The 62,845-nt window shown below is 43.4% G+C and overlaps 3 protein-coding genes and 1 pseudogene across 3 annotated transcripts; all 4 read right to left on the reverse strand.

Annotated features, from left to right (window-relative positions):
- Positions 1-16,825: 16,825 nt before the first annotated feature.
- On the reverse strand, positions 16,826-23,617 carry LOC133748707 (vomeronasal type-1 receptor 4-like). Its single transcript, XM_062177642.1, has 3 exons — positions 23,499-23,617; positions 20,972-21,939; positions 16,826-16,947 (listed from the first exon to the last, which is right to left on the reverse strand). Exons 1-3 carry the CDS (start codon positions 23,615-23,617, stop codon positions 16,826-16,828), a joined length of 1,209 nt encoding a protein of 402 aa, XP_062033626.1.
- A 1,428-nt stretch (positions 23,618-25,045) lies between these two features.
- LOC133748708 (small ribosomal subunit protein uS2-like) lies at positions 25,046-36,968 on the reverse strand (annotated as a pseudogene).
- Positions 36,969-37,693: 725 nt separating this feature from the next.
- LOC133748710 (vomeronasal type-1 receptor 4-like) lies at positions 37,694-38,695 on the reverse strand. The gene is made up of 2 exons (XM_062177643.1): positions 38,354-38,695; positions 37,694-38,302 (listed from the first exon to the last, which is right to left on the reverse strand). The coding sequence occupies exons 1-2, from the start codon at positions 38,693-38,695 to the stop codon at positions 37,694-37,696; spliced, it is 951 nt and encodes a 316-aa protein (XP_062033627.1).
- Positions 38,696-44,780: 6,085 nt separating this feature from the next.
- LOC133748711 (vomeronasal type-1 receptor 4-like) lies at positions 44,781-54,789 on the reverse strand. The gene is made up of 3 exons (XM_062177644.1): positions 54,724-54,789; positions 51,443-52,415; positions 44,781-45,001 (listed from the first exon to the last, which is right to left on the reverse strand). Exons 1-3 carry the CDS (start codon positions 54,787-54,789, stop codon positions 44,781-44,783), a joined length of 1,260 nt encoding a protein of 419 aa, XP_062033628.1.
- Between the last annotated feature and the right edge of the window lie 8,056 nt (positions 54,790-62,845).

Raw genomic sequence — 62,845 nt, forward strand, 5'->3', positions numbered from 1 at the left:
CTGAACATCTCCCCTGGACACCCTAACCTCTGACTGCCTTAAAAAAAGATTTATTTATTTATTTGAAAGTCAGAGTTACACAGAGAGAGGAGAGGCAGAGAGAGAGGAGAAAGAGAGAGAGGTCTTCCATCCACTGGTTCACAATTGGCCACAATGGCCAGAGCTGTTCTGATCCAAAGCCAGGAGCCAGGATATTCTTCCAGGTCTCCCACGCGGCAGGGACCCAAACACTTGAGCCATTTTCTACTGCTTTTCCAGGCTATCACAGAGAGCTTGATCAGAAGAGGAGAATCCGAGATTGGAACCGGTGCCCATATGGGATGCTGGCGCTTCAGGCCAGGGCTTTAACCCACTGTGCCACAGTGCCGGCGCCTTGCATCTATTTTATGTGTTTAATATGTGATGGTTTTAGGTAGCTGTTTTGTTTGCACTCATTATCACTAAGGAAATTGATGTCCTCATCACACATTGGAAAGAATTTGTATACCTGTTTTTCAAGTGCTTTTTGGTTTGTTTTCTATTTTTACCTATTGTGTTCTTTCTTTTTCCTGTTGTTTTATGGGAGTGCTTGAGTATAATACATAATCTGCTCCCCCTCCTCCTCCTTTTCTCTCTTTCTGTCTCTGCCTCTGATTTTCCTTTGCTAAAGATCCATTCTAACTTTAATATAAATTTTCATTTAATTTAGTGTATCTTACGTACTGCCATAATCTTTTTTTAAATTTTTTAAAAATCTTTTTGACCTTTTCAGTTTTTTAACTTATTTTAATAAATATAAATTTTCAAAGTACAATTTTTGGATTATAGTGGCTCCCCCCCATAACTTCCCTCTCACCCACAACCCTCCCATCTCCTGCTCCCTCTCCACTTCCATTCACATCAAGATTCATTTCCAATTATCTTTATGTACAGAAGATCAATTTAGTATATATTAAGTAAAGATTTCAACAATTTGCACCCACACAGAAACACACAGTGTGAAGTACTGTTTGAGTACTATTTATAGCATTAATTCACATTGAACAACACATTAAGGACAGAAATCCTACATGAGGAGTAAGTGCACAGTGACTTCTCTTGTTGACTTCACAAATTGACACTCTAGTTTATGGCGTCAGTAATCTCCCTAGGCTCTAGTCATGAGTTGCCAAGGATAAAAATGCCTTTTGAGTTCACTGACTCCAATCTTAGTTAGACAAGGTCATAGTGAAAGTGGAAGTTCTCTCCTCCCTTCAGAGAAAGGTACCTCCTTCTTTGATGGCCCATTCTTCCACTGGGAGCTCACTCTCAGAGATCTTTCATTTAGTTTTTTTTTTTTAATTTTTTGCCAGAGTGTCTGGGCTTTCCATACCTAAAATACTCTCATGGGCTCTTCAGCCAGATCTGAATGCCTTAAGGGCTGATTCTGAGGCCAGAGTGCTCTTTAGGATATCTGCCATTCTATGAGTCTGCTGAGTATCCTGCTTCCCATGGTGCATTGTTCTCTCCGTTTTCATTCTCTCAGTTAGTATTAGCAGACACTAGTCTTGTTTATGTGATCTCTTTGACTCTTACACCTATCAATTGATCAATTGTGAACTGAAACATCACATGGACTAGTGAGATGGCATTGGTACATGCCATCTTGATAGGATTGGATTGGAGTCTCCTGGCACTTTTTTTTTTTTATTAAACTTTTATTTAATGAATATAAATTTCCAAAGTATAGCTTATGGGTTACAATGGCTTCCCCCCTCCCATAACTTCCCTCCCGCCCGCAACCCTCCCCTTTCCCGCTCCCTTTCCCCTTCCATTCATGTAAAGATTCACTCTGTTAAATATAAGAGTAGGGAAAAGAGAGTTAGAGTTCGCTGAAGGCTGGCACGTTTCTAACTCTACCATTTGGAGAAAGTCAGATTGAGCATGTCCCAAAATGTACATCTCCTCCCTCTCTTTTCCCTACTCTTATATTTAACAGAGATCACTTTTCAGTTAAATTTAAACACCTAAGAATAATTGTGGATTAATTAAAGAGTTCAATGTGAGTCCAATGGGTGCACATATACATTTTATTTTTTATTTTTATTTTTTGACAGGCAGAGTGGACAGTGAGAGAGAGAGAGAGACAGAGAGAAAGGTCTTCTTTTTCCATTGGTTCACTCTCAATGTTTGCTGGTGCCGGTGCACTGCTGCCAACGCACTGTGCTGATCCATAGCCAGGATCCAGGTGTTTCTCCTGGTCTCCTTTGTGGGTGCAGGGCCCAAGCACTTGGGCTATCCTTCACTGCACTCCCGGGCCATAGCAGAGAGCTGGACTAAAGAATAGCAACCGAGACAAAATGTGGCGCCTTGACTGGGACTAGAACCTGGTGTGCCAGCACCGCAGGTGGAGGATTAGCCTATTGAAACTCCAATGTGTGCACAAATACTTTGAAATTGGGAATCAGACAGTATAGGATTGTTTTTAGAATTTTCTTATGCAGAGAAAATGTCACAGGACATTTGAAAGTGACAGTTGCTATCCTTTTGTATGATTCAAAGTTATAAGCATTTTGCTTTAATTTGTTTATCTGGATGGGAGAGAGAGAGAGAGAGAGAGAGAGAGAGAGAGAGAATGAGAGACAGAGAGAGAGAGAGAGAGAGAGAGAGAGAGAGAGAGTAGCCTATCTTCTGGTTCACTCCCCCAGTGTCTGCAATAGCCAGGGCTAGGCAGGCCAAAGCAAGGAGCCAAGAACTCAATCATGGCCTCTTAGGTGGGTAGCCAGGCGTCAAGTTCTTCAGACCTCATCTGCTGCTTTCCAGAGCCTCCTGGAATGCACAGAAGAGCTGGGGATCAAACCCAGGCACTGTGATATGTGTGTGAGTTTCCCATGTTGTGGTTTAACTGCTGCTCCAACACTGGCACCATGACAGCTGTTATCTTAAACCCTTTATTATATTGTCCCATTTTCATTAAATACATCTTCCCTAGCTATAAACAGGAAAGGGTCTCATCAGAATGACCAGAGGAGAGTGTTTCCAGTAGAGATACAATCACTGTCTCTGGTGAGTCCTCTACACACCTAAGGATACGGAAAACATTTCCAGCCCAGCAACTGCCATTGGGATCTCCTGTTTCTTCAAAGCATCACATGACTTCCACAGAGTGTCTCACCCTTCATTACAAATCTCGAGGAATTACAGGCACATCAGTAGGCATCCTGAAATTTGGTCTGTGAATATGTAAGGCGGCAGAGGAGCAGACTGACTTCAGAACTACAGGTTTCACTACTACTTGGAGTTAATACCAGCGTCAAGGTTACTGTGGATCATGGGGATTGGTTCGACATGACACCAGGAGCCATCAGAGACTGGTGCAGGGTCTCTGACCCCATCTCTTGTTACCAGTGAGCTCATGCCTCAGAAGTACTCCCCATTTCCTCTGGGGGAATCATTTTGCTCCCCATTTCTGCCATAACCACTTATGCAGCTCCTGCGGGAGTCCTTCCTACAGACGCTGCCTCTCGTTCCTGAGGCCGGTGCTGTGCAGTAAGTAGCAGGGTTAGGCCATGGCTTGTGGATGGCAGCATCTCCTATCAGGGTGCAGGTTTGAGTCCCAGCTGCTCTGCTACCAATCCAGCTTCCCACTAATGCACCTGTGAAAGCAACAGATGTGGGTCTCTGCTACACATGTGGGAGACACAGACGGAGTTCCTGGCTGCTGGCTATGGGCTGACCCAGTCCTGGCTGTTGCAGCCAATTGGGCAGTGAACCAGTGTATAGGATCTCAATCTCTTGTTCTCTTTGTGTTCTTCTCTTTGACTGCCTTTCATCCCTCCTTCCCTGTTGCTCTTCCAAATAAATAAATCTCTCACAAAAGCAAGAAAGTCTCCCCAGCTCACCCTGTTGGAGGACGATGGGCTAAGGGTGAAGGTTCCCGCAGGCAGCATCGTGGGGAGGGTGAGAGCCAGACACCGAGATCCCCATTTTTGAGTTGATCACTTCCCTCCCCTCAGAGCCACCATCATCATATCACCAACAGAGGTCAGGTCCATGTGGCCCTGGGGAGCTGAGAACTCTTTTTTCCAATTTTTTTTCCCAATTGCTAATTACCAAGACTGACAAAAAGCTTCTAGCTATGTCACTTAAGAGAATTCGGTGGTGGGCCAGCACTGGCTGCTCCACTGTGGTCCAGCTCTCTGCAGTGGCCTTGGGAAAGCAGCAGAATATGGCTCAAGTCATTGAACCCCTGCACCCACGTGAGAGACCAACAAGAAGCTCCTGGCTCCTGGCTTTGGTTCAGCTCAGCTCCGGCCGTTGCCGCCAAGTGGGGAGAGAACCAGTGGATGGAAGATCTCTCTCTGTCTCTGTCTCTGCTTCTCCTTCTCTCCCTTTAACTCTTTCTAATAAATAAAAAAATCTTTACAAAGGAAAGAGACTGCAAAGTGTTTTGCAGAGGCTCTTTCTTTTCTTTGACCCTGGAGACAAACAGGGTTCACACAGAGGGGAGCAGAAAATGCCCAGCCTGTTATGAGGGGCTGACAAGGAGGCCATGTGTCTGCTGGATGCTAGGCTGTGCTGGGAGCTCGTAGCAAGATAGAGAGCTCTCTGCTAGTCCTCTTCCCACTGAGCTGCACCACATTAACTAGGTGTGCATGTGGGGGATTTCCAAAAGATACAAGTGAAAGCACAGCGGTGAAGCCAGGCACCCAGTGCCAGTGTTTCCGAGATGCTGTGCATCAGATGCCTGGCAGGTCTATCCTCATCTGTCTAGAGAATCAGACTCTGCCTTCTGCATTTGAGAACCTTGGAGGTCCCCACAGCCCTCTAATTTTTCCTGAGTTTTCAGTAATAAGCCCTGTTTCCTTTATATTCACTTAAGAAATGTAAGTTCAGATTAATTCTTTAAGTTTCCCAAGAAACTAACCTACATAATAGTTTGGCCTGCTATTCAAAGCTCCTAAATGTCTTTTAAAAAATATTTGAGAGACTGTGTTTCTGTGTGTGCATACACGTGACACACACACACAGACACACAGACACACACACAGACACACACACAGACACACATACAGACACACACAGACACACACACACCGAAACTTTCCTCTGCTAGTTTATTTCCCTGAGAGCTGCACCAGGCAGATCTGGACCAGGCTGAAAGCAGGAGCCAGGAACTCCATCCTGGTCTCCCACAAGGGTGGCAGCAAACCAACCGCTGAGCCATCTTTTGCTGCTTTCCCAGGCTCATTATCAGGGAGCTGAATCAGAAGCGGAGCAGCAAGGACTCGAATCACGACTTTAATGTGGGGTGTTGGTGTCTCAAGCAGTGGCCTACCCCATGGCACCAAGAGGCTGGCCCCTGCTTCTCCATTTCCAAGGGATTAAAGTGATCTCTCTGGGTCACAGTTGGAGTGACAAGGAGCTGAAGGACAGGAAATAATTAATGCAGGATTTTGTTAGAGAAGTAACAGGGCTTAAAACTGAACCATGAAGTTTTGGAACATTTACTCTACCCGGAGAGCATTTACAGTGCTGCACATGTGTGTGTGCAAAGATCATTCCTGTTGACCTGTCCTCATTTTACAAGCGAGCCAGGCTTCACTCGAATAAGAATGGGGGGAAATAAGGAAGCTGAAAACCAACTCACTAGGCAGAGCCATCAGAGGTAGAGAAGAGAAACATGGGTTTTCAAGTTCTAAAAATGGTCACGGCTTGCAGCCATCACTCTCACATCAGTGTGGCCCCGGGCTCAAGGAGTGGAGTTGGGGGAGGGCTGGCCTGTATTCCTGGCGCAAACACTGGCTTGACTGAGATTTTCTGCAAGTTCAGAAGGTGCCAAAGTGATACACACGGAGCAGAAACCGCATTTCAAGGTCGGAGTTTGATCTTTTCTCAGGCTGTGGTCCTTGGTACCCGAGTCTCTGGAAGTGCCAGGCAGGGAGCCCGGCAACCCATGAGCCACACAATCCTGAGGGTCCACAGCGATACTCTCCAGTGTCCCTCGTTGCTAAGCTGTGATGATCAGCAGGTTAGGTGCATTAAACATAATTTTGACCTCCCATATTTTCTAATTAGCATCAGCACATAGCCCCTCTCTAAAACAATGAGAACACTTTGAAGAGTTCATGAACAATTGAATTACAAGAGAAGTTTATTTCAGTGTACCATCATTTTCCAATCCATGCACATGAGGAGCCTTTCAAATGCGGATTGATAATGCCCGGTGTGAAAAAGCATGAATGGATTACAAATTTTTTTGCAACAGAAAGTCTTACTTTGAATCCTGTTTTTCATGAGTGGCTTATTTCTGGGAAAGGATTAGCAAGAGTCTGAGGAGGAGAGATAAGAGAAAGGGAGGGTGAGGCAAGAGAGAGGGGGAGGGGGAGAGACCTTCCATCCACTGGTTCACTCCCCAAATGTCTACAAGGCACGAATTCCATCTGGGTCTCTCCTGTGGCTGACCGGGGCCCATCCTCCTATACTTTCCCAGGCACAGTAGCAGGGAGCTGGCTCAGAAGCAGAGCAGCATAGACTCCAACAGGGGATACCAGCAATGCACACGGCTTCAGCTTAATCTGCTTAACTTGCTGGGCAAGACCAACTCGTTTGGAAACCGCCTTCCCCATGACATTTTTAGGAGCTTTCGTATATTGTTAAAATACGCTGTTACATACTACATTTATAAAAAATGCTGGGGGCGGCAACACCAAAATACAATGTGTTGTTGAAATGCCCACGTATGCATTGATATGAAAAGTGCTATAGGAGTAGCATTCAATAGAGTACTTAACCAGATCAGAGGCCTGAATGATAATGATCTCAATGTAATTGAGTTGTGGGGATTAGGTTATGTCACGTGATCATCCTGGGTTCATGGGACAGTATAAAGCCACAGGACACGGGCTCTTCCCCCTCAGTCTACCTGTTCACTGGATGTGCTGGAAGCTTCTGTCTCCAGAGGAATTGCCCTGTGCCCACACCTGAGCAACCTCAGACCTGGAGAAAGACGACAGGTGAGTTTCCATTATTGTTTTGGGTCTTGGTGTATCAAATGGGAAAACTAGGAGGGTGGGGACAATCCATGGAAGGTGGTGTTAAGAGTTGAGGAAAGGATTAGTTCACTGCTTCATACTTCCTGAGATAGAGCCTGATTCAAACCATATTTCAGAAATGTTCATTAGTAGATCAAGGCCAATATTTCCTCCTAACTTTGTGATTTAGATGGGGTGGATAGTGAGCAGTAAAGGGGCCATTGTACCTTTGACGGAGGGCTTCCAAACAGTATTTTCCAGTGTACTCAGTGACTTGTTAGAAGCTAGTTGCAATTCAGGGCATAAGAATCCAGTGGCTTCCTTTTCTATTTCCCCAGGGAGGCAGATGCCCTTGGCCAGCAGCATCCACAATGGACCCCAACACTCTTTCCATGGAACAGGGGAAGCAGCTGTTAAAGCAATGTGGGATCCCACAAAGAGATGTGAGTATGGGAGATACTGGGTCAAGTGAGAAGTAGATGGAATGAGATGGCACCAAAGCTTAGGGTCAGTCCGAGGCAGGTACTCCCCCCATGATCAGCTGTACTAGTCAGTGTTTCAAACTCTCTGTACATTGCACTGGCCAATTTCAAAGGCCGTTAGGATAAACACAGGCATATGCAATTGCTATGGATCTTACTTCCCATCAGTTCACACCAGCATTTCCCCCAGACTCCACTTTCGTTTTTTGAGACTTTCTTTAAGTTACAAAAGTTTCATGCATTTCATCGAAGAGATTTAGGAACACAGTGGCACTTCCCCCCTTACCCTGCCTCTCAGATTCCCACTCTTGGTTTTTACAGTGATATATTGTCAGTAAACTTAGTGACCAGAGAGTGAACCCTGCTCTAAGTAAAAGAGTCAACCAATAGTATGAAGAGAATGGAAACAAAGCAAGACCCTGTTCCTTCACCCGTTGGTACTATTTGGAGGTCCCCAGCAAGTTCATTGTTGGCTGTGGAACAACGAAAGTTTAAGGTGCTCACTGCTGTAGGCATGTGTTGAAACACTGCAGTTGCCCCACAAAGGTTTTCCTTGGAGATTTACTTGTTTGAAATGCAGAGCTACAGAGAGATGGACACACCCACAAAAATATGCATACATACACACACACAGACAGATTGGTTGATTCCATCTGCTGGTTCACTGCTCAAATCGATGCAATGGCCTTCAGACGCCAGGAGCAGAAGCCAGGAGCCTGGAACTTCATGCAGGTCTCTCAGGTGGGGGCAGGGGTCCACATACTTGAGGCATCTTCTGGTGCTTTCCCACAACAGATTAGCAAGGAGAAGGGTCAGAGATGGAGCAGCCAGGAGTCAAACTGGTGCCTATATGGATTACCTCCCTGTCTCAAAAATGGCTCCTCCCAAAAGGCTTACAAAGTTTACCATGCTAATCAAAACATTTTAAACCTAAAGGAAAAGGGCTGGCACTGTGGTGAAGTGGGTAGTTCTGCCGCCTGCAGTGTTGGCATCCCGCATGGATGCCGCTTTATTCCTGGCTGCTCCTTTCCCTACACAGCTCTCTGCTATGGCTTGGGAAAGCAGATCACCCAGGTCCTTGCCCTTTGCACCTGCACAGGAGATCCAGAAGAAGCTCGTGGCGCCCAGCTTCAAATCGGCCCAGCTCCAGCCATTGTGGCCATTTGGGGAGTGCATCAGTGCCTGCAATACTTCTCTCTCTCTCTCTCTCTCTCTGCCTCTGTCTCTCTGGAACTCTGCCTTTCAAATAAATAATAAACCTTAAACATATTTAAACAAAAAGACTTCTGTATAAGAAAAAGAAAATGCTCAAGTGACTGGGAGTTTATCTTCTCTTTTCCCAAAGTCACTTCCTGCTTGCAGACTGAAACTTGATGACTTTTTTTCTCTTTATCAGCTCGATTTGATGGTGGAGAAGTGGGTAGTTGTTGCCGCTGTTGAGGCCATGTTACGATTTCCCCTGAAGCCTGGAGAGGATCCCACAGCCCGCTGTGTCTCCCAAGCAAAATGTCAGCTTTCTGTGGACCAGCCCCAAGCAACTTCCCAAAGACCAGATGACCCAAAGGACAGGTACAGCAAATTTGGGGAGGAGCCATGGGGCCAGGACCTGCAGAGATTTCCCCAAGGGCCCTACAGTTCTGCCTGAACAAGCCTGCAGGACACTCACTTCACAGGGACTTGACTTTAAAAATGTAAAAAGAGCTTTGTGAATCACAGGGTTTGCAAGCCAGGGCAATGCAGCCCTCACTGGAGATCAGAGAACCTGCTCCCAAGAGAGGAGGGGATTCTCCTATTGAGGGACATTTCCTGCTCAGGGTCTCATGGAGTTCTTGTGATGCAAATGAAGGATTTAGCTTGCTCAGTTCTGACTGGCTTATGTACAGGCACTGTTGGGAACTATTCCGTTTGATTGGCTGATCACAGACCTCATCAGTTTGTCAAATTCGGCTTTTCAGAAGCAAGAATTGTATAAGTTCAAGCACTTATCGATTTTCATTCTATTTCCACGAATAGTGCATGTGACTGTCTCACTTTGCCTCACTGTCACCCAGCATCTAACTTACTTTTGCCCTCGGTTAACTTGAGAGAAGTCGTTTTGTTTTGACAAGGTGAAATGTCAAGGCTTTGTCAGGGCATTCTGCCGGTTTGTGGGTAAGAAGTTACTCTGTGAAAATAGAGAGTTTTTGTTTTCTGAAATACCAGTTGTTGGCTACCCTTCTATTGGCTTTGATAAGCACTGCTGGGGCTTTTAGCCTGGAGAGAGAGGCTAGACAAAAACTCAGCACCAAAAATATTTTGCGTAGGGTTGCAAATTCAGTGTCACCATCTATGAGAAGCCTTTTTAAGTAAGTAGCCTTTTCTTAGGCAGTGTCCTGTTTTGGCAGTAGGTAATGCTACAACGTGTTCACAAAATAGGACAGACTGGGGCATCCATCACAGACACCAAGATGTGGTGGGTGCGGGTCAGTACTCAGGAAGTCCCTCCAACTCTCCTGGAAGAAACAGACGTATGAGGGGCTTGTGTCATACATTTTGAATTTTTAAATTTGTTTCTTTGGACTAGGAAAACCAACGATCAATTAAAGAGCAAGCCCGACCAGAAGCCCAAGGCTAGGAATCAGACGGCACGCCATTCAGCATGTCATCAGCCTCGAAGGCCCCCAAAGGCCAATGACCTACCGAGAAGACCGGTGCGCCAGAGGGCTTCCCCAGCAGACGGAGAGTACAGCAAGGTAAGCGGAGGCTTGGGGCTTTTGAGAAGAAAGCGGTCCATGAGGAGTTGTTTTAAATACGGTAATCTGTGTGTCCATCCATCAGTTATTCCTCCTTAGCCAAGCCGGGCTGGTTTGCATTCTCCTTACCTGGCTGATCGGCCCATCAGAGCCTGTGAGGAACAGCCACTGTCATCTCCTTTAGATAGGAAAGTTCTACCTCCTTGGCTTCCTGATTTAATTGGCTCTGGGAGGATCGAAATATCTTGAGTTTCTTGGCAAATAAAAAGCTATGGGTGTATGACCTCCCACCAAAAGACTATTTAATTTCCCTAATCTTCTTTATATGCACCTTTGAAAACTGCCTGTGATTGGCACCTGCTCACCTAATAACCAGTTCCCCTTCCCACAGGTGAAATGCAAGAACTGTGGAGCCTTTGGGCACTTGGCCAAAAGCAAGAGGTGCCCCATGAAGTCCTGGGGAGGGGCCGTTCCCTTACTGGCCTTGGGTCACAATCAGGAGAAGGAGAACCTGAAACCCAAGAAACCTCACCAACTGCAGTCTGCAGAACCCTTGAGGAAGACTGACAGACAAGAGGCAGGAACTCAAAGGTAAGGATTCTGCAGGCACAGTCTGAGCCCTGAGCTTTGGCAACCAAGAAGAATGTGCCGTCCCCTCTTCTTTCCCTGGAGCTGTCCTAGGCATAGACAGACAACAGCAGAGAAGCAGACAAGTGCTCCACACCTTGCAGGGGTGCACACTGAGCTCATCCTATTCTAAGAACCACTAAAGGGAAGGGCTGTGGAATACCTGGGAATGCTGCTCCTGGCAGCCAGAACAGCCACAGACTACATGAAAGTGCACAACACTGAAGTCACACCAGGGAACGCAGCACATCCTGGAGGTGGAGGGGCTTCCCAGACAAGAACTGTACCGCTGGGGCCAAGTTCACAGGGCTTCAGTGCCTGCCTCACTCCTAACCAAGGGCTAGCACGGGGCTCTGGAATTGCTCTTGGTTTGCTCTCCCTCGTGTAGACAGGTAGGGAAGGTTCCTCAGACAGATAACAGGATTTGTTCTGCAGGCATGAAGGGCAGCAGAGGAAAGCTGGACCACAGGAAACACAGGGGAGGCCACGGAAGGAGCCGAAGACCTCTGAGGCGGCAACAGAACCATGTGCCTATCTGAGGGTGAGTCCCACTCCCACTTCTGCAGTCTGGTTTTTTCTCTGTGGCCTTTTATTTGCTTCATTCTATGCCCTTATGTGTGGGAATCATGTTAAAACCAAGGCTGGCCCACAGAATCCCGTGTTATTTGTAGTATTCCGTGTTCCAGTTGCTTTATTTGAACGTTGATGTCACTATTTGCAAGTTGGCCAGGGAATGCTAGTGGAGGCATGTTGATGCATCCATGAATGATTTGACCATGTGCTGTCTTGTATCCATCCAAGGCATCTTTTACATTTTTATTAATTCCACGTTTCCTTTCAAAAAGATCCTTTTCATTTACACTCTTCATATTGGATAAAATAATGGATTAGGTCATTGACGTGTACTTTTTTTTAAAGATTTTTTATTTATTTGAAAGGCAGAGTCACAGAGGGGCAGAGGTACGGAGAGAAAGAGAGGTGTGGGAGGGAGTCCTTCCATCCACTGGTTCACTCCCCAGATGGCTGCAACCACAAGCTGTGCAATCTGAAGCCAGGTGCCAGGAGGTTCTTTCTGGTCTCCTAAGTGGCTATAGGGGCCCACGGACTTGGGCCATCTTCCACTGCTTTTCCTGGCCATAGTAGAGAGCTGCATCTGAAGTGGAGCAGCCTGGATGCGAACCGGTGCCCATATGGGTTGCTGGCACTGCAGGCGGTGGCTTTACCCACTATGCCACAGCACTGGCCCAAGATAGATCTCAAAGCTCATCACAGTGTAGTTGTATTCTGCATTTAACTGCCCCTTAACAATATGATGGTGCTCCATCAGTAATCCGCCAACAGGCAATCAACCTTTCAAACCTGCAGGGAACATTTTCAATGTCAGATGCACCTTCGTAGAATTCACTTCCTATTTAAATTTCACAACACTCTCTGTGCAACACATGGATCCAAAACCGGAATGTGTCAGCCCTTCTCACCCCAGCAGCACATTCCACAGTGCCAGCCACTCCCTTGATCTTAACAACAGACAAGGTAATGATAGTCTTGTCCTATCTGGCACACACAGGAATCAGACTGATGTCGTGTTTTTTCCCCCTCACTAACCTGAGTAGACAATCTCTGAAGATGTGACTGGATGATTTCAAGATTTAGTTCTGTGAAATTTAATGTCACATGACCTGTCTCCTTATATTGGCTGTCTCGTCCCCTTTTGTGGTCCTGACTTAGATGCAATCTTGTATGTGCTACCTGTATGTGATACTATCCCTTAATATTTCTATTAGTAATCAATTTCCTTTTTCCTAACACGCTGATTTTCCATTTTTATATGGTTGAATATGAGTTCTTCATCCATCTGAGGGGTCTAACGTGAACTTTCTTGCCACAGCGTCCTACTAGACCGTTGCCTGTCCAAACATCCAAGAAGAAGTCGCCCCTCGGCTCTGCACTGCCAGGTCCACCGCCTAGTGAGACACCTTACAGATCACGCTGCGCTACCCAGTCCACAAACAAAACACCTCAGCTGAGCACTGATGGACCAGCCCAAGGATCTGGGGTCAACTTTGCTGACTCCCCTCACCATGTTCTAAAGAAATTCACCCCAGGCCCAGCTGGCAGCGCCAAGCCAACAGCCAAAGTGTCCTCTCGTGACCCTCTTCAACCTGCCATGAAGACAACTACCCTGGGTCACAGGTCTAATCCACAGGCGCAGATCAAGGTTGCGGAGGTGGATTCCAAGCTGCCTCCACAGCCAGTCACAGAAAATTGTGTCCAGAACTCCAAACTCAGCACCCAGGCTCCAGGCAAGAGGTCTGCCCAAGACTCCATCCAGACCGGCCAGAACCGCCCCAAGAAGCCAAGACTCCTGGCTTCCCAACCTCTCTCCAGTACAAGTGCACCTGCACACTCTCGGGCACCCCAAGGGTCCACAAAGACGCCAGTCCTGAAGCCAATTTCTGACCCTCAGCCTCCATGTAACTCACGTTGCTCAAGCTCAGGCCAGAGCTGCCCAATCTTCCAACCTCGACTGTCCAGTCATGTTCCAGACACGACACAGAGAATCGGCCCCAAGAAACAGGACAGTTCCAGGTCCAGAACCTCCCTCGCATCCAATCCAGGGAAGTCTACACCTGCTCGTCAGAACACTCACGTCTTAAAGGAGGCTGAGAGGCAGGGTCCCCAGGTCACAAGGAGTGTCCTCTATGAGGATCTTCTGGTCTCTTCCTCCTCTGATGACAATGACTGAAAGTGAGAACTCCCACCCCCACCCCGACTCTGGGTCAGAGAGGATGGCCTCAGGTCTTCAGTGCTTGGAAGTGAATGAGAGCCTTAGGTGGGGGAAGCATCAGGGAGGAGCTCCGCTTGGCGACTCAATGCTGCAATGAGTGCCCAAATGGCGGAGCCTAAAATAACACTGGGGATCAACACAAGACAACACCTATTTAATGTAAGATGGACCTGTTTGAAATGGGACTAGGAAATTGTCCTGAAAAGTCTTCTGTAAATTAGATCTAATTATGTGAGAAACTAACTGAACATGAAGAAATTATATTACCCTCTACTATGTCACTAGAAAGCTGTGAAATCCACCCGTATGTGCGAACAAAAGACTAGCACATGTGTAGCTGTCAAAGGGCCCATATGCGGTTGTTAAAGGTCTATATTTTAAAAGTACCCTCTCTAGCTCACTGCGGTATCGGAGCCCCTCAATCTCGGGTGTCCACACAGCATGGGGCCGTGCCCATCTGGACAGCCATTACCTTCCAAGTAGCAGACTCTGTGGACGCCTCTGTGGACACAGTCTTTTGGTCCCCCAGTTCCTCAGGGCTGGAACTCCCGCAAGGGGTGCTGGGAGATGTCTGAAGGTAACGTGAGCCTGCCGAGGCCCCGCCCTGCTTGTAGACATGCGCACTGGCGGTGAGCAAGCCTGAAGGTAGCGGGAAGTCACTAGGACGGCGAGTCCCTGACCGGGCTGGGAACCTTCTGGAGGGTCTCCAGCCGCCCGTGTGTGTGCTCCTGGCGTCTCCGTGGCCGTCCCTCCTGTCCCCTCGCACCCTGGGAAACGGCCCTGATGGTTTTGAGAAGCACAGAGCTTCCGTGCACGCACTGCGCCCTGGGCACTGGGCCGCTCACTGCACTGCACCTGAAGCCAAGCCTCCTGCTGGTAGGCCAAGCGCCTGGCTCCTCGGATGGCAGCTCCTCCACATGGGTCCATCCTTCCAGAAACGCCACGGCCTTCCTGCTTAGTCCATCTGAGGTCCACGGGTGAGCACCCTGGCCCCGAGCCTGAGACCTGGGAAACCCTGAGGGATGGGGCCCCTGCACCGTTCCTAGGGTTATTCCTGTGGGATTCACTGTATTTAGGGAATTTATATAAGAGACTTATATAAAATAACTCATCAATGGCTTTTGTTGAAAATTTGTTACCTCCCCGATCAAACGTGACAGTCTGAGCCACTTGAAGTCAACATAGCAGGTAGAATAGGAACAATTTTACAACAAAGAAACACAGCTTAAGTTGCTGAGTGGAACGAGTGCCCTCATCAACCCTGCAAAATGCAGTGACTGCTTGAACAACATGCGAGGTTGTCCCTGATTAAAATAGTCTTTCAGAATGGTCTCAAACTTTTTTTTTTCAGATCTGTCTCTTGTTCTTTCTTCCCCTAGTCACCAGCATCTTGTTGGATTACTCTGATTTAGTCTTCTGGACCGCGACCCAGACCTGTTTCCAGAGCCTTGAAGAGAGAATAAAAATTTGTTCAGCGTGAATGCTGGGTTCACGTTACAGAGGACTGGAGCTGCTATCACTGGTTTATTCTCCGGGTGACCTCAAAGCGCAGGGGCTAGGCCAAGCTGAAGCTGGGCGCTGGGACCTTGGACCTTACAATGGTGTGAAGGTGTTCATATGGGTTTTTGGCCCTGCACAGGGTTAACCCACTGTGCCACAGGCCCTGTACTTATTGTTTTTTAAGATGTTTTATTTACTTATCTACTTGAAAGGCAGACTGTGGGGAGGGGCAATAGGGGGAGAAGGGAGAGAAAACCTGCCATCTGCTAGTTCACTTCCCAAGTGGCTACAATGGCTGGTGTTGGTCCAGGCCAAAGTCAGGAACCTGCAAATAATCCTGGTCTTTCAGCTAGTCAGCAGGGGCCCAAGCAGGTGGGTCATCTGCTTCCCCAGGTGAATTAGCCAGGAGCTGGATTCCAACATGGGATGGTGGCAAGTGCAGATGACAGAGTAATTCGCAGCATCATAACACTGATCTGAAATTACTGTTTTTTTAAACATGGATGTTATCTGGATGGTTCTGAGAATGGAAATTAACGGCTCATGGAGTGTACTAGTTATATCTGACTATGGTAACAAATGACCTCATGGAGCATGTTAAAACCGTAAGTTCTCAATAAAATCAAACTTGCTTTTTAATGCACACTACTGGATATTTCCCCCAATATGTAGCTAAAATACTGACTCAAATAAAAAATGCATTCCATGTAATTTTAAAAATTAAAATAAAAAGCGAGTATGGTGATACACACACTATATAAAATAAACTACAAGATTAGAGCATGTGCTATTATAAATTAACATTTGTATTTCTGAATTTATAATTTTTCAGTACTATAAATTGATGAAAATAAATCTGGTTATAAATATGTGCACATATACATACAATGTGCATACACAATGTACATTCATATATATTTCTATCTACCTACTTATTCATGTACCTCTCTACATATTTTGTTCTGTGGACTAATATGTGCCAAGGATTTCTAAGTGTCTCATGGGAACTAAACATATATTTATTGTTGCAGCACAAAATCCATTGTATGGGCATTTCTTTTTTTGTTCAACTTCTGATTTTGTGTTAAATTTATAATATACATTCAGAAAAGAATTATATAAAAATCCTTCCTTTGATTGGACAATATTCACTTTCTCTGGTGAACATTCACAGGTCAGCAAGCAATGAATAAAACTGAAGAATAGAAGTGGGAGTGGAAGAAAATTCAAAAGTGCTCATCAGGACAAGGATGCTATCGGTAGTCCTGCCTCAGGGAAGGATTTGGAGGAAACATTGTTCCTATGAATGTGTTGCACTGTTTGTGCCTTTACAGGATAAAAACCATGGAACAACTGGCATAGCGTGTTGAGTTCCAAAAGAAATCATGGATATCAATGCTACATCCAATGACTGTAATTTTATGAAATACAGCACTTCAGTAGTTATAATCTCTTTTCTTTGTGATGTTTGTGTTGTTCCATTTGCCAAAATATCTAGGTACAATAATGTTTAATATCATGTGCAAGGCCCAGTGGAGGATATTGGAGGTGCCTATGTACTTGGAAAATTTTACTTTGAGCTCTGCCCACCTGGAGTTCCTAGAACTAATGGTGATGACCTGGGAGAAACTCAGGAGACAGGTGACACCAGTGGACACATCCGTGCCCACTCTGTACACACAGAACACAAGGTTAAACCCAACATCACTGAGGAAATGCTTCATCCTCAAAGCTGCCATGGTTTGGGGACTCCTTTAGAAGAATGACTAAGCAGTTGGCCACAATCAGGTCTTTGATGATCAAATCTGTGGGCCCGAACTTGCATCCTGAGAAGCAGAGAGATAATGGGCAAGAAGACAGAAATCCCCCAGGATTCCAGCAATAGTCTGTGATGAGGCGATTATTCCCATTTCCTCGTCTCTGATGGCCATTCTGACAGTTCCCGGTGACTGCTATTTGTCTTCTGAGGCAGAGATTCCTCCATGGGAACAGGAGGCAGGAGCCACTTAACATTAGTTCCCAGCAAGAAATCACGAAGTATCTTTATTTTAAGGTTTATTTATTTATTTGAAAGTCAGAGTTACACAGAGGAGAGGCAGAGAGAGAGAGAGAGAGAGAGAGAGGTCTCCCATCCAATGGTTCACTCCCCAATTGGCCACAATGGCCAGAGCTGCTGCCATCTGAACGCAGAAGCCAGGAGCTTGTTCCAGGTCTCCCACAGGGGTGCAGGGGCCCAAGGACTTGGGCCATTTTCTACTGTTTTCCCAGGCCATAGCAGAGAGCTGGATTGGAAGTGGAGCAGATGGATCTCGAACTGGCCCCCATATGGGATGCTGGCACTTCAGGCCAGAGCATTAACCCACTACACTACATCACCAGCCCCTAAATCATACAGGATCTTTAAGCACTAACAGCAAAGTAAGGACCAAGGCTATGAGAGCTATACATGAAGTTTATCTTACAGTCTTCATAATTCCATTAGGTAAGGGGTAAGGAAAAATTAAGGAGATTAAGGTTAATGATTTGCCTAAATTCAAACTTTTTTTTATGGGAAATCAAAAACCAGAGCCTGGCTGGGGTGTTAAAAATGCGGGGCATGTAAGCCCTATGCTAACTGAACAGTGTTAGTACCCGTGTTTTTCTGATTATATCGATACATATTTAATAACTTGCATACCTTATTTTACCTTAGATTGATGGCATTGCATAATTCTGGCTGCAGCAAGTTGACATCTATGTGTCAGCATGTATTGCGTAAGTCAGTATCAATAATGAGTGAAGCTTGGTATATCTTAAACAGCAGAGATGCCCTGATGGTAGTACACAAAATTCTATATGGATCTGCTCCATAACAAATGGTATTTTAAAATGCACCATTGCCTTTATTCCCAGATAACAACAGGAACTCAAATTTACTTCTCTGCCAGCAATAAAATGTTGCCCATTATGGGGAATCATTGAACACTAACTAGGTCTTGTCCTAATCCATGGGAGAGGAGACAGTGATCTGTGTTGAAATAGTGTAGGATAAAGATTCAATGTTACTCATTTCAAGCATATGCCTATGGGTTCATCAATACCTGGCTAAAGTAAAAGTATTAGCAAATACGATAATATTAGTGTCACATTAAAATGTAAACACATGTGCAAAAGATCTTCTATAAAGTATGATATGTATGTCCTAAAAATGCAATTACAGAATTTGATCCAGAAGAGTGTGCAGCTGTGGAATTTCAGTGAGATATGAATTCCAGACCTGTGTGTTTGACATTAAAATGTTTACTACAAATCTTAAAACTTGGTAGGATGTTCATAGATTACTGCTGGAGTGCCATAATTTTGTCCAGGACAATGCTAAATTTATTGCATAACTACACTGTAATGAAGTTTGAAAAGTATCTTGTATTTTCCAAGTTACACACTAGTAGATTCTGAAGATAGAGCTGCCCAAGTGGAAACTGAAGTCCATGCAAATGGGGGGTTTTCAAACCTTTGTGGAAAATACATATAACAGTCTCACACTTGGCTTCCAAAAATGTTTTGTGCCAAAATGAACTTATCACTTAATTTCATTTTCCAAAGAACTTTTTGGAGGTGTGTTGAAACAGAGGTGCCCTTGGATAGTTAAAATATATGGACAAAAAGAGCAAAAATATTCCACGTACTTTTCCTTGCCTGATTAGGCAACATCTTATGAAAATAAGTAAAATATAGGCTGTTAAAAAAGAACTAGAATAAATGAAAGTAGTAAGAAAATAGTAAGAAAATTGGAGCTCTATCGGAAATCACACATGAAGATGAGCCAAAGATAAGTCTCAGACTCTGATCAGATGCTTAAACAGTTTATTCTAGCGGGGCTCCCATAAAGCACATACTGCGACAAGTTGGTGGCCTGGTCCAGATACACTCAGGGCTGGGTGACCATTGATCAGAAGGGTCTTCCTCCAAAGACCTTTCTCAGAGTCCGTGAATCTGACCCCTTTCTTATGCCTGTATTCAGCCTAGGTCAGATACTAGGAGTTTCTGTCCTACAGGGACATGGGGACATACACATCAGAGTAAAATAGGCTGTGAGGATTATACAGTTTGTTTTATTCTTATTAGCATTGCTTTAGATTTCCTAATTTATAATTTCCCAATATGATTAATTCATAGGAAACAAATATAATTGGATTTTATGTGTCTATATGTGTGCATACACAAACACATTGAAAATACAACATATTATGTCTGTAACATGGAAACAAACATACACACACAGAGACATAGAGTCAGGGACAGAGAGGAGAACAATGGCTCTCAGTGCCTATTTCTTCACATCTTCAAGGTTAATGGAAGGCTCCTCCATGAACTTATTTTTTCACCTATGGGACAGGGGAGTGCAACATGGAAACTTTCTCTTGCTCATATGCCCAAATTACCTCTTAACTGTAGGATTCATAAAGCTCTCTCAAAAGATCTCATGTCCATGCCAGGATATTCTAGACTTTGTGCTCCATTCATAGGCAATACTGCCCTGGTGTCATTTATAAGCAGCAGACCACATTTTGTGCTCCACTGTGCCCACCTCAGGTCAAACTGGCTTTGTATGTGAAGATGTCCAAATCAACTGATCTCCTTCATAGAGTCTGATTTCACCTTGGAAGTGGTTCCCAGAGCTCCAGTAAGGTTCTCAAGATGGCCACTCCAGGAAACTGTTTTCCCTCCACATAATTCCTCTCTGTTCACTGCTCCACAGGGGCACACATAAAATGTTGCCCTGCTTTGTGGAGTTTGTGTTACATTCCCATAACTTGCTAATTTCTGACAAATTCCTTATGTCAGATTCAGGTGACAGCTATGAAGACTCCATAATTTCCACATTTTTTGTTTTATTTTTTTAAAAGATTTATTTTATTTATTTGAAAGATGGATTTACAGAGAGAGGTAGAGACACAGAGAGAGGTCTTGCATCTGCTGGTTCAATCCCTAGATGGCTGCAACAGCCAGAGCTGTGCCAATCTGAAGCCAGGAGTCAGGAGCTTCTTCCAGGTCTTCCAAGGTTTGAAAACCCGCTATCTGCATGGGCTTCAGTTTCCACTTGGGCAGCTCTATCTTCAGAATCTACTAGTGTGTAACTTGGAGAATATAAGATACTTTTCAAAGTTCATTACAGTACAGAGGCCCAAGGACTTCGGCCATCTTCTGCTGCTATCCCAAGCCATAGCAGAGAGCTGGATCAGAAGAGGAGCAGCCAGGACTAAAATCAGCACCCATATGGGATGCTGACCCATTAGGCCAGGGCATTAACCCACTGGGCCACAGCGCCGGCCCCAATTTCCACATAATTTTGTGGAGCTGGGAACATGAATAACATTTCCATAATACAGGAATTAATGTGGTAATTACACAGTAATTAATTTATGATAATTTACCAGCTTATTCCTTATTTTAGAGCAAAAATTCTGGGTGTCTTGTTGACTACACTCTGGTACAGAGATTACTTCCACAAACATGATTAAACTTTCAGAAGAATTGATAAATAAAGAACTCACATTGTGTAAGAAGGCATTTTCTCCAGTAGTTAAGAGGCCAGGCAAGACTATTATGTCCAAATCATAATCCCTGGGTTTGATACCCAGTTCTGATTCTGACTCCAGCATCCTGGTAACCCAGACTCTGGCAGGCAGTGGTGATGGCTCAAGTCCTTGATTTCCTGGTTTCCAATTCTGACCCTAATTCAGAGCCATGTTAAATATTTGGAGAGAGAATTACACTATGGTTAGCTCTCTCTGTCTCTCAAGTATATTAATGAATGAATAAATTTTTATAGCCATTGTGAACACATACAATTTACACATTCATGCTAACCAGAGGATTCTGTATTCCTTGTGGGGACACAGCAGAGCCTGGGCACTCTGGAGTCATGGCTCATGAGAATGTAGGGGCTCACAGTTGAGAAACTGCCAGTGATTAGTGCAGAGGTGTTCACCAGCCACACACTGGGGTTTTTTAAAACAGTCAGGCAAATGTGAAAGATGGAGGAGAAAATGCAAAAAGGCACAAAGGTGCTCACCAGGACGAGGATGCTGTGTGTGGCTCTGGACTCTGGGGAGGACCTAGAGGAGATGTTGGTCCTATGGATGTATTGGACCTGCTTCTTGTGCCTGTACAGGATGAAAATCATGTAGCCGCTGGAACCCAGCATAAAGTCCACAAAAAGAACATTTTGGAAAAATACTACAGCTGCATAAAGGGACTCTGTGAATTCTCCAGGATTCACAGCAATACAGTACACATAATCAACTTTCTCTGTGATATTTTTGTTGGTTTTTCTCTCGGTTACATACAGAGGTACCAGAATATTTAGTATGAAGTTCAGTATCCAGAGGAGTGTAATAAAAGGGCCAATGTATTTGGGAGCCTTTGCTTTAAATTCTGCCCACCTGGGGTTCTCAGGACTGATGGTGATGGCCTGGGAGATACTCAAGAGGCAGGTGCTGCCAGCGGACACGTCCCTGCTCACTCTTTGTACATAGAACACAAGTTTGCACCCAATATCACTGAAATTATCATTTAGCCCCAAAGCTGCCATGGTTTGGGGAACTCCTCTAAAGAGAATGATTAAGCAGTTTGCTACAGTCAGATGTTTGATGATCAAATCTGTAGGTCTAAACTTGCATCCTGTGAAGTAGAGATAGAGATAATGGGAAAGAAGAGAGAAATTTCCCAGGATTCCTGTAATAGTTTGTGATAAGAAGATCATCCCCATTGTCAAATCCCTGGCGACCATCCCATTAGTTCCCAATGTCTGATTATTGTCACTGAGCCTAAGATTCCTGTATGGGAAATGTGGCATGGGCTCCATGTATTAATACCAACTGAAACTCAGCTCTCTCTTCACATTATTCTCCACTTGCACTAGTTCACATATAGAGATAACTGCTTAATATTTTTCCTTTGTGAAAATGTTTCCAAAGAGTTGAATAGGTAGTCTTTAAGGCTACTTAATTAATTACTGGTATAGAGACACATGTATTGATTCTTGATTCTTTGTCACTCCATGAGAGTGACATGAGAAGGCAGGTTATAAAGTTATTACACTGGTTATAAATTACTCAGCTGATACAGGCTAATGATTTGTCTAGATGTATATTTATTTTTTATGTGCAAAGTGGAATGTTGAGCCAGCTCGGTTTGAACAAAAACAGTTAAACTAAACACAGTGTTATTCTAACATAGCTACTTATCTGTGTTCTCCAAATAACACATGTGTATACTTGCTTATTTTTATGCTTTGTCAATTTTTCTTAGACTTTTGGTACATTGTTTTTCATTTTGCTTGTACATTTTACCTTTATGCATAAAGATTTACTCCATATGACAACAACAATAATGTAAACAATAGGTGTATCATCAACAATCAGAAAACCTTATTATAGTATAATTTCTGGGGTCTTTCTCCTTGAAAAATTGTACATAAATCAACATTTATTGTAGGAATGTATAGAAACTCAAGTTTTATACTAGGTACAAAAATAACACTCAAGAACAGATTGTTCCCTACACTACAGGACAAACACCAGTATGTGGTGAAATTTTGTATTGTTAAAACTGAAGATTACTACTTTTATGTAATCATTTATATCTTTACTAGTACTTAAATGAAAGCATTTTCCATAAAGCCAGAACTTTGAAAGGCATTGAAGGATACAGCATTTACCACACGAAATCCCTAGGGTCAGTTCTTGTGCATTTTATCATTTCAAATTGTGGAGCTTCCAGTTGAGATGAAAATGTTTTCACTCCAGAGAAATTCAGGAGACACATTCACACTTCAATTCTGCCACATGCAACCAATCACACAAGGATAACTAACCCTGCCTTTCCTTAAACAGGCTTCCCTTATCAAAAATGGAAGAGAATCTTTCCATAATAAGTAACTGTGGATGTTTTCAGTAGACAACAATCAATACTCCATTAAGCAACTCATATGACAGAGTTAGAGAAAACTTTTCTATTCCAGGAGTTGCCGCTGGGATTGTTTCTGCCAGGTTCTGAAGATTCCTGTCCTAATCCACATCACAGTTCCTGTATGTCTCTGTTAATTCTGAAAGTGGAGTCCACGACTCGTGTACCATAGACTGAACAGCGGATTTATTTGAAAACATAGTCCTGAAGTACATGAAACACCATATTTCATGATTATTTAATTAGGCACCAAGAGTCAATGTCATTGTGCACAACTCCAAATTCCAGGGGTTGGTGCTGGGTGTAGGACCCCACTTCGCTGTCCTAGCTCAGCCCATATCTCGGAATGCTTCCTCCTTCCTGTGAGGCTGGGGCACAGGACCAGGAGTAAGCACAGGAGAATCCCTTTTCTCACCTGATCACTCACCCAGACTCCAGAGACACCTCCTTGCTGAAAGCTTCTCTCCTTCGCACTGACATAGAAAGTCCCCAGTTTCTTTCAGCCTCCAGGACAAGCATTGGCATGGAGGTCACCACAGTCAGCATTGCTTGGCAGGGGGCAGCTGGAGCCCTAGAAATGGTGTGCGCCTGTGACCTCACCTCCCTGCAGAGCTGCAATTATCTTTTCACCTGCAGCTGCACTGAAAGTAAAGTTAGGACTGAGGAGACTTCTGAGAACATTTTCTCTCCTGCTAATTACAAAAAACGATTACAACCTGTAGTTAATAGAGCCGAAGAGGCTGCTAAAGTCTTTTAAAGTGGCTTCTGTTTTTTGTTCCCTGAGGCAGGCAGGGTGTGACCTGAAGGGAGCAGAGGATCCTGAGTTTGACATGGGAGGGATGGGCAGTTGAAGCTCCTGTGTCTCCTTGGATTCATACCAAACTTGTTTCTATCCCAGAGTGAGTTCTTTCCTGAAGTTCAAACCGCTAAGCTCAGCATCATTTATGTAATTCACAGAGCAATTGGAAGAATGCTCCTGAGAAAGGTTTTCAGAGTCACAGGTGCAATGGAGACCATGATGACCATAGCTTACATGAAAAGCAACTGGGTTTGTGTGACAACCAATTTCAATTGTTTGGGAGTTGGATATGTGAGTGTTTTACAGAAGATCATTGTTTACAAATATTCTCTTGTCATTCTCATGTCCATTATGTATATAAAGTTAATGAATAATATCATTACTAAATGGAAATTTATGAACCCTCATAATGAAACTGTGATTTTACAGGGAGAATTTTTTGAGTCTTTTAACTACTATGTAAGCCATATTATCTACTAAGTCCAAGAGAATTCAATGGTTTCTACTATCTTTTTCCTGTTTGGTTTATTTTAGTTTCCTTGGTTGATTTTTTTTTTTATTAGAAAGATAAAAAAAAAAGAGTACGAGTTTGTTCCTTGGATGTTTCTACCAACAAATCCACTATTTTCCCAAGTCTGCTATTTAATTGCCAGCCTTCTCACCATTTCCAGATCAGGCATTAGAGCTGTAAGGATGGACTTCTCTGAGGCAGCAGTTTGTTGGAACCCTGCACTCAGTGATGGAGAGATGTGCCAGATTCCCTCCTGGGTTTTTATATGTCTTGAGCTTTTTTTTGTGCCTAAATCTGACGTGATAAAATTCCCTTTATTGTGATATTCATGCAATAGAATAACTGCTTTAACACGATTAATGATAGCATGTAAAATTTAGATTTCAGTGTTCTTTTCCTTTCCTTTACATAAACCAATTACATATTCTTGGTAAACTTGTTGAAACTCAGGCCCCCCTATTCTGTTCTTATGAAGTATATGTCTCTGACCTTCCCTATATCACACTGTTTGAGTACTGTGACTTTGTAATGTATTTTGAAACCAAAGAGTGTGAATCTTCTGGCTTTCTTCTTCTTTCTCAGTATTTTTTTTTTTTGTAGAAACTGGTGTTTATTTTCCATCAACCTCATTCCCATGTTTTCTTCAGAGACTGTGAAAAACAGCTTAAGACCACTCAGTAGTTGTTCCTACCCAGTCAGTGACCTGAGCACTGGGCACTGCAGACCAGTCTTCAGTGGTGGGTGGGGCACTCCAGTCTTCAGTGGGGAACTGCTGAACAGGCATAGAGGGCACCTGCACACCTTCAGACCAGTCTGCAACCTCAGGTTGGGTAGCAGTGAACTCAGGCACTCGGGCCATCCGTTCACCTTAAAACTCCTCCTTGGTCACAGCTTTTTTTAGTGGCTGCCTGCTCTTCTTTTTCAATCTCTTCAGGATCTCCCAAAGTAGAGCATGACCTCCCAGGGGTGTTCATGGGAGATGGTACCATGCATGCACAGAACTTCCTGGGTCAGCATCCACCACATCAGACCCACTGGGTGGGCTCCCTTGTTGTTGCATGGGATGGCAATGTCCATGTAGCACAGAGGAGAGTCTGTGTTACACAGAGCAATGGTAGGCAGGTTCACATAAGATGCCTCTGTGAGAGGCTGGTGAGCAGCCCTAGGAGCAGTAACCACCAGAAGCTGTGGTTCCTGAAGGCTGCTGGATCTGGTTAGAGAAGGTTCTTGGTGTGAAGCAGGCAGCAATAGGAGTGGCTCCAGCGGCAGCAGCAAACTTCAGCACAGCCCTCTGGCCAGTGTTTCTGGAGAATATCACACTGACATCAGCAGGCTTTTCACTGGCCACAGTGGCATCAGCTGCCAACAGAAGTTTCAGATTTATGATGTAGATGCCATCACTTTTCCTTACTGTATATGCACCGTTCAATTTGGAAGTCAAGGTTGGTGCCACCTAGCTGGGTTCCTGCTGCAAGGACTTTGAGGACAGCCTCTTCCTTCATTTTCAGGACATCAACGGCTCCTGACTTTGTGACAGCTTCCCCTTAAATTACATGGGGAATCAAGAACAACACTGTATGGACCCTTCACCAGGTAGTATGGAAAAGCTTCAATATTGTTTTGACTTTTCAGAGTGTTTTGTTGTCTCATATATTTCACAAAAGTAAAAAAAAATGTTATTTTGATAGAAATTGAATTGAATCTGGAGATCATGTGGTAGTGCAGCCACTTAAAAATATTGATTCCTTCAGTCCCAGAGCACAATATTTCTATTCATGTGTTTGGGGTCTGTTCATTTTAGCCATCAGTGTTTTATGGTTTCCTGTGTATGCCTCTTCACCTTATTGGTTAAGTTTATTCCTAAGCATTTTATTCTTTGTGATGCTATCGTAAGTGTGATTACTTTTTAAATTTTCTTCTCAGATCGTTCATTGTCAGAAATCAATGATAAAATTTATTTTTGCATATTGCTTTTTATCCTGCAACTTTTCTGCATTCGTTTATTAGTTCTAATATTTTTTAGCATATTCTTCAGACTTTCTACATAAAAGACCTTGCTGCTGATGAGAGGAAATTTTACTTCTTCTATCTCTCATTTGGGTGTTTTTTCATTTCCTTTTCTTGCCTAGCCACTCTGCTGAGCATTCCAGAGCTCTATTGAATAGAAGTGGTGTGAGGGCATCTGTGTCTTGTTCAGTATCTCGAAGGACAGGTTTTGGCTGTTCACAATTGAGCTTGATCTTATCCCTGGGAGTTTTATATCTGGGTTCTATTATGTGGAAGTCATTTCTTTCTATAAATAATTTTTGAGTTTTTATGATGAAATATTGTTGAATTTTTTCAAGTGCTGTTTCTCTTACCCTTTGAGGTGATTCTATGATATTTATTCTTCATTGTATGGATGCTGTATATCACATTATTGGTTTGCGTGTATTCAAATACCCTTGCATCCAAGGATAAATCTCATTTGGTTGTGATGTGTGATCTGTTAATGTGCTGTGGAATTCAATCTGGCAATGTTTTGTTAAGGATCTTTTCATGTATCATCATCTGGGTTATAGGCCTAGAGAATACTTTTCTTGGGTATTGTTTTGTCTGACTCTGGTATCTGGGTGATTTGGCTGCATAAAGTGGGCTTGTAGGTGTTCATCCTCTGTTTTGGAGAATGTCAGGAAACACTGTTAGGAATTCTTCTTTGGATGCTTGGTAGAATTCATCTGTGAAGCCTTCTTTTTGAGAAATTTTTTATGGATTATGAACATTGGTCTGACAAGGGTTTTATTTTGTCTTTTATTGATGTATTCTTTGTTTTTTTCATTTCATTTTATTTTTCTTGAAAACAGATATTAATATTAAAGTGAGAGATTCATGACAATGATTATAATAACATGGAGAAAGAAGTGTATATTGTTGTTTACATGGTATGACTCAATGAAGCCCTATTTACACACCAAATGACAGGTCATCCATATAATTTTTTAAGATTTATTTATTTATTTATTTGAATGGCAGAGTTAAAGAGAGAGAGAGGTTGATCTTCCATCTACTGGTTCACTCTCCAAATGGCTCCATTGGCTGGGGAACTGGGCCAGGCCAATACTAGTGCTCATTGCAATACAGGCATCTCAGGTTGTGGCTTCAGCCACTGTGCCACATTGCCGGCCCTGACACCCACACAATTTTTATACTAACTTTCACAAATAAGAGAAAACATTTGATGTTTGTCTCTATTAATTCAATCTTGGTAGCTTGTATATCTCTAAGCATTTATTCATTTCTTTGGGGTTGTCCAATTTGTTGGTGTATAAATGTTCATAATAATCTTAATTTTTTTTTACTTCTGTGAATCAGTTGTCTCTTTCATTCCCAGTTTCATTTGTTTGAATCTTCTCATTTATTACTTTATTGATCTATGTAGCATTTTATGAAATTTGATTTTTTTTTGACAGGCACAGTGGACATTGAGAGAGAGAGAGAGACAGAGAGAAAGGTCTTCCTTTACCGTTGGTTCACCCTCCAATGGCCACTGTGGCCGGTGCACCACACTGATCTGAAGCCAGGAGCCAGGTGCTTATCCTGGTCTCCCATTCAGGTGCAGGGCCCAAGCACTTGGGCCATCCTCCACTGAACTCCCGGGCCACAGCAGAGAGCTGGACTGGAAGAGGAGCAACCAGGACAGAATCCATCACCCCGACTGGGACTAGAACCCAGTGTGCTGGCACTGCAGGCAGTAGATTAGCCTATTGAGCCATGGCACCAGCCTGAAATTTGATTATTTCTGAAAAAAAAAGAAGAAAAATAAATTCTAGGTTCTGTTGATTTTTAAAATGGCTTTTGTGTTTTATATTTCATTTCTTTCTGCTCTAATCTTATCTTCAAAATTCTCTTACAATAACCGTGGAAGCTGTAATTTTCCTAACAGTCTCTGCCCTCACCTCTGTGTGTTCTTGCTGGTGTAACTCTGAGAAGTGCTCAGGTGACTCTTCTTCTTTCTGGGGCTGGCACTCATAATTTCCCAGCAGCCTCACAGATAAAGAAGAGCAAAGGACTTCAAGACCTGCGTGGATCTGTCTTTCTGGTTAAGGCTTATCCTTCTGAGTGCTTGCAGTACCAACTCTTCCCTCTCTGGATATGCTAACAGCTGGACCTGCTACAACCAACCAAAATACACCACCACAAGTGAACGAAGCCATCCACAATATCAGGATTACCATCTGCATTCTTTTTATAATTAAAAAAAAAACTCTAAGGCCAGTGCTGTTGCATAGCAGGTTAAGCTGCCACCTGCAGTGCTGGCATCCCATATGGGTGCCAGTTTGAGACCCAGCTGCTCCACTTCCAATCTAGCTCTCTGCTATGGCCTGGGAAAGCACTGCAAGAAGGCCCAAGTCTTTGGGCCCCTCCATTCATGTTGGAGACCTGGAAGAAGCTCCTGGCTCCTGACTTTGGATTAGCATAGCTCTGGCCATTGTGGCCAATTGGGGGAGTGCCCCAGTGGAAGGAAGACCTCTCTCTCTCTCTTTCTCTGCCCTTCCTTCTCTCTCTCTCTGTAACTCTTTCAAATAAAGAAATATTTTTGGAAAAATAAAATAAATCTCTCTTTGATATAGGATTGATTCAGTCATACCCATTAGAAGGGTCAGACCCAAAATCTATGCCCTACTATGAAACATGAAACCTGTAAAGGGACACTTCAAAAAACTGGAGAAATGAAATGTCGCTTTCAACATTTTCATTTGCTTTTTTCAACTGAATATTTTTATTGTTTTTGACATCACATTTTTAAAGATTTATTCATTTATTTGAAAGGCATATTTATAGAGAGGCAGAGAAAGAGAGAGAGAGAGAGAGAGGTCTTCCATCTGCTGGTTTACTTCCCAGTTGGCTGCAATGGCCAGAGATGCACCAATCTGATACCAGGAGCCAGGAGCCTCCTCCAGGTCTCCCATGTGGGTGCAGGAGCCCAAGGACCCTGGCCATCCTCCACTGATTTCCTAGGCTATAGCGGAGAGCTGGATTGGGAAGTGGAGCAGCTGGGACCTGAACCAGCACCCACATGGGATGTCAGCACCATAGGCAGTGGCCCCACCTGCCGCAACACAGAGCTGGCCCCGATATCACATATTTTTAATTTACACTATAAGGTTTAATGGCCCCCTAAATAAAGAACTCAACAAATCACTCTGATTCAAGTGGTTGCAACCACTGTCTGCAGACCGCTTAAATTTTCAGGTACTTATTTCTCTGGATTGAGTTCGGAGGACTGCATTAAAAATTATGTAGACAAGGCCGGTGTCACAGCTCACTAGGCTAATCCTCCACCTGTGGTGCCAGCACCCTGAGTTCTAGTTCTGCTCGGGGCGCCGGATTCTGTCCCGGTTGCTCCTCTTCCAGTCCAGCTCTCTGCTGTGGCCCGGAGAGGCAATGGAGGATGGCCCAAGTGCTTGGGCCCTGCATCCACATGGGAGACCAGGGGGAGGCACCTGGCTCCTGGCTTCGGATCAGCATGGTGTGCCGGCCGCAGCGTGCCGGCCGCAGCGGCCATTGGAGGGTGAACCAACAGCAAAAAGGAAGACCTTTCTCTCTGTCTCTCTCTCACTGTCCACTCTGCCTGTCAAAAATAAAAAATAAAAAATAAATGTAGGGTTCATAGATATGCATGGGAAAGCTGTCTCCCAACAGGATAACCTTCCCCTGCCCACACAACACACACATCAAACATGTAGGAATAACTGATCCTCTGATCAAAAGGGCCCTTTCCAGATTCCACACACCAGGTCCTACTTTCAAGGAGCTACGGGATTGCTGCAGTCTGCAGTTGGCAGAAAGGATGCACAGATGATTCCAAGTAGTTGTGGATGATGTGTGGTAACCAGGGTGTGGCAAGGAGAGCTGGGAGTAAAAGGAAGCATAAGACATTTCCTGAATAAAACAGAACTTGTTGGCCTTATAGCACACTACAATGTATTGTGAACCACAACATGGCAAAGTGCACCTGAGTGGGTCTCTGGCTGACATTTTAAAGACGATAATGGAATTTGAGAACGTAGTCAGAGGAGAACATCTCTGAGGTCTTGGCTTAGGAAAAGGTTTCTGACATGGAAGAAAAACACTCAGTGTACAGGAGGCAATGGCAGGCAGATTCTACTGAAATGAAGAAAGGATCCTGTTCAGAAGAGAGAGAAAGCAGTGGGGATGGGGCAGAACACAACGAGGAAGGTCCCTGATCCAGGATGTAGAAAATCCTCCTGCAAAGATGCAAGGACCCAGACAACTCAGTGGAAAAAACAACCTAAAAGACACTTTGAGCAAAAGGCCAAGATATTGGATTTTCTTAGCAATCAAGGAAACACGATGAAAGTGACTGAAACCAGTAAGAAAATTAAAATGAAAATTGGGGATTACTAATTTGGTGTAGTATGTGGGCCAACCAGGAAGCACATACATGGCTAATGAGCACAAAAATTTGGGGAAAAAATTTGAAAAAAGGTGAAAAGAACTTTTTGGAAATTATTTAATTGGCTGTAATAAAGCATAACATATGCTAATCTATGGTATAAGAATTGCACTACTATGTATGCACTCAAAAGATATTTGAATGTGCTCACCAAATGTGAACCAATCTTCATTTGCACATTTCCATCAAGCAATGATCCTGACAGCCCCACCCTGAAACCACTCACATGAACATCTACACAGCAATGAGGAAATTATTGCTTGGTATTAACACAATGGAATCCCTACAGCAATGTTAAGCATATAACCCCCAATAACACACAGCAATACCGATAAATTCCCAAGCAACACAGAAATTAGAAAAGCCTTAAAAATAGTAAATGCTGTATTATATCATTTATGTAAAGTGAAAGGAGAAACAGCCAAACACACAGAATTTCATCCACACTCTTAGACATCAGAATAACGTGGTGAAACGAGGCTTCGGGGGTTGAGACGCTGACTGCATTCTGTGTTGTAGCGAATGTTGAGTGAATATGGGCTCAATCCATGAAATTTCACGTCACCTGTGCATGTGATGGTAAAATAATGTTAGTACATATCAAAAGTAGAAATGGGATCAAAGTAATGAATTAGTGTTGGATTGCCATTCTGTTATCCAGGAGGAGTAAAATGCATTAGTATGTGTACTGTTATTAGTTTTAAAATGCTTGATTAAATGTATAGACTAAAAACTAAGAAATATTGAAAGTACAATGTCAAAAGTGAAAGGGGTGCAATGTGCAATTATTTAAATATTTTTAAAAATTTATTTATTTATTTATTTTATTTGACAGGTAGAGTTATAGACAGTGAGAGACAGAGAGAAACGTCTTCCTTCCGTTGGTTCATTCCTCTAATGGATGCTATGGCAGGTGATGTGCAGATCTAAAGCCAGGAGCCAGGTGCTTCCTTCTGGCCTCCCATGTGGATGCAGTGGCCCAAGCACTCGTGCCATCCTCCACTGCCCTCCCGGGCTACAGCAGAGAGCTGCACTGGAAGAGGAGCAACTGGGACTAGTACCCGGTGCCCCAACCGGGACTAGAACCCGGGGTGCCGGTGCTTCAGGTGAGGATTAGCCAAGTGAGCCACGGTGCCGGCCCAATTATTTAAATATTAAGACAAAAGTATTTAATACTAAACACTAAGGACATAGAAGATGTGCTATGAAAAGCACTGTATAAATCAGAAAAAACGGTCTACATCCATTTTCATATTAAACATTAAGTAGAAGTAATTACTCTTCTTGAAACTAATTTTATTTACTACTATATTGAATTGCATATTATTTCAAAAGCTATATATGAAATGTTATCTATTACGTAATTGTTAAAATAATATATAACCATCAGGGAAAAGAAGCAAAATGCAGAGTTATTCTTAACAGAAAGTCAAACATATTTTTATGTTCAGTGGGATATAGTATTAATATACATTAATTATAATTAATTAATAATTAATAAATATACATTAATATACATTAATATACATTTCTCACACCTTATTAAGAGGACAATGAAGTGTGCTTTATTCTCCTTGTCCCCATGTGGGAGAGAAATTTACCCGCTCATAAGAGAGTCTTCTCTCATCCTCTAACCCATCCCACAAAGGTCCTTGTCCTTCCCAATTCCATAATGTCATGTCTTTCTCACCATCCCATTTTTATCAAACTGTAGGAAATGTATTTGACCTTAAAGTGGAAAGGGTTATATTTGATCTTGTGTACAGTCTGTCATACTCCCCATAAGAACCTGCTGACGTTTTGGACATGATTTGTCACACAAAAGTTCTTGAAAATTTATTAGGAACAGAAGCTGATAAATTGTGGAGAGAACATGAGCATTACATGAGGGGAATGGCTCTCCACATGATAGACTTCTACTGACAAAACACAGATTAACTGAGAAGCAGACAACAAAGGCCCATTAAAATTCTGGAACCAGTACCTTGGTTTTAAAAGATTTTAATTATTTATTTGAAAGGGTGAGAGTGAGAGAGAGAAAGAAACAGCGAGAGAGAGATTTTCCACCTGCTAGTTCATTCCCCCAGTGGCTGCAAGGACTTTGTTGGGCCAGGTTGAATCCAGGAGCCAGGTATTTCATCTGTATTTTCCATGTGGGTGGCAAGGACCCAAGTGCTTTGTCCATCTTTGCTGCTTTTCTAGGCATATTAGCAGGAAGTGGCTTGGAAGAGGAGCAGCCAGGTCTTGAACTGGTGCTCTGACATGGGATGCAAGCTTACAGGCTACAGCTTAACCCACCTTACCATATCAGCCCAAGCACCTTCTCTGGTGTCACTGAGGGATTGACACAGTGTTTGTCGGCAAGGAGGAAATGGCGAGAATGACCTGAAGCCGTAGTGGACAAGTCAGCTCCTAGTGTGATGTGAGGTTTACTGGGAGCAACAGCAAGTGTAAGAAGGAAGCAAGCCACAGTGTGACGCTTTCTAAACGGACTGAAATTGCACAGTGATATAGGAAAATCATAACACTGTTTGTAGGACATAACCAATTAGTTCAGATTGAAGGGCTGGTTAAAATTTTCAAGGTGAACAATGGAATTTCTGGAAGAACTTAGAGGAATCTGTATGGTCTTGGAATAGGATAGATGCTTAATGCAGAATATAATAAAGAAAATGACAATTTAGATCATCTCAAATTCAAGAACTGATCTTCATCTAAAGAAAATGAGAGAGAAGGAGAGAGCGAGAGAGAGAAGAAGAGAAAGAGAAGGAGAGAGAAAGAGAAGGAGAGAGAGAGAAGGGGAGAGAGAGAGAAGAGGGGAAAGAGAGAGAAATATATCTATATCTATATCTATATCTATATCTATATATATCTTCTTCAAGGAAGAAGTACCTACAATATTACAGTAAGCCAATAAACCAGTAGCAAAAGAAAGACATAGAAACCAAACTAGGCTTTCAAAAAAGGCATACTCAAATTCTATTCCATATGTGAAGAGATAATTTACTCAGTATCCAAAAAGATCAAATAAAACCACTTCTTGAAAGTATACACCATCAAGAGCTAAAATTTTAATTATTGAAATTCCTCAGTGTTGGAAGACTCCAGATAAACTAGGAGTCTCATACAGTGCTGGTGGATTATTTATTGAACTCTTTATTTAGTCATGGCTTTAAGGCTTTAGCTATAATGTATTTAAAAATGCTACCTCACACATTTTTAAAAAGAAAAGGAAGAAATAACTTCTGCAAGAAAAACAGAAAGTTGGTTAAAAATGCTACAAGGAATAGAAAAAGACTTCAGAAGTATTTTGCAGTATGTTTTACAGTCGAACAGAGATAAATCTATGGCACAATGATCCCCCTACAATGTATACACCAACAGACCTTCATACACATTCAATGACAGATGAATTTTAAATTTACTCTCGGCACTGTTCCTAGTGACTCAACCTGAAAACCAGACAAGACCAGCTAAATTAGTTGTTGGCTATTCACGCAGCAGAATCTTCTGTACTAAAGGCAATCAGCAATGAACAACATGAGACAGTATGTATAAGGTCTCAAAGGACACAGGAATAAAAAAGTCCAAACAATTGTTCCTGCATTATTTCAATTATAATATAAAATAGATGCTGAAAGTTGAATATACTCATGTTTCCCAAGGGAGGTGGCTGCAAGTAGAGGCAGAATGTGGTGCTGGGCTGAGAAGGGCTGACCACGTTCTGTTTTGAGAGCCAGGTGTTGCACAGAAGGTTTTGTGAAATTTAAATAGGAAGTGAATTCCAAGATGCTGTGTCTGACGTTGAAAATGTTTACTACAGGTTTTAAAAGTTGACTGAATAGGCACCAGGGCTGTGGTGCAGCAGCATCCCATATGGATGCTGGTTCTAGTCCCGGCTGCTCCTCTTCTGATCCAGCTCTCTGCTATGACCTGGGAAAGCAGTAGAAGATGGCTCAAGTCCTTGGGCCCCTGCACCTATGTGGGAAACCCAGAAGAAACTCTGGCTCCTGGCTCCTGGCTTCAGGTCGGCACAGCTCCAGTCATTGCAGCCATCTGGGGAGTGAACCAGTCTATGGAAGACCGACCTCTCTGTCTCTACTTCTCTCTGTAACTCTTTCAAATAAATAAAATAAATATTTTTTAAAAAGTTGACTGAATGTTGGTAGAGTACTGATTGAGCACCATCATATTGGGCAGGGGGAGTTAAACGTTGCATATAACTACACTGTGATGAGCTTTGAAAAGTATCTATGGCCAGAACTGTGGCATAATAGGTAAAGCCTCTAATTGCAGTGCCGTCATCCCACATGGGCACTGGTTTGAGTCTCGGCTGCTCCACTTCTGATCCAGCTCTCTGCTATGGCCTGGGAAAGCAGTGGAAGATGGCCCAAGTCCTTGGGGCCCTGCCCCCTCATGGGAGACCTGGAAAAAGCTCCTGGCTCCTGGCTTTGGATCAGCACAGCTCCAGCCATTGCAGCCACCTTGGGAGTGAACCAGAGATGGAAGACGCCCCACTGGCCTTTCAAATAAAATAAATGAATCTTTTAAAAAAATCTTATATTTTCCAGGTTGGAAGCGAATAGACTCTGAAGACACTACTGCCAACAATGAAAACTTTGAAATCCATGTAGATGGAAAGCTTTCACAGAGGTCATGGAAAATGCATGGACTGACAATACCATTCTTGGCTTTCAAATATGCTATGCGCGCCAAAATAAACTTCTTACTTAACTTCATTTTTCCAAGAATTTTGAGGTGCCCTTGTGTAATTAAAATATGAAGATTAAAATAGAAAAAAACATTGATGTTGATTTAATTCTCATGAATTGATTAGGCAATATCTTATGAAAATAATTAAATATAGTTAAAATATAGAGTTCAAAATTGTCTAGCAAGAAATTACAATAGAAAGAATAAAAATGTGAGAGCTTTAATGAAAACCACATAAGAAGATGAATCAAAGATGAATCTCAGGCCCTAACAGATGCTCAACAGTGTATTCTAGAAGGGTGCCCACTAGCCAGATACTAGGTGCAAGCTGGTGGCCTAGACAGGAAACAGTCATGGGATGGCCATAAGGGGCTCCATCCAAAGACCTCTCTCAGAGTCTGTGTGAATCAGCCCCCTTCATTATTCAGCCTAGGTCGGGTACTAGGAGTTTCTGTCCTAAAGGGAGTTGGAGCTGAGCTTGCAGGAGAAGCTTTGCTTTAGGTGAGTGAGAGCTGCCTGTGTGCTGGGGTGGTCTTGTCTGCTGGGCTTCCCTGGGCCAGGATTGGAAATCTCCAGGCTGGGTCACATCCTACAGCTGAGGAACAGGGAGTGTCGACCCTGTCAGATCTCCAGGGGGCCTTTAGCTGTCACTGACCTTACAGCCAGGGTTTGTTTTCTGTAGTGTCCTACACACAGGGACATGCACATCATATTAAATAGACTGTGGGCTTAACACAATTTGTTTCATTCTTATTAGCATTGTTCTGGATTTTCTGTTAATAATTTTCCAATATTATTACTTCATAGAAAACATAATTTGATTTTATATGTTTATATGTGTGCATATAGAAACACATTGAAATACAAATAGATAATGTCTGTAACATGGAAATCACATACACACATAAACACACACACACATACAGAGAGAGAGAGAGAGAGAGAGAGAGAGAGAGAGAGAATGGCTCTCAGTGCCTATTCCTTGACATCTTCAATGTGAAGACTTCTTTAATGGAAGGCTCTACAATAGAATTATTTTCTCACCTATGGATTGAGGAAGTACACCATGCAACCTTTCTCTTGCCCACATGCCCAACTTACCTCTTCACTTAAAGATACAAAACGCTCCCTCAACACATCTCACCTCCAGGCCATGATATCATAGACTGCGAGCTCTGTTCATAGACAATACTGGCTTGGTGTCTTTTATAAGCAGCAGAATATACATCTGTGCTCCCCTATGCCTACTCCAGGTCAAAGAGGTCATTTGTACGTGAAGATTTTCAAAGCGACTGATCTCCTTCATAGCCTCTGATTTCAAAGGACTCCTTCCTCTTGGAAATGGTACAAAAGATTCACGTATGGTTCTCAAGGCTTCTTCTCTGGGAAACTTAATTTTCCCACCACTAAATTCCATGCCATTCACTGTTCCATGGGGCTTTCTTCATCTTCTGTGTTTTGGGGCACACATGAAATGTTGCCCTACTTTATGGGCTTGTGTTACATTTCCATTACTTGCTAATTTCTGACAAATTAATTATATCAGATTTAGGTGACACCCATGAAGTCTTCATAGTCTCCACATTTCTCTGCAGAGCTGGGAACATGAATAACATTTCCATAATATAGGAATTAATGTGATAACTACACAGTAATTAATTTATAATAGTTTACCAGTTTATTCCTTATTTTAGAGCAAAAATTCAGGCTGTCTTGTTGACCACGCTCTGGTACAGGGACTGCTTCCACAAACATATTTAAAGTTTCAGAAGTCTTGAGGGATAAAGGCCTCACATGGTGGGGGTAGGCATTTGGTCCAGTAGTTAAGAGGCCAGGAAAGACTATTATGTCCAAATCACAGTCCCTGGGTTTGATACCCAGTTCTGATCCTGATTCCAGCATCCTGGTAGCACAGACCCTGGCAGGCAGCGGTGATGGCTCAAGTCCTTGATTTCTGGGCTTCCAGCTTTGGCCCTGATCCAGAGCCAAGTTAGATAAAAAAAATTAAAAAAAAATTGGAGAGAGAATCACATTATGGTTAGCTCTGTCTCTGTCTCTCAAGTACATATATATGATTAAGTAAATTTTGAAACCATTGAAGAACTAACCATTTTGAATATCTGTACAATATACATGTTCTTGCTAGGTAGAGGATTCTGTATTCCTTGTGGGGACACAGCAGAGCCTGGGCACTCTGGAGTCGTGGCTCATGAGAACATAGGGGCTCACAGTTGAGAAACTGCCAGTGATCAGTGCAGCGATGTTTACCAGCCACAAATTGTGATTGTTTAAAACAGTCAAGCAAATATGAAGGATGGAGGAGAAAATGCAAAAAGACACAAAGGTGCTCACCAGGACAAGGATGCTGTGGGTGGCTCTGGACTCTGGGGAGGACCTGGAGGAGATGTTGGTCCTATGGATGTACTGGACCTGCTGCTTGTGCCTGTACAGGGTGAAAACCATGTAGCTGCTGGAACCCAGCATGAAGCCCACAAAAAGAACATTTTGGAAAAACACTACAGCTGCATACAGGAACTCTATGAATTCTCCAGGATTCACAGAGACACAGTACACATGATCGACTTTCTCTGTGACATTTTTGTTGGTTGTTCTCTCATATACGTACAGAGGTACCAGGATATTCAGTATCATGTTGACTATCCAGAAGAGTATAATGAAAGGGCCAATGTATTTGGGAGCCTTTGCTTTAAATTCTGCCCACCTGGGGTTCTCAGGACTGATGGTGATGGCCTGGGAGATACTCAGGAGGCAGGTGCTGCAGGTGGTCACATCCCTGCTCACTCTTTGTACATAGAACACAAGTTTGCACCCAATATCACCGAGGAAATGCTTCATCCCCAAAGCGGCTATCGTTTGAGGAACTCCTCCAGAGAGAATGACTAACCAGTTGGCCACAGTCAGGTGTTTGATGATCAAATCTGTGGGCCTAAACTTGCGTCTTGTGAGAGAGAGGTAGAAATAATGGGAAAGAAGAGAGAAATTCCCCAGGATTCCTGTAATAGTCTGTGATAAGAAGATCACCCCCATTATCAAATCTCCAGTTGCTGTTCCATCAGTTCCCAATGTCTGATTATTGCCTCTGAGCCTGAGATTCCTGTATGGGAAATGAGGTATGAGCTCCATGTCCTAATATGAATTGAAATTAAGCTCGCTATTCACATTATTCTCTGCCCACATCAGTTCACACTCAGAGATAACTGCTTAATAATTTTCCTTTGTGATACTGCTTCCAAAGAGTTGAATGGCTAGTATTTAAGGCTACTTAACTAACTGCTGGTGCAGTGACACATTTATTTTTTCATAACTCCATAAGAAGGCAGCAGGTTATAAAAATAGTTATACTGCTTATAAACTATTACACTGGTTATAAAATTATTACTCAGGATGAGACAGACAAGTGATTCAGCTAGTTGTCAACTTCATTTCTTAACACGTAAAGTGGAATGTAAAGCCAGCTGGACTTGTACAAAACTAGTTAAATTGACCAAAGTGTTTTTATTTTTTAATGACAGGCAGAGTTAGACAGTGAGAGAGACACAGAGAGAAAGGTCTTCCTTCCATTGGTTCACTCCCAAAAGGCTGCTACAGCCAGTGCGCCGCATCGATTTGAAGCCAGGAGCCAGGTGCTTCCTCCTGGTCTCCCATGCAGGTGCAGGGCCCAAGCACCTGAGCCATCCTCCGCTGCCTTCCCGGGCCACAGTAGAGAGCTGGACTGGAAGAGGAGCAATTGGGACAGAATCCGGCACCCCAACCGGGACTAGAACCCAGGGTGCTGGCGCTGTAGGTGGAGGATTAGCCAAGCGAGCTGTGGCACCAACCCACAGTGCTTTTCTAACATAGCTACTTAGCTATGTTCTACAAATAGCACATGTATATGTTTAGTGATTTTCATGCCTTACCGATTTCTCTTACACTGCTGAGACTTTATTTGTCATTTTATTTGTACAAGTTTACCTTTATGCATATAGATTTACTCCATTAGACAACTTCAGTAATGTCTAAACATGAGGTATTTTATTAATGTGCAGATAACCTGATTGTAGTATAAATTCTTGGGTCTTTCTCCTTGCAAAACTGTACATAAATCAAAGTTGACTATAGAAGCAAATAGAAACAATTTTTGCCTTTTATACCAGGAAAAAAATAACATTCAAGAACATATATTGTTCCCTACACTACAGGACAAACACCAGTATGTGGTGAAATTGTGTATTGTAGAAACTGAAGATTACTACTTTTATGTAATAATTTATATCTTTACTAATACTTAAATGAAAGAATTTCCCATAAAGCCAGAACTTTGAAAGGTGTAGAACTATAAAGCATCTACCCCAGGGATCCCTAAGGTCAGACAGTGTGCATTTTATCATTTGCAATTGTGGAGCTTCCAGTTGAGATGAAAATATTTTCAGTCCAGAGAATTTCAGGAGACACATTTGCACCTGAAAGCTGCCATATGCAACCAATCACGCCAGGATAACACTCTTCTGTCAACAGGCTTCCCTTATTAAAGATGGAAGAGAATCTTTCCATAATAAGTAACTGTGGGTGTTTTCAGTAGGAAACAAGAAATACTCCATTAAGCAACTCATACCACAGAGGTAGAGAAATCCTTTATATTCCAGGAATTGCCGTTGGGATTCCCTGTTTCTGCCCAGGTTATCAAGATCCCTGTAGGTTTGTCCTAATCCACATCACAGTTCTCGTGTGTCTCTACTAATTCTCCTGTACCACAGACGGAACAGCAGATTTATTTGGAAGCACAGTCCTTAAGTACATTAAACACCAGATGTCATGATTATTTTCATTAAACACCAAGAATCAGTGTCATTGTGCACGACACCAAATTCCAAGGAGTGGTGTAGAGTGTTAGACCCCACTTCCCTGTGCTAGCTCAGTGCACATCTCAGAATTCTTCCTCTGTTCTGTGAGGCTGGGGCGCGCGGGTCAGGTGGAAACACAGACAAATCCCCTTTCTCCCATGATCACTCACCCAGACTCCTGATAAGTCTCCTCACTTGAAGCATCTCTCCCTCCCAAACGGACATAGAAATGGTCCATTTTCTTTCAGCTGCTGGAATAAGCACCTGCCTGAAGGTCACCACAGGCAGAACTGAGTGGCATGGAGGCAGCAGGGCCACTACAAAGGGTGTGTGCCTGTGACCTCACCTCTCTGCAGAGCTGCAATTATCTGTTCACCTGCAGCTGCAATGAAAGTGCAAATTGGGGTAGTGAGCGTAATTGTGAAAACTTTTCCCTTCTCGCTCATTACCCAAAACAGTCAGAACTTTACAGTTATTATCTCCAAGGAGGCTGGGAAAGCCTTGTAAAGTGGCCCCTTCTTTCCTTTGAGCCATGAGGCAGAGAGTCTGACCCTAAGGGAACAGGTCCTGAGTCTGACATGGGAGGGCTGGCAGTGAAAATGTTGTGTCCCCCTGGATTCATAGAAGATTTCTTTCTACCCCAGAGTGACTTCTTTCCTAAACTTCAGACCACTAAGCTCAGCCTCACTGATGTGATGAGCAGAGCAGTGGGGAGAATGCTCCTGAGAAAGGTTTTCAGAGACACAGGTGCAGTGGAGAACGTGATGACCATAGTTTACATGAAAAGTCACTGCACTTGTCTGACACGCAATGACAACTTCTGTGGAATTTAAAAGGATATGACAGATTTAAGATTCTTCTTTACCAGTGTTCTCCCTTATTTGTCATCTCCAGTAGCTACAGGAAGCTAATGAATAGTATCTGTAGAGACACGGAAGTTTCTGATTCCTCATACTCGAAACCATGATGAAATAGGCAGAGTCTTTCAGTGCTTATCTATTCAATTTACATAATTCAATGGTTCTCATTGCCTTTCACTGTTTTCTTGTCTGATCAATTTTTAGTAGCCTTTGTTGGTTTTGTAAAATTGACTTGAAATAGAAAATATGAGTTGAAATTTCTTCCTCGGCTGTTTCTACCAACAAATCCACTATTTTTCCCAAGTCCTCTCTATCATCACCAAATTTCCAAACCAGGGCTGTAATGACAGACATCACTTAGGCTGTTTGTCATGTCCCTGTACTCACTGGTGGACAGACGAGCCAGGATTCCTATCTAGTTCTTGATATGTTTTGAATGTTTCTGTGCCAAATCTGTCATGAAAAATCCCTTTCTTACAATATCCATGAAAGAGAATATGTGCTTTGTTACCAGAATTAAACATAGCATTGCAAAATCTAAAGTTCAGTACTCTTTTGCTTTTCTCTTACCAATTCTTACAGAAAGTGAAGGTGCTAATATTTTAGGGATATACTGACAATTTTATTAAAAATCTACTATTCATTGAACTAATGCACTGGATTCATAATGTGTGTTATGTGTCGTGATCTTTCTATAAATTCATCAGACAGCGGGTATGTAGGTTGCACACATGTGTTGGGTATTGTGAACATGCAGTCATGAACTTGAGTATAGATCATCTCTGCAGTATCCTGACTTTATTTGCCTTGGATATAAACCCTGAAGTGGGTTTCTCAGGTCTAATGATAGTTTAATTTCGTATTGTTTGAGGAACTGGCCTGCTATTTTCAATAACAACTGCGTCCAATTTACTTTCCCATTAATAGTGTCCAGAAATTCACTTTTTTTCACATTCTCCCCAACACCGGTTTTCTGTTTCTCTTTCTTTGCTCTGCTTTGCCCCGTCTTCATTTAACAGTTGTCCCAAAAAGTGTGAGGTGATACTTCAGTTGTGGTTTTTATCTGTGTGTCTAGCCTTTAGTCATTTTAAGCACATTTTCTTTTCTTTCTTTTTCTTTAGAGATTTATTTATTTTTTTAAAGGCAGAATTATAGGGAGGGTAGGCGGATAAAGAGAGATCTTCCATCTGCTGGTTCACTCCACACTGGCTACAACGGCCTGAGCTGTGCTGGGCCAAAGCCAGGAGCCAAAAGATTCTTCAGGGTCTCCCATACAGGTGCAGGGACCCAAGAATTTGGGCCATCCTCTACTGCCTTCCCAGGCCACCAGCCGGGAGCTGGACTGTAAGTAGAGCCGCTGGGACTCAAACCAGTGCCTAAATGGGATGCTGGCACTGTAGGAGTCGGCCTTACCACTATGCCAAAGCACCGGCCCCGATCACCTTTTAATTAACCTGTCGATCATTGGATTACCTTGCTTGGAAAAATGCTCATTCAGGTTCTTTGTCCATTTTTGTATCAGAATACTTGTCATTTTGACATTGATTCATAGGTTTCTGTTATATGCTTTAGATATTAATATTTAGTTAGATATGTTTTTGCAAAAATTTTCCTCAATTCCACAGTAACCTTTACATTTTATTAATTATTTTCTTTGTTGTGCAGAAGCTATTTAGTTTGGTTGTATCTCTTTTTTTGCATTTGTTTCCTTGGTTTTTGAGTTGTATCTAAAAATTCATTGCCAAGGTCACTGTCAAGTAGATTTTACCCTTCAAATTTTATTTCTTCAGGCCTCAAATTTAAGCCTTTAATTAATTTTGAAGTGATTTTGCTTATCATATATGATAAGGGTACAATTGAATTTTTTTTCCCATGTGGATCTCCAGTTTTTTTTTTTTTTTCCCCGCACTACTTATTGAAGGACTCTCCTCATCCCACTACATTTTCTTCGGAACTTGCTGATGCTCAGGGTTCTCCAATCTGTTCATAAAAAGGCCATATGTCTGATTTTTAGGACAGTATAATAATGTTGGAATAGTGTGAGTTTGTAATATTTGGACATGAAATATGAAAATCAGTTTTGTTCTTCTTTCTAAATATTGTTTTGAATTTTCAAGGTCTTTTGATGTCCACATGAATTTGAGCATTTCTTGACTTTTGTAAAAAATGCCATTGTGATTTTTGATAGGAATTGAATTGAACTGAATCTCTAGATCACATGATAGTATGGACATTTAAAAATATTCTTACAGGGCCAATGCTGTGGTGTAGCGGGTAGGGCTGCCACCTGCAGTGCCAACATCCCATATGGGCGCTGGTTCGAGTCCTGGCTGCTCCACTTCCAGTTCAGCTCTCTGCTGTGGCCTGGGAAAGCAGTAGAAGATGGCCCAAATGCTTAGGCCCCTGCATCCATGTGAGAGACTGGGAAGAAGCTCCAGAGTCCTGGCTTCAGACCAGCCCAGCTCCAGCCATTGTGGCCATTCATGGAGTGAAGCATTTCTGTCTCTGCCTATCAGTAACTCTGCCTTTCAAATAAATAAATAAAAAAAAGTCTTCCAGTCCTGGAACACAGCATATCTACTCCTTTGTATCAGCTTTAATTTTAATCAACAGTGCTTTATGGTTTCCTGTGTACACATCTTTCATTATGTTGTTTAAATTTATTCCTAAGCATTTTATTCTGTGTAATACTTAAATGTGATTACTTTCTTGATTTTGTTTTCTGGTAATTGTCATAAATTAGAAATAAAACTGATTTTTAATATTGATTTTTATCCTGCAACTTTACTGTATTCATTATTAGCTATAACATTTTTTATAATCTGAATCTTCAGAATTTTTTTATTCTGAATCTTCAGACTTTTCTGCAGCTAAGATCATCCTGAGGAGTAAACATTTCTAAGAGTTTTTAAAGTTTTATTTATTTGAAAGGCAAAGTTACAGAGAGAGAGGAGAGACATCCTCCATCTACTGGCTCACTCCTCAAATGACCACAATGACCAGGGCTAGGCCAGGCCTAAGTGAGGAGCCAGGAGCTTCCTCCAGGTCTCCCATGTGGGTGCAGAGTCCCAAAGACTTGGGCTATCTTCTACTGCTTTCCAAGATCATAGCGGAGAAGTCAATCAGAAGTGGAGCAGCTAGGACTTGAACCAGCACCCATATGGGATGCCGGTGCTGCAGGCCATGGCTTTAACCCACTGCAACACAATGCTGGCCCCAGTTCATTTTCAAAGTAAGATGCTTAGCTGTGAGTAGACAACTAGCTAGCATAACAGCTTGCAGGTGTGTAGAAGGTTACACATAGCTAGCTAATATAACAGCTAGGTCATGTGCACGTGGAAAGTTCTTAGGCAGACAGGATATTAGGTGTGGCCAAAACAGTGGAAGCTAATGCCAGGGAGATTGTAACCCATATTACTCAGTCACTGAGGAAGTGGAGAAGGGGCCTACATGTTAGGAAATAAAAAGCTTCCCATAAACCACCCAGGATGTGCTGACCCACTGGCACATGGTCTTGCAAGACCCTTAATAAAGTCTCATTTTGGCTGCACTTCCTGAGTCTGAGTCCATCCTGTAAGTGGACAGGTGAGGCTTGCTTCTCCCAATGCTGTCTACAGATAACTGTACTTCTCCCTTTTTGATCTGATGGTTTTTCATTTCCCTTTCTTGGCTAGTTCCTATGGTGAGGATTCCAGAGCTTTGTTGGATAGACGTGGAGGTGGGGGCATCTGTCCTTTGTTCTGCATCTTGGATGACAGACTTTCCAGTTGATCACAACTGAATATGCTCTTATTCATGGGATACTTTTCCTTTCTTAAAAATTAATTTTTAATTTTTGTTAATATAGAGAACAGATTTCATGTATTTCCTAGGTACAGTTCTAAGAAGATAACCATACTGTCTTTCCCTCTCCCTTCCTCAATCACTCTGCTTCTGTCCTTTCTTCTTTTCTTCAATTTTTGCAAGGACGTAATTTCATTTCACTCTATAATCACAGGCTTAGTTCGCCACTAACTATTATATTCAACAAATAAAAAGTAGGACGGCTACAGTTCCACAGGGGTATAAACGAAGGGTAAAAACAACAATAACTTTTAAAAAAAACTTTTCCCCAAAGAAACTTTTTATTTATGGAATACAAACTTCATGCATTACATAAGTATGACTTTAGGAACACAGTGATTCTTCCCACCATACCCACCCTCCCACTCACATTTCCACTCCTTCCCCCCCTCCTTCTTCCATTCCTGGTCTCAATCTCCATTAATATTCATTTTCAATTCATTTTATGCACAGAAGACCAACTCTAGACTAAGTAAATATTTCAATAATTTACACCAAAACAAAAACTGTTTGAGAACAAGTTTTTCAGTTAACTCTCATAATACAACTCATTGAGGACAGAAGGCCTGCCTGGGAAGTTAGTGCACAGTGATTACTAAAAACAACAAATCACGGCCGGCGCCGGGGCTCACTAGGCTAATCCTCCGCCTTGCGGCGCCAGCACACCGGGTTCTAGTCCCAGTCGGGGCACCGATCCTGTCCCGGTTGCCCCTCTTCCAGGCCAGCTCTCTGCTGTGGCCAGGGAGTGCAGTGGAGGATGGCCCAAGTCCTTGGGCCCTGCACCCCATGGGAGACCAGGAGAAGCACCTGGCTCCTGCCATCGGATCAGCGCGGTGCGCCGGCTGCAGCGCACTACCGTGGCGGCCATTGGAGGGTGAACCAACGGCAAAAGGAAGACCTTTCTCTCTGTCTCTCTCTCACTATCCACTCCGCCTGTCAAAAATAAAAAAAAAAATTAAAAAAAAAACAACAAATCACATCACAAGATGTCTGCTTCATTCCTATACACTTTTTGTATTCTATATTAGCTGTTACATATCAGAGAAAACATGATATTTGTCTTTTTGGGACTAGCTAATTTCACTAACATGATGATTTCCAGTTGCATTCGTTTTGTTGCAAATGACAGGATTTCATTCTTTTTTACAGCTGAGTAGTATTCCTTTTTTTTAAAAAAAAGAAAGACATTGGTGGAGAGGGAGAGGGAGAGAGAGAGAGAGAGACAAGTACTCAGACTGAGACATGAAAGATCTTCCCTTTGCTGGTTCCTCCCCCAATGGCTGTAATAGCCACATCTAAGCCAGTTTGAAGCCAAGAAACAGGAATTCCATCCTGATCTCCCATGTGGGTGCAGGGGCCCAAGCACTTGGACCATCCTCCACTGCCCTCCCGGGCCACAGCATAGAGCTGAACCAGGAAGAAGCACCTAGCTCCTGGCTTCGGATAGGCACAGCGCCAGCCATAGTGGCCATTTGGGGAGTGAACCAATAGAAGGAAGACCTTTCTCTCTGTCTCTCTCTCTGTCTATAACTCTACCGGCCAATTAAAAAATTGTGCTTGAAAAATAAGTAGTTAATCTACTCCAAATAAAGACACTATCATCATCTTCTAAAAATGTTTAAGAAAAATCTTTGAAAAGATAGCTTAGAACAAAAGCTATGAAAGGTTTAGGACATGGGGCTGGTGCTGTGGCGTAGAAGGCTAAGCCTCTGCCTGTGGCACTGGTATCCCATATGGGCACTGGTTTGTGTCAGGGCTGTTTCTCTTCTGATCCAGCTCTCTGCTCATGGTCTGCGAAAGCAGTGGAAGATGGCTCAGGGCTTGGGTACCTGCAACCCATATTGGAGACCTGAAAGAATCTCTTGGCTCCTAGCTTTGGACTGTCCCAGCTCCAGTCATTATAGCTATCTGGGGAGTACACCAGTGGATAGAAGACTGTTCTCTCTATGTCTCTCTTTCTTTGTCTGTAAGTCTATCTCCTAAATAAATAGATAAAATTGAAAAAAAGATGTAAAACTCATGAGATGTGTATGAGAAAGCTGTTTCCCTACAAGACAGACCCTGTAGGAATAATTGATCCTCTGAGCCAAAAGACTCATTCAAGATTCTGGACACCAGGACCTTGCTTCATGGAGATGTAGGATACTAGTTTTCTTTTTAGTTATTTTTAAAAATATTTATTTGAAAAACAAAGTGACAGGGAAGGAGATCTAGACAGAGAGGTATTTCATCTGCTGGTTCACTCTCAAATAACCACAACAACCAGGCCAAAGCCAGGAACCAGGAACTCCATCCTATTCTCCTACGTTGGTAGCAGGCGCCCCAGCACTGTGTGCTGCTTTCCCAGGCACATTAGCAGGACCTGGATTGGAAGCAGAGAAGCTTGGACTCAACCTGGCCCTGGGATATGAGATACCATCGGCAGCCCAACCCACTGAACAACATTGCCAGCCCCAGCTACAGTCTTCAATGGGTAGGAAAGGGTGGGTAGAATAACTCCAAACGGTCTTGGGCAAGTCAGCTCCAAAGATAGCATGTGTTGACCAGGATGAGGCAGTAAGACATGGTAGTAAAAGCAAACCACAGCACGACATTCTGTAAAGGAACTGGACCCCTTGGCCCTATTGGAATACTACAGCGTTCTGTTAACCAAAACACAAAGTTCATCTGAAAGGACATCTGATTTCCATTCCAAAGAGGAATAATTGGATTTATAGAAGTGCTCAGAGTATGTCCTCCCTGAGAAGAGAACCCTGAGGTCTTGGCCTAGAAAAATACTTAAGACTAGAAGGAAATGATGCATGTGTAAACGACACATAGGTTCTGTGAAAATCAACAGAGAACCTTGTTCAGAACAGAGTGGTAAAGTGGGTGGAGGAGACATATCCAGGAATGTCCCTGCATCCAGGTGGTGGAAAGTCCTCCTACACATGTGTAAGAACAGGACAGCTGAAACGAAAACACAGCCTGAAATATATCTCAAGAAAAAGGTTCAACATGGCAAAGATGTTGGAATTTCTTAGTCATCAAGAAAACAGAATTAAAAACACTACCTGGAACCATTAAACATCAATAAAGAAAATGAAGAACACTGGGGATAATTAACTTTTGGCAGTATGTGGACAAACTAAGAAGCTCACATATGGCTGATGAGTGTAATACTTGGAGAAAAATGAAAAAAAAAGATATTTTTGGAAATTTTCTTATTGGCTCTAATAAAGTGTAACATATTTCACTCTATGGTATAAGAATTCCAGTACCATGTATGCACCCAAAAGATACTTGAATGTGTTTGCCACCATAAGCAGATATTCACAGGTGCATTTCCATATGAGCAATGATCCTGCTAGCCTCACCCTGAAAACTACTGGCATGGACATCTACACAGCCATGATGAATTCATTGTTTGGTATTCACACAGTGGAATCTCTACCACAATGTTTATGTATAACCCACGACAACATGCAGCACTACTGACGAATTCCCAGGTGACACAGAAATGAAAAATGCCTTAAAGAGTGCAAGCTGTATTGTATCACTTGTATAAAGTAAAAAGTAAACAGCCCAACACACAGAATATCATCCATGCTCTTAGAGATCAGAACAACGTGGCAACATGGCAACATGGGACTGTGGGAGTTGAGAGAGGCCAACTCTAGTCTGTGTTGTGTCATGTGTTGTGATTGGAGATGAGCTCAATCTGTGACCTGTCACTGAGCTGTACATTTGTGACCCACCCACGCATGTGGCAGTAAAATAATTTCAGTACATATCAAAAATAAAAAATCAGTAAATCCAATCCCAAATGCATGCATTTTGATACTACACAAAATAGAACTAATTACTCTTGTTGAAATTAGACCAAATTTATTACATTTAATTGCACATTTTTTCAAAAGATACAAGTGAAGCACAAAAGTCATACAGAAAACAGAAAAAAATTCTATATAATTTTTTAAAGACTTATTTACTTCTCTGAGAGGCAGAGTTATGGACAGAGAGGAGGAGGGACAGAGAGGGCTTCCATCTGCTGGTTCACTCACCAAATGGCCCCAATGGCCGTCATGGGACTGAACCAAAGCCAGGAGCCTGGAGCTTCTTCCTGGTCTCCCATGTGGGTGTAGGGGCCCAAGGACCTGGGACATCTTACGCTGCTTTCCCAGGCCATAGTAGAGAGCTGCATCAGAAGAGGAGCAGCCAAGACTTGAAGCAGTGCCCACATGGGATGCTGGCGCAGCAGGTGGAGGCTTAACCTAGTATGCCACAGCATCAGCCTCCATTCTATGTAATTTAAAAGTAATAATACATGATGACCAAGGAAAGGGGTAAAATACAGAGTTATTGCTAAAACATTGAAGCAGATGAAGTTAAGTAGAAAGGAAAAAACAGCACATGTACAATGAAGAGTGTATTATAAGTTGAGAATTCCAATTTCATGTTTCCATATATATATATATATATGTTTACATATGTATAAATCTTTATGTATACATATGTAAAGATGTATTTATTTATCTGAAAGGCAGAGTTACAGAGAGGCAGAGGCAGAGAGAGAGAGAGACAGAGAGAGAGAGAGGTCTTCCATCCACTGGTCACTCCCCAGGTAGCCACAAGGCTGGAGCTGGGCCAATCTGAAGCAAAGAGTCAGGAGCTTCTTCCAGGTCTCCCATATGGGTGCAGGAGCCCAAAGACTTAGGCCATCTTCTATTGCTTCCCCAGGCCATAGCAGAGAGCTGGATCAGAAGTGGAGCTGCTGGGACTTGAACCGGCGCCCATATAGGATGCTGGTGTCACAAGCTGCGAGTTTACCCACTAAGCCACAGCTCCAGCCCTGATAACTTTTATATTAACTGTAAAAACTTAATTACAACATATAAAAATAAACTTTTTATCATATTCAATTTATGTTATTTTCCAAGTATATATATATATATAATATATATATATTATATATATAATGTAAGGAAAAAATTGAAAAATGAGTTTCACTAATTAAACTTCTAGCATGGTGGTATCAGATAAAATAGAATTTAATATTAAAGCATATTTAAAATGCTACTACTATATTATAATTCCAAAAGGAATGAAATTAGCATGGTAAAGAAATACATGCACTCCCATATTTACATTAGTACTATGCACAATAGTCAAGAAATGTAATCAGTGTGTCTATCAGCTGATGAACAGACAAAGGAAATGTGGTTATCTACACAGTGGGGTGCTCTTCTGCCATGAAAATGGATGAAATGCTGTCATTTGTGACTTCATTATGTTAAGTGCCAAAACTGAGGCACAGAAAGCCAACTTCTGCCTGTTTTTAGACATCTGTGGAATTCGTAAATGCCCAATTGGCAACTGTACCCAACAAAAACCTACAGATCCCACCTCCATGAAATTCAGACTGCCTGAATTTTTTTGCATATTCAACATTCACTTGATAGTTTTAATCATCATCAGAGCATAATTCTGTGCTCTCCTTTTTCCCATTTTCAGTCAACCTGACCATTTCTGCATGAATGTGTAACCCCCCCTCATATAGTCAGATAGTAAATTACAAGCATTCTTCTAGGGAGATAAAATACAAAACCCCTACTTGGGACTTCTATGCCTTTATTCTCTGGAAATGAGCTTTGTTCTCTGTTTTTTTTTTTTTAAGTAATTAAAAATGTAATTGTTTGTTTAAGTACCAGAGCTAGAATCTGCCACCTCTCCAGGAACTCCTGGTTCTTTTTAGTGAGGGGTTAGTGGCAAAAGGACTGGCAGAGCACCCATGGGCTTCAAACCACCGAGCTGGTGATTAGGTCTGACTCAGTAAACGAAGAAACTGCTGAGCTAAAGCCAGCCTGAAAGCTGCTCCCAGATCACAATGCTTTGACTTGATAGACGTGCATAACAAACAGCAAGAGACACACGTCACTGTGCCCTCTGATTTAAGTCCAGACTCTTCACTATCTTTTGAGAGCTTTCTTCTGCTTTTGAAGTAAATGTCTCTAGTGGAGTTTCTGTTTCATAGAACATTTTGTACAATTCCACAACTAGTTAATGTCTGGAAAATATCAAGTCCAAAGTCAACATGCTCAATGACCTTGCCATAATCTCCAATTTCAGAATCCACTGTTCTGACACTACGTACACTCCAAACTGCATCACTGATGATGTTAAGAAATTTTTATTACATGAATATAAGTAAGACAATTATGGAATTTTCATTTGCAATTGTGTTTGGTTTATTATTTAAAGCACAAGGAGTTGCTTTTATGTGCAAGTCTCAGAAATGCATTTAATCTATGAGAAAGATCAGTGAGTAGACAAATAAATAGTGAATATACATGCAATTTACATACCTATAATAAGTTTGGAGGGTTTTGTATCCCTTATCCAATCAAAGCAGAGCCAGGATATTCTGGAGTCATAGCTCATGAGAACGTAGGGGCTCACAGTGGGGAAACTTCCAGCAATTAGCACAGAGGTGTTCATGAGCCACACACTGGGATTTCTTAAGACAGCGGAACAAACATGAAAGATGAAAGAGAGGGTGCACAAAGACGCAAAAATGCTCACCAGGACGAGGATGCTTTGCATAGCTCTGGATTCAGGAGAGGAACTGGGGGACAAATTATTCCTGTGGATGTACTGGACTTCCTGCTTGTGCCTGTACAGGATGGAAAGCATGGAGCAGCTGGCTCCAAGCATGAGCACCAAGTGGAGAGCATCCCGGAAGAACACCAGTGCTACATATAGGGAGTTTGCAGTTTTCTCCTCAGTTCTAGCAGAACAATAGATGTAATTTTTTTGTGTGAGGTTTTTGCCACTCCTGTTGCTAGTCATATACACAGGTACTACAGCATTTAGTGCCATGTTCAGGATCCAGCAGAGGATATTGGAGGGGCCAACATACTTGGGAGCTTTTACTTTAAGCTCCATCCACCTTGAGTGTCTAGGACTAATGGTGATGGCCTGGAAGACACTCAGGAGGCAGGTGCTGCCAATGGACACATCCCTGCTCACTCTGTGCACATAGAACACAAGTTTGCACCTGATATCATCTAGGAAATGCTTCATCCCCAAAGCTGCCATGGTATGGGGGACTCCTCTAGAGAGAATGACCAACACATTGGCTACAGTCAGGTGCTTGATAAACAAATCTGTGGACCTACACTTGCATCCTGTGAAGTAAAGGATGAGATAATGGAGAAGAAGAGAGACGTTCCCCAGAATTCCAACCAAAGTTTGTAATGAGAAGATTATTCCTACTGCCAATCCTGGATGGCCATTCTGTTCCCAGTGACTGCTATTTGTCTTCAGGGTAAGGGATTCCTACATGGGAATATGAGGCATGAGCCAAGTGTGTCACATCAACGGAAGGCCGACATTCTCCATTTACACTGGATGTACCTCCTTAATGTATTTTCATGCACAGGGTTCCAAAAGTTGAATATATCACCTTAATGGTACTTACAAAACTGAATCAAGTTCACAAAGATTGCACATCCCATATTGTTCATAACTCCATGAGACAGAAAATACCATGATTTCTATTAGAAAGAAAAGAAGCACACGGACAGCTAATGGTTACTGAGCTTTTTTATTTTTTACACTGAGTCCTTTTTTCAGATTTATTTTTATTTATTTGGAAGGTAGAGAGGGAGACATGGAGAAATAGAGAGTGATCTTCTATCCACTGGTTGACTCCCCAGATGGCTGCAATGGTCAGGGCTGGGCCAGCAGATACAGTAGCAGGGAGCTGGATCAGCAGCAGAGCAGCTGGGACTCAAACTGGCATTCCAATATGGGATGTCAGCGTTGCAGGCAGCAGCTTAACCCACTGCACCACCACGCCAGCCCCCGACACACTGCAAACTTCGTGTGGGCCAAGTAGGGGCCTGGCTTGGCTTGCCTGGTGATAAGGCAATGTGTTTCAACAGTATGCTGATGTAAAATAATTTACTAGCCATGCTTTTCAGATAACACAGATGTGTATATAGTTGTTTTCAATATTTTATTTTATTTCACATTAGTGGTATTTTATTTTAATTAAATGTTACAATTTCTTTGTAAAAAGTTTCCACTTATATATAAAGATTTATTGCATTGGCCAGTACCAGTCATGAATATAGGCTTTAGTTTTTAAATAAGATCCAGATGTTCTGAACATAGTATAATTCTATAAGGATTTGCTCCATACAGATTGCAAAGAAAGAATACACAATTAGGGACTGGTGTTGTGGCACAGTGGGTTAAGCTGCCTCTTGTGACCCTGGCATCCCATAGCAGAGTGCCGTTAGAGCCCCAGCTACTCCTGTTCCAATCCAGCTCCTGTTAATGCACCTGGAAAGGCAGCAAAAGATACCTCAGTACTTGGGTCCCTGCCACCATGGTGGGAGACCTGGAAGGGGATCCTGGCTCCTGGTTTCAGAGTGGCCCAGGTTTCTCGGCTGTTGCAGGCATTGAGGAGTGAACCAGCAGCTGCAAAAATCTCTCTCTCTGTCTTTCTCTCCTTCTGTCCCTCCCTCCCTCTGTCCCTCTCCTTCTCCCCATCTCAAATAAATTTTCAAAAATAAAAAAAATAAAAAGGAAGCACTATTAAAGGGAAGGTAATGTTATAAGAATTTAACATCAGATGACATAACCAAACACAAATTTATCTATTAGCATGTTTTCTCAGTTAAAAAATAATCTCATCTTAATCCTAAAATCAATCATTTCATAAAATTCAAATACAACACATTTTTGAGGCTCTACACTATACGTACCCTGTGTTTTAATGTCTTTCAAAAATCAAAATTTATTGGTCATATTTTGCTTAAGTTATGTAATAATAAAACAAACCAGTTTACAACTTGAGATTAGTGACATAATTTTCCCCACACTCCTTAGTCACATTATTGCTGTGTCTGACTTTGTCATATTACTGGTGGGGGAGAGAGGGAGGGTGAGCTCCTCCTTAGCTGGATCACTCTCCAAATGCTGGCAATGGCTGGGGACTGGACCGGAGTGAAGCCAGGAGCTGGGAACTCGATCCAGACCCAGGTCTCCTCTGTGGGTGGCTGTGACCCAAACACTTAAACCATTGCCTGTGACCTCCTCAGAGATAACTGCACTGGAAGGCAGACAAGAACAGGAGCAGGGACTCTGATGTGGGACGCGGGCATCTTAACCACATGGCTGAACACCTGCCAGCCAAGGGGCTTCTTGACAGGGAGGGTGAATATCAGTCCCTCTTGTTTCAGCAGACACAGGTATTTCCAGGAGGGAGGACTGTCCAGTAAAGAGTCCTGTAACCAAAGTTGGAGGTAGCATTTCTATTTCAGCAGCTGCTGTTCAGATCTTTATATCAGTACTCAATGATCCGTGGGCTGTACCCAGACTATTGGAAACATGGAGGTGCAATGAGCCTACCTGCGCCTATGGAAGACTTAATCTGACTCCTGCCCATGGGGTGAGTAGCGGGTTCATTTCAGAACCACCGTCCCTAATCATGGCTGTGGAGTGCACTACGTAATATTAGGCATAGGACCCCGTCTTTTTACCTCTGCTCACTCCTCGGGAAGTGTTCCTCTGTTTGTGGGTTTGGCGTGGGGTCAGCTTCAGACCCAGAGGACCACCTTCTTCAGAGATCACGTACCTGGCGTCTGAGGTGCTCACTGCTTGTTGAGATTCCACCTCTTAGACTCGACAGACCCAGTCCCATGACTCCTTCTGGCTGCAAGGGCTGAGGGCTCCGTATACTGCCCAAACAGCCAGTGCTTGTGTGAGGAGGGCTCACTCAGATCCTGGGATATGGATTTGTGAGGTGTGACTTCACCTCTCCTCGGAGCAGCAATTATCACTTCACCTGCTCAGGCTGGGGAAAGCCAGGGTGTTTGTGAAGAGCTTTTTTCGGTTGGTAATTACCAACCCCATTCAAGGGTGTAGCTGTGCTCTCCAAGGGCTCAGGGTACTGTGTGGGAGAGACTTTGCCTTTCACCTGATCCCTGGAGGTGGCTAGAGTCTCACCTGCAGGGAGAAAGAAACGCTGGAGCCTGGCACAGGAGGGACTGGCCCTGAAGCACACCTGTCTCACTGAGTACTCTGCTCCTTGAGAAGTTTTCTACCAAGAGACGTGCTCTTTGTCCAATCTGCAGAGCCCTGAGCTGCACCACGTTTTAATCAATGGAGGAGAAACAAAGCCACGACATGCTTTAGAAGGATTTTCCAAGAGATTCAAATGAGAGAAAAACACAGCAGTTTTTACCACCAGGAATGATGCATAAAACTAAATGTCAATTGATCTGCAAGTCCAAATCACTTAGAAATTTCTTGCAAAATTCATGCACATTCAACCTCTCTCCCTGTCCCAATGTGGCAGGAACGCTCAGTAGAACAAACAAAGATAGAACTTTCTGAATCCCTTACAAATAAAGCATGGCTTTACAGGCAGGGTCATATGATCCAACAGGCAGAGTTTACAATCACATTAACTGTCAGATCTGTCCATATTTTTTGCCCCCTCGAGAGCACTGAATTGTGATCACGGTCTTCTACCCTGAGTGTGTAGCCGAAGTTTCAGTACCGCCTTGGTTGTTTTTGTAATTAGTTAGGAAATACCAAACATGCGTTTAAACTAATTCTTGGGTTTTTTTCTACAAACAAGTGCACATTTTGATCCCACATCAGTATTGAGAGAGCCCTCATTTCTGAGTCAGGAAGTAGGGCCTTGATAGTGACAGTCCCAAGTCTCAACACAAACAGATCTAACTTTTTCACATAGAAGCAGACATGTACATGTGTGCACCCCTACACACATAACACAGTCACACACACTCATATACTTATAGACACATATAAAGAGTATTCAAAGTTTATAGAAAATTCATGTTATGAAAAAACTATGCATGGATTTCAGAATTTTAAAACTTATCTATGTTTCATTTATTATATATATTAAATTTATTTATTTTACTTGAAAGTCAGCATTACACACAGAGAGAAGGAGAGGCAGAGAGAGAGAGAGAGAGAGAGAGAGAGAGAGAGTTCTTCCATCTGCTGGCTCACTCCCCAACTGGCTGCAGTGGCTGGAGCTGCACTGATCCAAACCCAGGAGCCAGCAGCCTCCTCTGGGTCTTACAGGCAGGTGCAGGGGCCCAAGGGTTTGGGCCACCCTCCACTGCCTTCCCCAGCCATAGCAGAGAGCCGGACAGGAAGTGGAGCAGTCGGGACCCGAACCAGCACCCATATGGGATGCTGGCATTGCAGGCAGCAGCTTTACCTGCTATTCCACAGTGCTGGTCCTTGTATAATTTTATTTTTGAGGTAGTATATTTTCAATTTACATTATAGTCAAAAGCTTAATGAGCCACTAGATATAGAGTTCAACAAATAAGATGTCAAATGACCATAGTTCAGCAGGAATATTTGAGAGAACTATAAATGAAGATTTCTATTTCATACATTTACAGTAAATTTTAAAATAGCCACATTCCGGCCGGCGCCGTGGCTTAACAGTCTAATCCTCTGCCTTGCGGTGCTGGCACACCAGGTTCTAGTCCCGGTTGGGGCACCGGATTCTATCCCGGTTGCCCCTCTTCCAGGCCAGCTCTCTGCTATGGCCCGGGAAGGCAGTGGAGGATGGCCCAAGTCCTTGGGCCCTGCACCCGCATGGGAGACCAGGAGAAGTACCTGGCTCCTGGCTTCGGATCAGCGCAGTGCGCCAGCTGCAGCGGCCATTGGAGGGTAAACCAGCGGCAAAAAGGAAGACCTTTATCTCTGTCTCTCTCTCTCACTATCCACTCTGCCTGTCAAAACAAACAAAAAAAAAAAAACAAACATAGCCACATTCCACACTGAACCTGTTAACAACTTAAAATTAAAAATACTAAAATAGCCAGAGTTCATTAAAACTATAGTAGTATATATTCTTAACAATTTGTTTAACATTAAAGATTTAAAACTGTTTGACAAACACTATTTTACACCAGAATAAATTTTAATTTCATTTTCCATGAACTTTTTGACATACCCTCATACTCACACTCACATGCTTTCTTTTTTCTTTCCTTTCCTTTCCTTTCCTTTCCTTTCCTTCCCTTTCCTTTCCTTTCCTTTCCTTTCCTTTCCTTTCCTTTCCTTCTCTTTTCTTCTCTTTTCTTCTCTTTTCTTCTCTTTTCTCTTCTTTTGTTTGACAGGCAGAGTTGGACAGTGAGAGATAGAGAGAAAGGTCTTCCTTCCATTGGTTCACCCCCAAATGGCCACCACGGTCGGTGCACTACACCGATTTGAAGCCAGGAGCCAGGTGCTTCCTTCTGGTCTCCCATGCGGGTGCAGGGTCCAAGCACTGGGGCCATCCTCCACTGCCTTCCCGGGCCACAGTAGACAGCTGGACTGGAAGAGGAGCAACTGGGATAGGACCGGTGCCCCAACCGAAACTAGAATCTGGAGTACTGGCTCCTCAGGTGGAGGATTAGCCTAGTGAGCCATGGCGCTGGGTACTAACACACTTTCCACAACAAACTCACACATCCATCTACAACTCACCACATAGAAATACACATTTATACAGACCCACTATTGTGTACACCACATAATATCTCACAGTTCTATAAAGCCACACGCACCATCAGTAGGCACATGCGCATCTCAACAAGGTTTTCATGTGTGAATATGGAGATCTACCCAGAATCTGGAATCGCTGAAAAGGAGCACGTGTTTTACTGTTTTTATTCTTTGCATCCTTGTAACAACCCCCAAAGATGCAGCATTCTCACTGTACAACCTTACAAGGTGCTGTGAGCATTTCCACTTGAGGTCAAGCACAGGGTGGCCACATTTGAGTGGCAGGAGACTGCCAGCATGTGGGTGTATGATAAAGTGGGGTAAAGGAGGGCGCAGGGAAGGGAGCTATCAGTCACGTAGAGAAAGCAGGTGGGGAACAAGGAATAGACATGGTGCCTGCACACCGATCCCGTAGGCAGAAGGTTCTGCTGAGGTCTCTGGAATGCAGGCATAGATGTTGTGGAAATTGGGATGTTACAAAGGGCACACGGTGGCCAGCCTTGTGGCATAGCAGGTAGGGCCACCGTCTGCAGTGCTGGCATCCCATATGGGCACCAGTTCGAGTCCTGGCCACTCCACTTCCAATCCAGCTCTCTGCTATGGCCTGGGAAACAGTAGAGGATGGCCCAAGTCCTTGGTTCCCTGAACCCACATGGGAGACCTGGAAGAAACTGCTGGCTCCTGGCCTCAGACTGGCTCAGCTCCAGCCATTGTGGCCAATTGGGGAGTGAACCAGCGGATGGAGGATCTCTCTCTCTCTCTCTCTCTTCTTGCTCTCTGCCTCTCCTCCCTCTGTGTAATTTGGACTTTCAAATTAAGAAATAAGTCTTTTAAAAAAAAAGGTACAAGCTGTAGGTGGGCTTCTGAAATACACTAGAGTCATAGCCTGTGGGAGTAATATGCTGCTTAAATGTTTACTAGACCTTGCCCTTCACATAAATCAAACTTCCTGATTGGATGAATTTGAAAGTCACAGTTACACACAGAGAGAAGGAGAGGGAGAGGGAGAGGGAGAGGGAGAGGGAGAGGGAGAGGGAGAGGGAGAGAGAGAGAGAGAGAGAGAGAGAGAGAGAGAGAGAGAGAAAGGTCTTCCATCCACTGGTCTACTCCCCAATTGGCCACAAAGGCCACAGCTGTGCTGATCCAAAGCCAGGAGCCAGGAGATTTCTCTAGGTCTTCCCACATGGGTGCAGGAGCCCAAGGACTTGGACCATCCTCTACTGCTTTCTCAGGCCATAGCAGAGAGCTGGATGGGAGGTGGAGCAGTCAAGACTCTAACCAGTGTCCATATGGGATGCCAGCACTGCAGGTAGCGACTTTACTGTTACTCCATGTTGCCAGCTGGAGGGATGTATTTTTAACAGCTTTATTGAGATACCATGGACAAAAAAATTGCATATATTTATGGTGTGGAGCCTGATTTTTTTATATAGGTGTATTGTGGAATGATCACCACACTACAACAGATCTAGAACCACTGTTTTTGTATGTGTGTGGGGAAAGGTTGAACTTAAGACATATCACCTTAGGAAATTTGAAAGGATAATACAGTATTTTAATGATCATTCCCACACTGTGTATTAAATCTCCATACATTGTTCATTTTACACAACTGAAGATTTTCCATCTTCCCATTTTCTGTCCCTCTAGCCCCTGGAAATCAACACTCTACTCTCTGCATCTACAGGATTGTTGGTTATAGATTCCACAAATAAGAGAGATCATGCAGTATTTCTTTCTTTTTCTACATGTTTACATTGTGGGATGATTATATCAAGCTAAATAACAAATTGATTTCCTCACATACTTAACATTTTAAAAAAAATTTCAGTGAGAGCCTTTGAAGGTGGCTCCTTTGCTATTATTCTAGGGTAGTGTTTATGACATGTCAATGCATTAAGGAGTTATTTGGGAATCCCATAATTTTCAGTAAGGATACTAAGAATATAGAGTGGGGCCAGGAGCATGCCTTCAACAAATGGTGTTGAGAACACCGGAGCCCCACAAGTAAAGAAATGCAGCAATGCCTTTAACACACACTATAACAAAGGCAACTCACAATGAATTAAAGATTTATATTTAAGACCTGATACTGATGTAGTCAAGGAGCTAGCAAGGGGGAGCTGATGTCATCAGCTGCCCATGCTCCCAGGTGCACTGCCCAATCCACACCCTCTGTCCATGCAGTGGAAAACCATGGCTCCACAAAACCACCACTGAGAACAGGAGTCTTAAAATAACCAACATGGGGCCGACGCCGTGGCTCAACAGGCTAATCCTCTGCCTTGCGGCGCCGGCACACCGGGTTCTAGTCCCGGTCGGGGCTCCGGATTCTGTCCCGGTTGCTCCTCTTCCAGGCCAGCTCTCTGCTGTGGCCAGGGAGTGCAGTGGAGGATGGCCCAAGTGCTTGGGCCCTGCACCCCATGGGAGACCAGGAGAAGCACCTGGCTCCTGCCATCGGATCAGCGCGGTGCGCCAACCTTGGCGGCCATTGGAGGGTGAACCAACGGCAAAGGAAGACCTTTCTCTCTGTCTCTCTCTCTCACTGTCCACTCTGCCTGTCAAAAATAATAAAAAAATATTGTCAGGAATCTACAGGATACTATTAAAAAACCTAACATTCGGGTTCTAGGAGTTCCTGAAGGCATGGAGAGGGAGAAAGGATTAGAAGGCATTTTCAGTGAGATACTAGCAGAAAATTTCCCAGGTTTGGAGAAGGACAGAGGCATCTTAGTACAGGAAGCTTATAGAACCCCTAATAAACATGACCAAAAGAGATCCTCACCACGACACGTCGTAATCAAACTCACCACAGTGAAACATAAAGAAAAGAATCTAAAAGGTGCAAGAGAGAAACGTCAGATTACTTTCAGAAGATCTCCAATTAGACTCACCGAAGACTTCTCATCAGAAACCCTACAAGCTAGAAGGGAATGGCGAGACATAGCCCAGGTACTAAGAGAGAAAAACTGCCAGCCCAGAATATTATATCCTGCAAAGCTCTCATTTGTGAATGAAGGTGAAATTAAGACTTTTCATAGCAAACAGAAACTGAAAGAATTTGTTGCCACTCATCCTGCCCTGCAAAAGATGCTTAAAGATGTGTTACACACAGAAACACAGAAACATGGTTGCTCGGCGCCGTCCTCGTCCAGCAAGAGACAGAGACCGAACACTTTGCACGGGGTTCCTTTATTGCTCGGCAAGCAGGAGATCCAGCTTCGATCTCTTCTGGGCAGGAACTTCCCTTACACCCGCGTAGCAAGGGTTTATATGCACAATACACGTCACAAATCAGGTGATAGGCTAGAAGCGCGGGGATAGGACAATCTCGTGGCAAGGCGGGAAGGAGCGAGCTAGAGCGGGAAATCTAAGGCGGGAAGGAGCGAGCAAGAGCGGGAACTCCCTGAGATGAGGAAGAACCCGGAAGCAGGGAGTCGGCGCCATCTTAGGGGCACGGTTCCTCCGGTCTGGTTCCCTACATCTCCCTCCTTTTGTTTTTGCACAAATCACATCCCCGACGGCCCTGGCTCATGAGGGCCGGGAGAATATTTACTAGGCAGAGAGTAGAGGTGCATACCCAGCGTGCTTGTGATCCGTTAGTTACGGAACTTCAAGGGCCTGGCCACAACCCCTGATGTCTCCGTTAGGGATCAGTTTTTATTCCCTTTTGCTGGGGCAGGCTGGGAATTGAACCTGCATGCATATGCATATGCTCTCCCAGGACCCCCGGAACCCCCGGGTGGACTCCTGCTGCAGTACCTTTGGTCTCGCATACCCAGTTTTCGCTCCCCGTCAGGGATGGGTGATACAGCCCAATGAATGAGAGGGGGAACAAGACAACTCGAGGAAGGTGTGTGCCTGATGGAGGCATTGTCCATATGTGAGGCGTGAGTAGGGATGGGGGGACGAGGGTTTTAATCGCTTTGTTAGCTGTTGGTGGCGGAGCTGGTCCTGTGGGCCTCCGCCATCAGAGATATGCACGGGTGCCGTAGTGCGCCAGCACGCCCACTGTCCAGGCGTACCAACACAGGGGGCTGAGAGGTAGGGGGATGAATGGACTACCTGTGGCAAATGGTCAGGACTAGAGGACCTGCGAGTACTTTGTAACTGGGTGGCATAGTACGACTGACCGCCAGAAGTGCATTGGAAGTATGAGGAATCGCAAGAGCTGTGCATGGATTCTTGAAAGGTCGAGCAAGGACAGGAGTGGTTTTTGCTATGGGGATCAGAAACGCGGGGTTTGGGCACACATATGTAGCCGCGTGGTAGGCCGGGGATCCCCTGGAGGGGCAGATATGCAGTTCTGTCCCCACAATCAGCTGTGGCGATGTGAGTACGCTGCAGTACGGTGTTGCTGGTCCCCCCCTTGCAGTCGCAAGGGTTGCCTACGTTCTGCAGTAAAGCAGTGGGGTTGGAGTTAAAGCCCGCATAAGAGCCAGGGAGCAAAGCCGCTGCCAGTATGAAGAAGCGGAAGGGGTGCATCTCACGTCTCGTTGTTTTGTTGCAATTTGTCGTCCTGTGAGAGCGTGGTAATCTCGGTTATCTCGGGGGAGATGTCGTCCGTAGGTGATAGAGGTGTATCTTGCGGCGGCGGGGCTGTTTTTCTGACCAATCTTTCCGGTATCCAGAGAGGTTCTCTTCCAGATTCCTGTGGGAAGACACAGACCGCGCCTCGGTTCCAGCATAATACCGGATCCGGGCCGTACCACTTTCCCGTGAGGACATCTTTCCAACGGACATAGCCTCGTGAAGATGGCTCCTTTAACATGTGTCTCTCAGCGGGGGACATAGAATGATCTGTCAAATTCAAAAAGTTTATAGTAAACAGTGCAAGGGAGAGGCGCATTCGAGGGGTTTTGCCCGTGGCAATTCCCTCCTTTTGTTTTAAGAGAAAAGCCTTGAGGGTTCGATGAGCCCTTTCAATTATGGCCTGTCCCTGAGGGTTATAAGGGATTCCAGTTTTATGTTGTACCTGCATACGGGTGCAGAAATCTTGGAATGATTTACTTGTGTATGCAGGACCATTATCTGTTTTTAAAGTTTTTGGTTTGCCCCAGGCTGCCCATGCAGCAAGGCAGTGATTAATGACATGGGTGGTACGCTCACCCGTCTCCAGAGAAGCAAAAATTACTTGGGAACAGGTGTCAACTGACACATGAACATACTTTAAGGTCCCAAACTCGGATATGTGGGTGACATCCATCTGCCAGATA

Source organism: Lepus europaeus, chromosome 19 (genome assembly GCF_033115175.1).
Source record: "Lepus europaeus isolate LE1 chromosome 19, mLepTim1.pri, whole genome shotgun sequence".
NCBI lineage: Eukaryota > Metazoa > Chordata > Mammalia > Lagomorpha > Leporidae > Lepus > Lepus europaeus.

Coding starts and splice junctions, on each gene's coding strand:
- LOC133748707 (XM_062177642.1), bottom strand. CDS start 23,617: ATGCTGACTGTGGTGACCTCCATGCCAATGCTTGTCCTGGAGGCTGAA. Junction 21,940..23,498: donor GAGGTGTCTCTGGAGTCTGG/GTGAGTGATCAG, acceptor TTTCCCATACAG/GAATCTTAGGCTCAGTGACA. Junction 16,948..20,971: donor AAGGAATACAGAATCCTCTG/GTTAGCATGAAT, acceptor TCTGCTTCTCAG/GATGCAAGTTCGGGCCCACA.
- LOC133748710 (XM_062177643.1), bottom strand. CDS start 38,695: ATGGAGCTCATACCTCATTTCCCATACAGGAATCTCAGGCTCAGAGGC. Junction 38,303..38,353: donor TTGTGTTCTATGTACAAAGA/GTGAGCAGGGAT, acceptor AGTATCTCCCAG/GCCATCACCATCAGTCCTGA.
- LOC133748711 (XM_062177644.1), bottom strand. CDS start 54,789: ATGGGACTGGGTCTGTCGAGTCTAAGAGGTGGAATCTCAACAAGCAGT. Junction 52,416..54,723: donor GTGAGCACCTCAGACGCCAG/GTACGTGATCTC, acceptor ATTCCCATGTAG/GAATCCCTTACCCTGAAGAC. Junction 45,002..51,442: donor ACCCTCCAAACTTATTATAG/GTATGTAAATTG, acceptor CTGTCATCCAAG/ATGCAGAACAAAGGACAGAT.